This window comes from Pinus tabuliformis, chromosome 2_2, assembly GCF_031772625.1.
Source record: "Pinus tabuliformis cultivar Carrire ecotype Pingquan chromosome 2_2, CPIR1, whole genome shotgun sequence".
In the NCBI taxonomy this organism is placed as follows: Eukaryota; Viridiplantae; Streptophyta; class Pinopsida; order Pinales; family Pinaceae; genus Pinus; species Pinus tabuliformis.
Genome location: NC_142300.1, coordinates 385,306,634 through 385,378,722, shown reverse-complemented (window position 1 = coordinate 385,378,722; position 72,089 = coordinate 385,306,634). Strand labels below are relative to the sequence as shown.

The 72,089-nt window shown below is 33.1% G+C and overlaps 1 protein-coding gene and 1 pseudogene across 1 annotated transcript; both read right to left on the bottom strand.

Moving 5' to 3' along the window:
- Positions 1-22,418: 22,418 nt before the first annotated feature.
- LOC149192877 (alpha-humulene synthase-like) lies at positions 22,419-38,060 on the bottom strand (annotated as a pseudogene).
- Positions 38,061-60,016: 21,956 nt separating this feature from the next.
- On the bottom strand, positions 60,017-63,627 carry LOC149192876 (alpha-humulene synthase-like). The gene is made up of 10 exons (XM_089406484.1): positions 63,475-63,627; positions 63,124-63,311; positions 62,936-63,048; positions 62,032-62,252; positions 61,838-61,935; positions 61,653-61,745; positions 61,219-61,434; positions 60,953-61,091; positions 60,529-60,777; positions 60,017-60,435 (listed from the first exon to the last, which is right to left on the bottom strand). Exons 1-10 carry the CDS (start codon positions 63,601-63,603, stop codon positions 60,133-60,135), a joined length of 1,749 nt encoding a protein of 582 aa, XP_089262610.1. The 5' UTR covers positions 63,604-63,627; the 3' UTR covers positions 60,017-60,132.
- Between the last annotated feature and the right edge of the window lie 8,462 nt (positions 63,628-72,089).

The following is a 72,089-nucleotide window of genomic DNA, read 5'->3' as shown; positions in this document are numbered from 1 at the left end:
TGTCTCAATCAACAGTCATACTACCCTTTTGAGCAAGTCTTATGCCTCTACTATTCATATCAAACTCCAAGAAAGAGAGAAAGTCTTTATAAACATGTTTATCTCTGGGTACGCAGGTTCTCTCAAGCCTTGCCTACGGGTACGCACCTTTTGTTCATAAGGTCTGCGTCCAAGGACGCTCTGTATCTAAAGGGGCAGGTGCGTCCCTCTGAAAAGGTTAAAATGCGCAAGTTTTATCTTCAAAAACTTACTTGTAGTCATTTCTAGAGCATTCTAGAAGGTTGTTTGATGTGTATTGAGCGCCTCCAGATGGTTCATACACTCCTATCAAAGAGGAACTTATCCCATCAATAAGGGAGTGATCCCATCCAAAGAGGGGGACTATCCCATTGATGGTGGACCTGATTAACTTCCTCTTGAGCACTATAAAAAGAGGCATTGAGCCAGAAGGAGGAAGGTTAAAAGCTATAGATTTCTAAGGGTAAATGCTGCAGGAATTAGGACTCCCATTTAGAAGCTTGTGAGGAGAGATTGTCATCTTTACTTGTTCTATTTGGAGGTGGGTGAGCTTTGTCAAAGTAGAGGAAGACTCTTGTGGAACCTGGAAGGAGCTTGCACAACACCAAGGCTCAGGTTGTAATGGTTCCTTTTGATTACCTTTAATGCAAATTGGTCCATTCTTCTCAATAACTTGTTGTTAATGGGTTATTTCATGTACTCCTTGGTCTATGTGTTGAATATGCTTTGTTTTATGTTATAATCAGGTGCTATTTAATTGTTTGACTGTTGGTGATTGCAGGTTTTGGAGAAAAGGAGGAGCTCATCCAGATCAACAAAGCTTGGACTTCTACAACAGCGTTTGGACAAAGGTAAGAACGAAACACTTGATTTCTCATATCATAATGTATGTTTAGAGAAGGATAGCTCCAGTTTGTTTCATTTGTCATTAGAATGTCTTAGAATTCTAGGAAGGTCAGTTGTGTCCGCACCCTTGACTGATTCCATGTGACAAGGTCTCACCGAATCTGATGGTGATATCCCTAGAGGTAGCCTTGATGCACTTTGACTTCCTTTTGCTGGTGCGAGGAGCTGACAGGTGGTCCACCAGGCGGTTTGGTACGCATTCTTGGGGAAAGTGTTTTGTTGGTTTAACCTTAACCGTAGGAGTCTCAAAACACCCATATGGATGGGCTCCCGCGCAAGAGGTATGTGTCGCCGCAGTAACCTGGGGATCGACAAGAGGAGCAGGGAAAAATGATGAAAGTGGGTCAAATGTCGGCGAGGGAGGGGTGTGAGAGGATAGAATGTGGAGGGTGCCCAGTGAAAGTGGAGGAACTTTGAAGCTCGGAGAATCGATAGAATGAGACCCAATGAGGGGTGGGACAGGACTATGCCGAGGTAAGGATACGACAGGAGAGCGATGAGGCGGTTCCGGGGTAGCCAGCGGAGTAGTTGTGTCAATCGACGAGGCGGGAGTGAAACTAGCGTTATCGAAAATAGCGCGATCCGGGTAGGGCTCCTCTGAATAGTCTACCTCTTCCGTCTCCATAATGTCACCCATATCCAACCACAGGTCGATATCAGAAAGCAACAGGTGCGATACCACAACAGACAGGGTGTACAGTGTGCGTCGACGGAGCAGTGATGGAAATCTGCAGTGCTCAGAAAAAGAACCCTAGGATTTTACCATAGACCTTCACGGACGCTCTCCATCGCTCCTCTTCACCAGCAGCATTCAACGTTATTCCTTTTCCATAATAATTAACTATTATAATAAAACTATTATTTTTATTATTATAATTAATAATAATTACTAATTTATATTAATTATGGTTAATTAGTTATTATTATAATTTTTTTAAATTAATTGTTGTTATTATTCGTTAATTACTATTATTATGGTTATTGTTATTAATTAATATTACTCGTATTTTTAATAAATATTATTATTTTTATTGTTAATTAAATATAATATCATTATTAATAATATTAATAAACTAATAATAATAATAAGAATAAATAATGTAATCTAACTTATAGACACAATGACCTTTTTCACGATAGTTTTTTGGTTAATTTTAACCAAAATCCGGTAGAGATTTTTAAAAATTTGAGTTTAAGTTGTTTAATTTGTAGAATTTGAGTGCACAAAAGGGTTTTTTAAGGTGTTGAATCCATTTATATTTTCAACAATTCATTTTAAACAATAAAAAAATCACAAGTTTTCTTGAATTTTTTACCAAATTTCGTTGAAAAAATTGATTTCATCTTTAAATCGGACTATGCCATAATAAATTAATCCTAAAAAATAATATTAATAAATATTAATATTAATTAATATACATAGCAATATAAATATTAATTAAACAATATTACTATTACCATTAATAAATAATAATAATAATAATAATAATAATAATAAATTAATAATAATAATTAATAATTAATTTATTCATTTTGTAAAAAATTAATTAATTATTATAGATAATTAACTAATTAAAATAGTAAATTAATTTTTGTTAATTAATAATTTTAAAATAATTTATGCCATTAATTATTATTATTATTATTATTATTGGTTTTATTAGTTAATATTATTATTTTTAATAATAATTATAAACTTAAAGAATAGATTCTAAAGCCCTTATATATTATAAACTCAAGGGAACAATATTAAACTCAGAAGGATTAATATTATAAACTTAATATATAAGAACCCTAAAATAAATGTGGTTGACTATGGTTCATTTTCATATTGAGACAATCCTTGTCACAATGCAATGTTGGACCATGGTTGAGCATGATTTATTTTCATATCAAGAAAATATTTGTCACAATGCGAGATTAGACCATGGTTAATTTTCATATTAAGAAAATGTTTGTCATAATGTGATGTTTGATCATGGTTGATTTTCATATTGAGAAAATCTTTGTCACAATGAGACGTCGAAAAATATGGTTGACCATGATTATAAATCCAATGATTAATATTATAAATCTTATGAATAATATTATATCCTAAGAATATGAACCTATCTATTAATAATAAACCCACGGGATTAATACTAAAACCCAAGGGATTATAAACCATGCTTAACCATGTTAGACCATGGTTGACTATGATTATAAAGCCAAGGGATTTATATTTAAAGATTAATATTATAAATCCTTAGAATTATATTATACCCTAGGAATATGAACCCATAGAGTAATTAAACCAAAGGATTGATATTATAAACCCAAGGGAACAATAAACCTAAGAGATTTATAATAAGACCCAACAGATTATAAACTCAAGAGAATAATATTAAACGCTTCGCGATCAGCAAGCATGCTCGAGTCAGTGATAGACTCGATTACTTGAAGCGATAGTGATCTGGTATACCAAGCCGGCCAATCAAGTTTGGCCGGCACATGGAGTCAGCCTCTCGGGAGTGAGGGAAAGAGTTATGACTTCGACTTCTCAAACAAAATAAGAATGCTAATGAATAATGAAAGGGCCAGGGATTGAATCAATATCAATGTAGCGGGAATAATATTAAACTGAAGCGATTAAGATTATAAACCCAAGGTATATAAACCCAAAGATAAATATTATAAACCTTTAAATAAGCATGGTTGACAATGGTTTATTATGGTTTACTTTCATATTGATACAATCGTTGACACAATGCAACATTGGGCCATGATTGACCATGACTCATTTTCATATGGAGACAATCTTTCTCACAATGCAACATTGGACCATTTTTATTTTCATATTGAGAAAATATTTGTCATGATGTGATATTGGATCATGGTTGACTATCAATATAATCCCAATGGATTTATATTGAACCCAAGAGATTAATATTATAAACCTAAAGTATATAAATCCTAAAACAATATTATTAACCAAAACAAAACACAACTGACCATGGTTTAGCATGGTTCATTTTCATATTGCGATAATATTTACCACAATACGATGTTGGACCATGGTTGATTTTCATACTGAGAAAATATTTGTCATAATGTGACGTTGAACCATGGTTGATTTTGATATCGAGAAAATATTTGTCACAATGTGACATTGGATCCTGCTTGACCAAGATTAGAAACTCAAAGATTTATGTTAAACCCAAGGATCAACATTATTAACCCAAGGGATCAATACTAAAAAAACAAGGGATTATAAACCCAAGGGAATAATATTAATCTCAAGGGATTAATAATATAAACTGAAGGTATATGAACCCTAAGATAAATATTATAAACCCTAAAATAAATATGGTTGACCATGATTTGTTTTTATATTGAGACAATATTTTTCACAATGCGATGTTGGACCATGGTTGATTTTAATATTGAGAAAATCTTTGTCACAATGTGGCGTTGGACCATGGTTGATTTTTATATTCAAAAATTCTTTGTCACAATGCAATGTTGAACTATGCTTGACAAAGATTATAAACCCGAGGAAATAATATTAAACCCAAGGGATGAATATTATAAACCCAAGGTAAATAAAATCTAAAATAAAAATAGTTGACCATGGTTTACCATGGTTGATTTTAATATTGAGACAATCCTTATCACAATGCAACATTGAACCATTGTCGACCATGATTGATTTTTCATATGGAGACAATCATTGTCACAATGCGAAGATGGACCATAGTTGATTTTCACATTTGGAAAGTATTTGTCACAATATGATGTTATATAATGGTTGACCATGATTATAAACTCAAGGGATTTATATTAAACCCAAGGATTAATATTATAAACTATATGTACTATATCCTAGGAATATGAACCCTTAGATTAATAAATCAAAGGGATTGATATTACAAACCTAAGAGACTAATAAGCCCAGGGGATATTTTCTAAAACTCAAAAATATTATAAATGCAAGGGAATAATATTAAAACCAAGGGACTAATTTTATAAACCCTAGGTACATAAACCTTAAGATTGTTCATATTGAGACAATCTTTGTCACAATGTGATGTTGAACCTTGGTTAACCATGATTGATTTTCATATTGACTAGAAGGAAATATTTTTTACAATGTGGCCATGGTTATTGAGCATGGTCTAGCATGTTTGACCATCGTTGACAATAGTTGAATTTCATATTAACACAAAATTTGTCACAATGTGACGTTGGACCATGGTTCACCATGAAACTCTTATCCCGATTGCAGGTTATCATAACCTATTTACATGACTGCTATGGCCCACCTCTCTGTCTCCATTTAATCAAATGAACATATAAAAACATATGCATTAACTACCAAAATTAATTATTAAAAAAGCTATGGGAATCGAATGATGCGTACATGGAGCATACAACCACCCCGGTTTTCTGATTACCATTAACATAAATATCTTTAAATGATATCACAATTACCATCACATGGTCATCCATGGAGCATCTGGTGATGAATTCTGTTTTTAAGACGTAGTCCTAGGCCTGACCATTTGAAATTTAAATTATGAATTTTGAACTCTATATAGTGACCCCGTGAATACCCCAAAGACCATCACAGGTAGTCCTTTTTGCAAAGTGTTTCTTCAATTTTCGTATAGCCTATAACTACTCATCAACACATACATGAAATGAAAAGATTTATCTTTAGCAGGGTCACCACTCCTCTTTTATTGAGTGCAAGTGCAAATGGTTTCTCTTATGATTTTGCGTCACTATGCTTCTTTTAATAAATGCAAATGTAAATGGTTTCTCTTATGCTTGTGTTATTGTCTGGATTTAGTTTGTTTGTTTTTGTTTTTTTTTTAAGTTTTTTATTTTTATTTTCGTGTAACTATTAGCAATGGTTAATTATCAGTTTTTTATTTTCTTTTAACTATTGGCAATGGTTAATCTTGATACATTTTTGGTTTTCATGGTATATTAATGTTTGAATAAATATGAATAGTTGTAGAGGTGAAAATTTAAGTGTATATTTGTAAGAAATTTCTCTTATTTGTATATTTATGTGTTATGTTTATTTGTTAACCAGAAGTAGTAGATTAGACTACAAAACTTTCCCCTTTTCAATTTGCAAGAAGAATACATTCATGAAATAAATATTTGTATTATTAATGATTCTCTCATATGTGAAATTAAATCAGATATGCATGATGAGTTCAAGCCCTATGAGGAAGTCACTCAATGAATATAATAACTATGACTAATATTCAACTAATTAGCAAAAGTCATTTTTCTAGTTTAGATCAATATATTTGAAGTGTCAAAAGTTGGGATGGGATTAATAGATGTAACCTAAACTATTGTCTTTGTGTCGTCCACCATTCAACAAGCCATGGAAATACGTTGGTCAATGATTTTATTAATTGAATTAATTAATTAGAAAAAATCATTTTTCTAGTCAATTATTGAGATAGAATTGGTAGATATAACCCAACCTACATTGTCCTTGTCTAATCCAACATTCAACTAGCCACGAAAATACCTTAGTAGACGATTTTATTAATTAAATCAAACTTTTTATTAATTAAGAAAAGTATTGCATTATCTTTCATTATGTGCAATGCTTTAAAAAAGACATAATTTAATAAAACTATTAATCAAAATATAAAAAGATTAAAATTAATAAATTAATAGTTTTATTATTATTACGATGTTATTGGAGCAGATCCAAACATGTTATTTAGAAAAAACAATTATATTATTTTAAAAATAAAAAATAAAAAATTTAAGATACATATTATCTTTATTTTATTTTAAAATCAAAATATATGTTTTTAAATTTAATTTATTAATTTTATATATTTTACATATTAATTTTATTAATTTCAATTAAAATAATAATTTAATTTAAAATATTTATTGATTAGTTTTAATTGGAATAAATAATTGTAAAATAATATTAATTCTTTCTCTATTTTAAATAAACTAAAAAATTATGATACAATTTTCGAGGTAGCTCAATTTACAATGGCCTTGTAAATGAAGTATTATGCGTGAAGATGTTCAGTTTTCAAGTTCCCCAACTTACCTGTATGTTCAGAATGGGTGTACATAAACATCTAGAAATTATAGTGGTATTGATTGGAATTTACACTATGTCAAGTGAGTACTAGGCTCGCTAGATATTCCTCTAGTATTAATCATAATAAAAAAATCATAAATTTGTTCACCTTGATTTTAATAAAATGCATAATTTTTTTATATCTTATTAATCTATAAAAATAAAATTCATAATTTATACATATCAATTATAGTTAACATATACATATATTTTAAAGGTTAAAATTTGATTGATTTTTTTTTTATAAATAAATGGTATTAAATAAAAAATTTGGTAAACTTGGTAGGACTACATCTTCATCATGAAAAACTTCTCACACCAATCGAGCGGGATAACACAATATTTTAACCCAAGAGTTCTAGTTTGGTGAGACTTCATTTTCATGACCATTGCCAATTGAGCTACCCCAATCAAACAAATGCTATTAAATATTAAATATTTTAAAATATTAAAATAAAAATGTGTTAATAATAATTTAATTTTAAGTAAATATAAATGTAATTTATATATGTATAAATAATTTTAAATACATTTTAAATTTTGAGAAAATATTTATTAAAAGTAAGTAAATTTTAAAATTTGATTATATAAATATTGATAAATATGCAGTAAATATGATGTGTGATATTTCGAGCTAAAAAAATGTGGCATACTATCAAAAATCAATAATAGATTGTTAATATTGATAAAAACACTTGGAGGTATATTGATAAAAACACTTGGAGGTATTCTTTAGACATGCGATTCTTTGAGGGTTGTTTCTTTTTTTTTCAGGGTCTATTTTCCAAATTGTCAAATATTGACATCTACTTTCTGGTTTCCACATCATTGAGGTAGAGAAATTTTATGATATAATGATTCCCTTCAATATAAATCATCCTAGCAATTAGAATTACCTTGCTTAAAATAGTTCTACAAGCGATCCCCATGTACATATTCTCATCCTTGGCAAAGCGTGAAGCTATTTTGGAAAAAAAAAGAAACATATAAAGATCCTTATTTTGGGTGGAGCTAAATAACAATAAAAATGTGTTCTTATCACTTCGGAAAAATTATGCTATCCTAACCACCACCACGACTTGGGACCTAGAGACCCTAAAATCCTCAATTAATCAGTAGGAGGAAAAACTTGGTGGTGGTGGCTTAAAAACCCATAAGATTTATGGAGTAATGTACGGAAGGAAAAATACATGCCAAAATGATAGTCTAATAATTGGGATAGGGGGGTGAAATTAAGGGATTTCATCTTTGGAATTCATCTTGGAAATCAAAACATAAACTTATTCCTCTTTTGGGAGGATTCTCAGTAGCAATGGGCCCAAATTAGAAAAATGAGAGTTAAATGAGCTAAAAGATTGTTTGATATCGTAAGGTATAGTGCTAGTCTAGTAGTATTGGGTGCAACCTCAATCTCAATAGCAATGGAGGTAGTGGAAGAAATGGGTAGATTGAGAAGTGCATGTAAGCTTAGAAACACAAGTGACAATCACAAATGAAATGGAAAATAAAAGAATTAAAATCCAATCGAGGAAAGATATCCTTCGATAGGGGCAGTGGCCGAATTAATATTTTAGAATAAAGGAGCCTTATAGATTAATAGCCAGCATAGAAGGACATCATAGAAAACTAAATGGAAAATTCTACCGGACTCCAAATTCTAGACAAAGGTGACCCTCTTGCTCTAAATTCTCATGCAAAACAAAATCTTAACTTGGGACAATCTCCAAAAACGGGTTTTCAAGTTTTAGCTAGATGTAGACTCTGCTGGAAAAGCATAGAAATAATTGAGAATCTACTTAAAAATTATATATTTGCATTAGAAATACAAGATCACTTGGCGATAATTTTTAGACAATCAAAATTGGAACATAACCAATAATTTTTTAATACTTGATGAATGGAATTTTAGACCTTTTAAAAGTGCTATAGTGAAATGAACATGGAAATTTTCCTAGGATTTATAACATGGGAATTATGGAAGGAAAGGAATAGAAGAATCTTTAAATATTAGTTATTAAATGTGGACACTATTATATCTACATAATGGGAAGGGTAGGAGAAACAATCCTCATAACCTCAAGTGGTATACACATGATTGGGAATGTAATTCTAAGGAATCACACATTCTCACATTTTTGCCAGTCAACCAATATTTTACAAATTTTCAAGCAACACAACCCTAGCCCATTCGTTGAGGTCTTAATAAATAGCAACCACCTTCTTCTAGCTTCTTAAATTTAAACTTTGATACAGCCACAAGGGATAATATTGTCCTTGCATGTTTTAGAGGGGTATTTAGAGATTATCATGGATAAATTACTAACATTTATATGGGAATTCTAGGAAATGAAACTAATAATGTGGTAGAACTCTCATCCTTGGAGTAAGGCATAATAATTTCCAAGCATTTAAATTATAAAAAATTGACAAAATAAGCGAATTATAAAACTATTGTCCTAATTATAAAGAAACTACAAAATGGATCCAACCCCAGGTTCTCTATTAGATGGAGACTAATGGTAGGCTTAACACGAATCAAAGTCTTAGAAGTAATAGTATATCTTGTACTATCACATATACAAAAAACATGAAATAAGTTGGCAAATAAACTAACTAACAAAGGAATACGAGTAGATGCATTGGAGAAAAATTCCCCATCCTCTTCTTGATTTGCTAAGAACCATGTGCAAAGAAAATATATTGATGGACAAAGCTCCCATTTCACTGGAGGTAGCTTCAAATTTCTCCCCTTATTTCACTCAGTTTTTATTTTGGGACTTTCGTAATACACAATTATAATTTCTAACTGCTACACGCTTCTTGTTTCACAAGAACATAACATTATTGTCTTATGAACCATTCTTAGACTCTGTTTGACTTATTTTTAATATGGTTGTGAAATTTCCTGAGGACTTCAACGATTTTCTTATTTACGCATTCTTTCATTTGTTTTTTTCTCTAACTCCATTGTTTTTATTTTGTTAATGTGGTCAATTTCATTTTATACATGTATCTTCTTTGTGTATTTTTGTTGTTGAGTTCCAATATTTCCAATTCATTTCTCTTTCAATTTTTGGATCGGAATTTAAGAGACAAATCCTATAAGGGTCCTCATATTTAAACCTACAAGCTATTTTGTCATGCCATTTTCCTAATTTCTACTACTACTTCTTAATATGAAAATTTTCCTTTGACTCTATATTGTTTCAAAATTGAAACCGTTTATGGTTTTTGTGAATTGGTATTCTAAAGCTGGAACCATAATTCTGGCTTACTTAAGGTCTATCCATGGTTGACGAACTAGGTTTTTTTCCCAAAAAATTATATTTAATCCTTGGTTTAACTTTTATGCATGCGACCACAATTCTTATTTTTAAGATTTAGTTGTTTCTAATCGCGAAGGGTTCTTTTTTCCCGATTATTCACTATTGACTTTATATTCAATAACTTGAAATTTCTTTGAAGGTTTAACCTTTTTATGTGATTTTCATCGCGTAGGTTACATTGTACTACTTGGTGCCCCTTCTCTAAAAATTACCTCCACTTTATATACTGATTCCAAATATATTATTCTTTTTATTACAAATTGTTCATACTCAAGGTAATAATTTCTTATCGGTGAATCCTTTCAGGTAACTTGAAATTATTTTACGTGACTCCTATTCATATCCTTATCGATATACGAATGACCTCAAGCTTGACCTATGGCATTCTGTCACATTGGTTGGATATGTTCCCAAGCTTGACCTCTTAATGTTGAATGTAGCATTATTTCAGTCCATGGTTAATCAATGGCATTGATCCAAACTTGCCCAATGTGGCATAAACTTTGTGTATTCAATTTTTTATTATAAATGTATTTGGTACATTGGTTCCCTTTTAATTCCATCCAGTCGGTTGTGCCCACATACCCTTGTATTTAGTCTTTAAACCATCTCCCTACCTATTAATACAATTTTCTTTTAGTATATATTTTCTATTGAGTAATTGTTCATTTATAAAAAAAAATATTTACTACTGGCATTGATTTCATACTTGTCAATGAATTCCACTGTATTTATTGTAAACATATGCATACTTTTTTTATATTTACCTTAGTGTATGCACTCTTTGCATCAACTTGTTAGAATATATTCTTGACATGAAGTGTGAAATCACTATCATAACCTCTGTGGAGATGTCTCATTAGTTTTCAATATTTCACTTTATGAATTGGAAATGTAATTATAGCATGTAATTTAGTTACCATTGTTAATATCTCACTCTTACTTGGCCAAATGTCTTAGCTCTTTCTATATCATTGTATTCAGTGTGTATTCCAGTTATTGCATTATTGCAATAAACTAAATTTCATGATTTGTATACAGACATCCGCCCATGTCAGTCATTTATTTTGATATCCAGTGTTGGATTATAACCCAAGTTCTCAATTAAAACAATCAACTTTTAGTGTCTCCCTAACATCTATAGTTGATAGTATATTTTAATGAATTACAAGACGATGTTTATACCCTTGATATTATACCATTATAGTATTAATTCAATTTCAAATGAGCCTCTTGATTTTTGTATGATAGTTTTACTTACAGTGATCTTAATATTTCAATTCATACACATCCTCTAGAATTGATTACTTAAAATATTATTCTTTAATCTTTAAATAGATAACAGGAATATTATGCCCATTTCATGTTTTCTTACTACAAAATAAATAATTAATATGTCTGCAATTTCTAGAGGTCAATTTATTGTTCTAAAATAAATTACTCTTATATCTCATGCTAAGGTATTATTTCTTCAATAATTTCCTTTCTGTTTATCTATTGTCTAAACGTATAAATATTATTTCCTTGTGACCCACAGTTTAATTCAATGCTCCCAATTTGTCACAAATCCCTTTTCATGTATTAACTATAGTCTTCCCTAGAAAAGACATTCCATTGGAAATATGCATAAAAGATTAATCCAATGTCCTTATATGTGTTATACCTTATATTTGAACTACATTATGTTTGTGTGTACCTTTTTCCTTATAATTATATTTAATATCCACATAGTGCACAAGCATCAATTTATATGCCTTCTATATCCCCCTAACTAGATTACTTATGAATATCCATTCACTTCTATATCATACAACCATATCAATATATTATTAATCACTATCATGAGTTATAGAAGAAATATATATATGTTTTCTATTCTTTAAGCAGACATACCCATATACAATTCATTATGAATGGATAGGGAGTATAAAGAAATACCGCATAACCTTCACTGCTAGCAATAACACAAATTTAAGATTTCCTAACTATAATAGCATTGCTAGGAACCCTATGGGATAGAACAAGTTCCTCCTAACCAAAGAACTACAACCAACAACTCCCCCCAAGTTGAGACTTCTTGCCCCTAATAATAACAACCTCTTATGTATTCCCTAGTGGTATTTTTATCTCTTCCTAGTAGATTTTTCCATGGCAATGCCCTACTTTTTGTGCTTTCTTTTACTTTCACCCAACTTAGAACTTCTTTGTAGCTAGGTTTGTAGCATAATCTTTTTCTCCCATTATGATAATTTCTAATTATTAATTTAGCATAATATTTCTCTCCAATTATGTTATTTTCTTAATAATTGATTTCTCCACTATGTGGACTTGGGAATTTAATAGCTTTGTAGAATAGAAATAAGTTTCTATTAATCATGTGCTCTTTCCCATAGTTTTCCGAAGGTAAAACATTTATTCATAATATAAAATTGAATTCCATATCCCCTTCGTCCCAATCCTAGTCTCCACAGGCATTAAGTTCAATCATAACCATAATATTCTAAAAATAGTCACGCAATTAAAAAACAAACCACCATTGTATAACAATGACGAAAATAATTTGGAATGGTCAAGGTACTATAAAATTGTTTCCAAAGTGTCCATTGTTAAATGTGACAAAAAGAAATAAAGATGAGATTCACCTAATGTTTTATTACATTTACCTTAACAGTGTTGGTTTCCAAAACGAAATGATAGTTACCAAAACAATTCTTACTTCATTTATGAATTCTGAGAGATTGAAGAGGAATTTAAGTTTGATTGTAGTTTTCTTATAATAATAATAAAACAACAATAGCTTAGCATGCTTCCTTAACAAAATGTTAGAGTTCTACCATGTAAAATATTATGTACTATTGAATTTTGTGTCATTATTCATGCGATTAATTTTTTTCATAAACTTAGAACTTCTTTGTAGCTAGTTTTTTAGCATAATATTTTTCTCCCATTATGATAATTTCTAATTATTAATTTAGCATAATATTTCTCTCCAATTATGTTATTTTCTTAATAATTGATCTCTCCACTATGTGGACTTGGGAACTTAATAGCTTTGTAGAATAGAATAATTTTCTATTAATCATGTGCTCTTTCCCATAGTTTTCCGAAAGTAAAACATTTATTCATAATATATAATTGAATTCCATATCCCCTTCGTCCCAATCCTAGTCTCCACAAGCATTAAGTTCAATCATAACCATAATATTCTAAAAATAGTTAGGCATTTAAAAAACAAAGCACCATTGTATAACAGTGACGAAAATAATTTGGAATGGTCAAGGTACTATAAAATTGTTTCCAAAGTGTCCATTGTTAAATGTGACAAAAAAAAAATAAGGATGAGATTCACCTAATTTTTTATTACATTTACCTTAACAGTGTTGGTTTCCAAAACCAAATGATAGTTACCAAAACAATTCTTACTTCATTTATGAATTTTGAGAGATTGAAGAGGAATATAAGTTTGATTGTAGTTTTCTTATAATAATAATAATAATAATAAAACAACAATAGCTTAACATGTTTCCTTAACAAAATGTTAGAGTTTTACCATGTAAAATATTATGTACTATTGAATTTTGTGTCATTATTGATGCAATTAATTTTTTGCGTAAACCTTGAAATAACAACAATATCAGCCATAAATAAAATATTTTTATGTTAGCATTAAGCAAAATAAATTTTTATAAACTTTATATATAGAAATATAGTAATTGAAAGTAAGAAAAATCATTAAAAAATTATTTCAATTTGGACCACAAATAAAATAAATCATTGTCCCCTCTAAAAAAATATGTATTTGTGTGGGGATTTTACCCCCTCTAAAATTATAAAGGATTCCAAAGTAAAATGAATCTAAATTCATATTTTATTTCCCCCAACAATCAATTCTATTAAAACTAAATTTTTAATATTTATAAGAATATTATTGGTTATTTTCTAGTTAGACGTATACTTAATGTTTTTATTCTAATTTGTTAAACATTTTTTTAAAACACTTTTGTAATGAATTACATTGGGTTTTTCAAACTCTCATAAAAATATCTCAATTATTTTAAGTGATTGGAACATTGCTGGTAGAAATTGTAGCATAACTAATAGAAGTTAAAGCAACTCTAAAACTCATTAGAGGTAACATAGCATTAAATTTTTCAAAATAGAAAAGATAATTATAACACTAATATGTTGATAGGCTTGTCTCTATTGTAATATGAATTTTAAAATTTTAATTAATTATTAATAATTATGAGGTGGATTGCAGGGACTTAATCTCCATGAAATATTTTAGAATATACTTAATATTAATCAAAGACTAAGATTGAGATTTATCTCAAACTAGTTATGCCATTACTGCCCCTTTAATTAAATCAATTAGTTTAAAAAATATCATATGGACATGAGTTATAACAATTTTTATAATAAATAGGGGCTGATCTGCTTAGTTGAAAATGTGTATATATATATATATATATATATATATATATATATATATATATATATATATATATATATATATATATGTATATATATATATATATATTGGTAACAACATTATATATATATATATATATATATGAACCATATAAAATGGGACTTTGAAGGTTACCAGGCCGAAATCTTAAAAATTGGAGGTCTTGTCCTCATCCCCCACATTCACAAGCTTTTCAATCAAGCGATCAAGAAAGGGTTCCCTAAACCATCGACTCAAAGCCTCATTATCCCTATTTTTAAAAGTGGGGATACAAATAACCCCTCTAATTATTGGACAATTATGATCAGCCCTCTCACAGCCAAGTTATAGGGTATTATTTTGGAAAGGAAGTTGAGCAAATGGCTTGAAGGTGAAGGTAAGAGCGCTAAAGGCCAACCGGGTTTTAGAAAACAACACTCAAAAATAGACCACCTCGTTATGCTTACGATAATTGTGGAGGAATGCCACAATGATAAATGCAATCTCTTTTGTTGCCTTGTGGACTTTAGAAAGGCTTTCGATACGGTTCCTAGAAGTAACCTTTGGAACATATTAGAAGAGCTAAAGGTTCCTTTTGAGTTGAGAGTTGCCACTTTAAGGTTATACGAGAATGTAATTGCTAATTTAAAGAGAAACGAGGGGTGGTCGAAAGATATGTAATATCAGACTTAAACAAGGTTTCCCCCTATCCCCTACCCTATTTGGCATTTACATCGACAAGCTAGAAGGTTGTTTAGAGGAAGCAGGATGTGCTGGCACGATCTTAGGTAGGATAGTCATCATCCTTCTTCTCTACGTTGACAATATTGTTCTTCTCGCAAGGTGTCCATTTGATCTTGATAATCATTTTATACTTCTTAAGGATTTCTGCTCTACCATGGGTATGATTGTTAACATTGACAAAACAAAAGTTATGATTATCAAATCCAATAAGGACAATTACGCTAATTTCATGTATGACAATAGTAACTTGGAGGAAGTGTCTTCCTACAAGTACCTAGCAATTGATATTCATCACAAGCTCAACTAGAACTATAGCATTGAGAAAAGGATTAATGGGGGATGGAAAGCTTATTTTGTTCTTGAAAATAATTGTAAAACAACAAACCTCGTAATGTGGGATAGAAATAACTTCCTCCTTGAAACTTTAGTCACTCCGGTTATCTTATATGGATGTGAGGTTTGGGGTTGTAGCATATATAGAGAATCCTAGAGAAAGATTGAGCAAACCCGGAAGCATTTTATAACGTATAACCTCAAAATTAAAAGCAACACACCCTATCCTAGTCTCCTTATATAAGTGGGTGTTTCCCTTATCGAGAGCCTAGCTATGACTAGGCTTCTATTGTATAAGCACACACTCAATAACATAGGAGACCATAGACTTCCCAAGCTAGCTTAAATTCCAGCCAAAACCACCTAAGGCTCAAACGAGGTTGGTATAAAGACACCAGGGCCCGTTAAACCATTGGGAGGTACACGAGAATGTTGCATTGAAAAACATTAATAACATTAAAAATATTGTTACTTCTAAGTTCAAAGAAAAATGTGGTGTGAGTAGGATTTAGCAGCTAAAAGAAAATTATGATATTATAAGGAGGTCATCAACCCCACCCTAGAAGATCAAAAGTATCTCTCTATTTTAGCTAGCTCAAAGAAGAAAATTAATATAGCCAAGATTAGAACGAACTCTCATGAGCTCCATAGTGAAACGGGTCATTGGGCATTTCCTAAAACACCATGGATGGAAATGTTCTGCCATCTCTGTGAGAACACGAACATCGAGGATGAAAATCACTTCCTCTTAGAGTGCCCCGCATACAACCACATTAGATCTCAGTTTCAAAATATACATTACAATACTGACCTTCCTAGCCTTTTACGTTGTCAAAATTACAGTGAGATCGGGAGGCTTATCTCCAAGATTTTTCAGCATAGGAATAAAATCTTAAATCAAACTAAATAATTCATTTCTTTAGGTCCGATAGACCAAAGCTTGGTCTCAGTGGACGTTAACCACAACTACCATCACCATCGTCATATATAAACACCAAAACAATACTTCCCATTCTCTTCTTCGTTTTCTCTTATATTATATAATGTTTACAATGACAACTAAATTACTTTATATACATTTTAATATTTTACCTAATAACTAATCCTATTAAATCCTAAAACTAAATTTATTTATTTGCATTTTAATACTTAACGTTCTCTTCGTTGTATTTTAAGAGTTTAAACCTATAACGAAAATACTTGATATACATTTTAATATTTTATATAATAGCTAACCATATTATAACTTATTTACTTTATATACATTTTAGTATTTTATATAATAGAAAACCATATTATAAGGAATTATATTCGAATTTTTTATTTAACATTTATATAATTCAAACTTAAAAACATTCGATAAAGCAATTTCATTTAGCATATTTTAGATATATTTTTATTATATCTTAATTTCATAATATTGAAGAAATTATTATTTTCAAAATTATATGATACTAACAAAATCATATTGATAAATGTGGTTGATATACATTGTAAACATCATATATGTTATATTATAAATTTAGTATGCTAAATTAATATATATTAATATATCAAATCTAAGATTAATATAAAAAACTTTAAAATTATAAAGTCAATGAATCATAAACTTTAGGGATTATTAATATTATAAACCCAAAGAATCAATAAATCAAGGAATTAATAAACCCAATGAATAAATATTGAAAATCCAAGGGAATAATAATAAAACAAAGGAATTCATATTAAAAACTCAATGGATTATTAATATTACAAACCTAAGGAATTGTTAAACCCAACATGTTAGTATTAAAAACCAGTGGAATTAATATTAAAAACCAAATAAATTATTAATATTGCAAACTCAAAGTTAAACATTCCTCGAGTTTAATATTATTCCCTTGCATTTACAATAACAATCCCTTGGGTTTATTAGTCGAAGGGTTCATATTCCTAGCGTTTAATATTATTCCCTTGGCTAAATTAATCCCAATGGAATTAATATTATAAACCTAAGGGATCAATATCGAGAATCCAAGAAATTAATATTATAAACACTTGGGATTAATATTATAGATGTAAGTGACTATTAATATTATAAACCCAATGAATTTATATTTAAACCCAAAAGATTTATATTAAACCTAGGATTAATATTATAAACCCTAGCGTTAATAATATTCCCTAGGAATATGAACCCTTAGATTATTAAGCCTATGAAATTGACATTATAAACCCAAGGGTTTAATACTAAAAACTCAAAGGAATAGTATTAAAACCAAGGGATTAATATTGTAATACTAAGGTATCTAAACCCTAAGATAAATATTATAAACCCTAAAACAAACATGGTTGACCATCGTTTATTCTCATATTGAGACAATATTTGTCAAAATGTGACAATATTCAACCATGGTTTAACATGATTGACCATTGTTGATTTTCATATTGAGAAAATATTTGTCACAATGCGACGTTAGACCATGGTTGACCATGATTACAAACCAAAGGGATTTATATTAAACCTTAGGATTAATGTTATAAACCATGATTGATAAAAAATATATATTAAGACAATATTTGTCACAATGTATCTTTGGATTATGGTAGACCGTAATTGACAATGGCCGACCATGTTTGACTAATGTTGACCATGATTGATTATTGTTCACCATAGTTGACCATTATTGATTTCCATATTGAGAAAATATTTCTCGTGGACCCAATAGATTAATAATATAAACCCATGGGATATAAACCCAAAGATATATATTATAAAACCTAAGGAACTATAAACCCAAACGAATAAGATTGAAGCCTAGAATTAATATAAAACTATAGTAATATAAACTCTAAGATTAATAAAACTAGGGGATTATTATTATAAACGTAAGGGTGTAATAAACCCAAGGGGTTAATTTTACAAACACAAGGGATTAATATTGAGAAGCCAAGAGATTAATATTTTTTTTTCTGAATTAGTCTACTTCTATATTGATACAAAATATGCTTACAGCGAGGCAAAGGCCTTGAGAGTTCTAGCCCACAAGATGACATGCTTACAAAATACGTTTGACAAACTGACCAGAGGACTTACATAAAGACTCGCTTCAGGACTTGGGATAACTAAAAACCATAACGGAGAACTCAGTACCAGGACAGTGACCAAAATCTAACTTGTAAACAACATGAACCAAGACAGTAACCATCAAATAGGGAAATGCCGCCTACGCAGGGGAAATCGGCCCGTAAAAGGTTGGAAAAACCTGATTCTGGGAGCTAGAAACATAAGATGACCTTGTATCCTGAGGGGATTGAACAACCGCCTTTAGCATTTGAACAAAACCAAAAGACGCAAACCTGTTCAGTCTTCATGCTATGTTGGAGGATTCTCTTCAACAATGCGACACCCGAATTGATCTGGTTCTTCGAACTCCGAGGATTGGCCCTCTTTTCTTGAAGGACCTTCTTTTGCAAGAGCGCTCGGGCCAGCATGGGTGGTCGAATCTTGAACAGAAAAGCCCCCGATGTCCCTTCTTTGAGAAGTCACAATCGGCGAGGAAACGTTCTGGTCTTCCATCTGCTGGTGCTGAGGAGCCCCTAGACTGACTGTCCTCGAACTCCCATCATGCTCACTTAATTCTACAGTGACCGACAAAATGAAGGAGGAATTGCCAAGACTACAAGTGAGGCGGAAGAGAGCCGTATGCGTACTGGAGTGATGAGAGCTCACCTCTGACATTAAATGCCCCCTTCCTCTGCCACGACAACTTCTGGTCGCAGGATAGATGTTAAAGCCAAAATCCAAAGCCTTAGACGAAGGGTCCAAGGTTGTTGAGGATGCCTGGCGGGGGACTCAGCCACGAGAGCTGCCTCTTCTGCAGCCCATCCTTATGCGCTCTCTGGACATGTTGAAATGAGATGGAGAAGCAAAACAAATAGCTAAAGAGGGGATTGCGAAGTGGTGACTCAGGAAGAGGCTAAACGGATGAATTGGAGCGTGAAAGCACGGATAAGTATTAGCTCCTCGATCCAGAGCCAGGCAGTGCCCTGATCTGTCTCTAGAACAAGAAGCTTCAACCTTGTTATGCCAGCATGAGCAAATGGGGAGACCAAAATTGAGAACCATGCCGAGCACCATTGCAGTTAAGTTATCAAACTAGCGTGCTGGAGAGAGCTACATTAATGCAACATTAAAGACGATTGTATGAAACATTAACTTCTGCCTCCTACGGTTCCATCTGGTAGCGGTGAGCAGTCACGCGCCCACCCTCCACGCCATCTTCGTACTATGCTCCTGACTACTCACCCACATTGAGGAGCCAAGAGATTAATATTATAAACCACTGGTATTAATAATAAAAACGTAAGTGACTATTAATATTATAAACCCAAGGGATTAATAAACCCAAGGAATTTATAATATAAATCCAAATGAGTATACATACAAGGGATTTTTGTTAAAGCCTAGGATTAATATTATAAAACCTACCAATAATATCTTACCCTTATAATATGAGCACTCAGGTTAATAAATCCAAGGCACTAATAAATCCAAGGAATTAATACTAAAAACCCAAGGGATTAATATTCTAAACCCAAAAAATATAAACTTTAAGATCAATATTATAAACCCCAAGAAAAGCATGGTTGACCATAGGCAATTTTCATATTGAGACAATATTTGTCACAATGTGTCGTTGGACCATGGTTGACCATGAATGATTTTCATAATGAGATAAATTTTGTCACAATGTGACATTGCACCCTCGTTGACCATGGTTGATTTTGATATTGAGCCAATGTTTGTCATAATGCGACGTTAGACCATGGTTCACCATGGATGACCATGGTTGTCACAATGTGACATTGGACAATCATAAAATATTTTTCACAATGTGACCATAGTTATCGCCCATGGTTAACCATGATTAACCATGGTTGATTTTCATATTAAGATAATATTTGTCACAATGCGACGCTGGACCATGGTCGACCATGGTTGATTTTCCTATTCAGACAATCTTTGTCACAATGTGACGTTGGACAATGGTTGACCATGATTGATTTTCATATTGAGAGATTTTTTGTCATAATGTGATATTGAGACAATATTTGCCACAATACGACATTGAACCATGGTGGACCATAGTCGACCATGATTGTTGAAATGTGATGTTGGACCATGAGATAATCTTTGTCACATTGTGACCATGGTTGACCATAGTTGACCGTGATTGTTGAAATGTGACATTGGACCATGAGATAATCTTTGTCAAATGTGACCATGGTTGTTGACCATGGTTGACCAAGATTGACCATATTAGGCCATGATTGATTTTCATATTGAGAAAATCCTTCTCACAACACAATATTGAACCATGGTTGCACCATATTATTCATATTGAGAAGATCGTCATCACAAAGTGGTGTTGGACCATGGTACACCTAATTGACCATCATTGACCATGTTGGACCAATGTTGACCATGATTTACCGTGTTTAACTCGTTGACCATAGTTGACCATGCTTGTGTTCCATATTGAGAAAATATTTGTCACAAACCCATATTGGGATTACTATAAACCTAAGGGATTAATAAGACTAAGGGAATAATACTAAAATCTCAAGGAATTTATATTATAAACCCAATGGATTATAAACCCAAGGGATTTACATTAAACCCTATGAATAATATCATAAACCCTATCAATAGTATTATACCATAAGAATATGAACCGTTGGATTAATAAACCTAGGGTATTGATATCATAAACCCAATGGATTAATACTAAAAAACCAAGGGAATAATATTAAACCCAACGGATTAATATTGTAAACCCAAGGTATATAAACCCTAAGATAAATATTATAAACTCTAAAACAATCTTTGACACAATGTGACCATGGTTATAGACCATGGCATACCACGTTTGATTTTCATATTGAAACAATCTTTGTCACAATGCAACGTTATACCCTTCTTGACAATGGTTAGTAATGGTTGACAATGGTTTCACAGTGCGATGTTGGATCTTGGTTGACCATGGTTGATTTCATATTGAGACAATCGTTGTGACAATGCGATTTTGGAACGTGGTTTCCCATGGATGACCATGATTATTGACGATGGATGACAGTGATTGATAGTGGTTGACCGTGGTAGATTTTAAAATTTAGACAATATTTCTCCTAATATGACATTGGATCATGGTTGACCATGGTTGAACATGAATTCTAACCCATAACAATAAACGATAAAAAAACAAAAAAAACAAAAAAAAAACTAGAAATTGTACCATACCCATATGATACGTAACATCTTACGAATCCAACCAACTATAAAGAAAATATAATATATTTTTCAGATGATAAAACATATAAGAATACAGTAATAAAATGGAAAATGGTCCAGCAGTAATTGGGTGATGATAGTAATTGCGGTAGACGATATTTGGAATATGTCGGGGAACAATTTCCACAGGCACTTTGGCAGAACCTAGCGAAACTAAGTCCATAAACACTTGCACTTATTGTTAATCCTGGCACTTATTTAATCTACGGCACCATGAACATGCACATTTAAGAAGCAAAGAACATTCAAAACATACTTAATACAAACACCTAGTAACAGTAACCGGGTTGTCATTACTCCTCAATTGGCACTTGCTCGACCAGAATTTTGAATATCTGGTCCTTCACTTCGTTGTTAGATACGGATATTCCGTCTCCGTATCTGAACAGAAATTGAAGGCCTCGTGCTATATTGAAAGTGAACTTCTTGCAACATAATGGCACACTCTCTTCCTTAAGAAACTCCCGATTCAATTCCTGAAGCGAAAGATGAAGAATACCCTTGATGTGATTTTACGCGTTTTCCAGGGTAGAATCAGGGCTGTCTTTCATGTAACACTCTATAATTGAAGCTATCTCCCCGCCTTCTTTCTCGTCCTTCATTGCAATTAGTGAAGACAAGTCATTATTTTGCAAGGAATTTGATGCATGCAATATTTGTTTAAACGGTCTTGAAATAAATCTAGATACCTCGAAATCTTTTAAGTCGTCGATGAGTCTGACCGTCAATTCTCCTGCATCTTAGACGGAGAATATATTTGCTCCAAAATGTTGTTTGGGAGAAGTTGGCCTAACAAGAGAAGTGGAAACAGATTGACAATACACATCCCTGAGCTAGGGATGGCATTCTTTATGTATTCATGAAACGTGGGCACACAACCAGTTGCTATCCATTCCGCATATTGCAGAGAAGCCTCCAGAAATCGCTGCCACTAATCATGCAACTAGTAAAAGTTTATCAATGGTTAATCGTTAATGTGTTCATCTTCTTCTGTCTTTTCCACTGCCATTTGCATTCTTAGTACATCGTGGAAGTAAAATAGAAATACTACAACCATCCCATTAATCTAATCCCTCTACGAGTCGCATATCTTTCTAAACACATACGCTATTTTTTAATATGGCTGTCATATCCCGCCCTTGCTCTTTAACGACTTGAACAGCCAATTCATTAGCTGTATTGAAAAAAAACCTGAATACAATTTTTATGTTGTCTGGAAGGCCATCTGTCAACGAAAGATCCCATCTGAAAATGGCACAAACACTAATAAAAATGAAAATATTCGAGGCGCATGATATATATGATTGAAATATGCTGAAAAACTAGGAATAAATCAATAGGCAATTTGCAGAAGTGATGGTTTTGAATTCACCATCTTACTCCCTCTGTGATGGTTTTCAGTTCGTCCAACAGACTGTGAGTGTCATAGAGATCATCTAGAACAGTTCCCTCTATAGTGAGGCTAGCCCTATATAGTGAGCTCTTTCACTTATACTGCCTAACAATATTAGAAAATGGCAAGTTTAAAAGTCAAGTAGTGTTGAGAAATGGCAACAAGAAATTATAATTTAATTTGTCCTTGAACTAAACTATTAATTAAATTCAAATTCTATTGTCATATCAACCCAAAATTAGTTAATTAAGTTTATTAAACTTACTTAACTTAGGAAATTTGAGTTGGAAGTCTTTTTGTCATCATGTGTATGTTCTCCCTACTTTGTAGGAGTTTAGTATGAGTTAATTGTGAGTTGTAAAATAGAAGACTCAGTTTCATGCATCAGTTTAGTTAATTTGTTCTCAAACTGATTGAGAGAACTAATAGTGAGTTAAAATTCAGTAGTGTCACTAATGAAATCCACCAGTGCTACTCTAGCTAACTGAATATTTATTCATCGAAAACTCATGCATGTCGATTCTGAGAAAGACCCAGTTAAGACTAGAGTGCAGAGACAATTTACTATTTGTTTTAAATTTTTCTGAGTTGCACTGATAGTGCATGCATTCAAGAACTGATCCTTGAGGGATTGCGCAGTTTTTAGAGGCTTATTTCACTTTAAATACAAGCTATCCTTGATGGGAACTACACATTGGAATAGAGACTTGGAGAGCTTGTGAAGAGGCTAAAATTTGGCCTTGAGCTCGCTTATAGTTGGAGATTGAATTTCTTGAGTGATGGGATTGTTCTAAAGAGAACAAGCATTGTAATTTCATCTTGATTTTCCGGATTAATACAAAAGATATAATGGGGTTTTGAGCTATCGCTTTCCCTAGATATTTAATTGTGTTATGTGCCGTTTGATTCTCTTCCTCTATTGATTATTATTTCTCAATGTTTATGGGCTTCCGCTATAAAGAGTAGAAGTAGATTATTGTCTCTTTCTTTAGCAAATAGAATTATCTTGTGAATCTACAGGATTTTCTACATGGTATTAGAGTTGAGAATAGTATAGTAGAGGATATTTCAAATTTTTGAGGTTTTGGGTTACAGGTGAAATTTGAATTTGCAATACATACTTCAGGATCGACAGATGTCATTCCATGGGTTGAGGCTTGAGTATGTCTTGGAAGGAAACTAAAATTTCATAGCCTGGAGGGACAAGATGGAGTTTGTGCCAGAGGACAATGGCTTGAAGGAATTTGTTGAACAGGAAGTTCCTAGGCCAACAGCTAGTGATACACAGAACTTGGCCGAGTGGAAGAAATGTGTGGTGAAGACAAGGTGGATAATACTTGAGGGAGTTCGAGATCATATTGTCTCGAGTCTCCATGGAAAGGAAACCCCGCATGCTATGTGGAAAAAATTGACGAACTTGTATCAAAATAGAAGTGATCAAAGGAAGTTGGCACTGAAGGATAAACTTCGTAAAATCAAGATGGAGAAAGGCGAGACGATTCTGAAATACTTAACTGAGTTCACTCAATGTTGGGATGAACTTGGAAGTGTTGGGATAATGGTTTCCAAGGAGGTTATTGTGAGCCTTGCTCTTCTTGGACTCCCATAGAGTTCACGTAGTTATCATGACTCTGTCAGTGGTCGGGAGAAGCTGCCATATTGGGAACGACTATGGTCAGATTTGATATAGGATGAGATCAGGACGAACAGTAGGGATGGCTCTTCATCAAAGACTAATGATGAAGAGAAATGTTCCTTAGCGATTAAGGTGAGGAAGGGGAAAGGTAAAATTTCCCATTCCAAATCAAATTCTTATCATGGAGGTATGAAGAAGGACATGAAGAAAGTTAAGTTATTTCATTGTCTCACTATGGGGCCCTTTGCTACAAATTTTCCATTGAAGAATTCCTCGGGAGGAGTGATGAGTGAGACTTTGGCCTCCCAATTCGAATTAGACTTTCCCTCATTGCATGTCCAGTGTCTTTAATGATGGAAAGTGTATGGTACTTAGGAATTGGACAGGGAAAATTTTAAGCATGGAAATTTATCTTAAAGTTTAGAAACCTTGGCGAATCCCACTAGTCCATAATATGAAATCTATAAATTGTTTGGAGATATTTTTGTAAAAATATTCAAATTTATAATATTTTATATAGTTTATATATAATTTTTTGGCAATTTTTAGGGTAAAATAATTTCATTCTATAAAATTTGGGCGAATCATTTTTACAAAAAAATGGAAATTAGCAAATCTTTTTTTTGGAAAAAGTATAGAAAATTAGCCCATGGGCGAATATTAGCCCCTAAAATTTTCCCTAAAATTGGAGCTTCATTCTACATGAATGGAAACAAAGAGTTATTTAGTGAACTGGAGGAGAAATATCTCAAGATGCAGATCGTTATGGGTGATGACAGTAAGTATAGTGTTACTGGTGTGTGCACTATTAATTTTTAGAGGGAGCATGTGGCTTCACTCACCATGAAGAATGTTATGCATGTACCCAGACTGAAGAGAACTTAGTATCTATTTCCATGATTGAGGATAGAGGGTATGATGTGATCTTTTTGAAAGGATAGGAATTCCTTCGAAACATAGTCATGGGTCACGTAAAGAAGATAGGAATTCGAGTTCAGAATCTCTATAAGATAGAGGTCGAGGATTGTGTTGCTTTGAGTTTAAAAGTGAAAAATATGTTGAGCCGAGACACCAATGAGTTGTGGCACAAGAGATTAGGGCACTTGCATCGTGGGGCTTTGAATATATTGCAACAAATCTCTACCAGTCTTCCCAAAGGTGCACTTGAGCAAGTTGATACATGCAAGGGTTGTGCTTTCAAAAAATACACCAAGTCTTCCTTTCAAGATAGAGACAATCGAGAAGAGTTTATTCTAGATAGAGTCAATTTAGATGTTTGTGGACCATTCTCGATAAAATCCAAATCCAAACACAGGTATTATGCTATATTTGTTGATGACTATTCTCATAAATGTTGGGTATTTTTTATGTAGAAAAAGGATCAAACTTTCAAAAAGTTTTGTGAGTTCAAAGCATTGGTAGAGAAAGATTCTGGCAAGAAGGTTAAATCTACATGGAGTGATAACGGTGGTGAGTATGTCTCCAATGATTTTAAGAACTTTTTTGTAGTGGAAGGGATTAAACGAGAGTTGATGGCATCCCATAACCCTCAACAGGATGGGGTTTTCGTGATGAAGAACAGGAGCATAGTTTGGGCAACAAGGGCGATGTTGCATGATTAGGGCCTACCGCTACACTTGTGGGTTGAGGCATGAAACACCGCAGTTTACATTCAGAACCATAGCCCACATTGGATACCTGAGATGAAGACACCAAAGGAGGCTTATTCCGAGAAGAGGCAAGATGTTGGTTGTTGGGGAAAATTAATTTTTTAATAAAAAAAATTAATCACTTGAAGATTAATTATCAACCCAAGGAGCATCTTTTTATTTCAAGGCAATCGGAAAAATATATATGCATAACAATACCAACAGACAAGACTGGTTCTATATGATTGTGTTCTATACTCATTCAACAAGAAATAAAATGTAAGACTTGAATAATAAAACTAAAATTAAAAAGAAGAAAGTAAATGACAGGAAAAACAATTATTCTAATCGTACAACTTAAATAATTGTTAAATTAAGCCACACATTTCTGAATTGGAAATTTAATCTATTGCACTTAACAAAATTCAAATGCTAATCTAGAGCAACAAATTAAATGATATCTACAAATTGGATGAAATAACAAATCTGGAAAATGCAGCAAACAACAAATTAGTTAAAGAAAGGAAATATACTTTAAGAAATTCAAATTCAAATTCAAATAAACAAACAAATAACTAACTAATTTACAAGATCAAGGCAACACCTCGTCCAAGGTAGTGCCCCAGCTGCCCAAGACTCAGTTCTACCTTGGGAAATAACTCAGATCAGATTACAAGTAATAGATGTAGAACTCAGTGGATAGCTTCCTTCATTAAAATTATGAAAGAAATAATTACAGCATAATGAAGCTCTTAGCTTCCCCTCAAATTCAACAATTTTTCATCTCCCATCTCTCATCTCTTATCTCTTCTCCTACATCCTATCTAATAATTGTCCATCTCCTATCTCCTAATTATCACCTCAATTATCCCCCTTCTTTGATCTTTGTTTTCATTTAAATACAGAGAGAGAAAAGGCAAGTTGCATCAAAGTCGATCACAAAAAAAATTCCAGTACAATTTTGGATTCATTACATAGTCTGAATAAACAATATCAGACCTAAATGACATTCCCATCATGATTCAGTTGGAACAAGTTGAATTTGGTATTGCAATTGGGAGAATTTGGAAACTGGTCGTAACAACAAATCTAAGAAAATCACCTTCAGAGAACCTTTCTTTTCTCTCAATCCAAGACAAATTTTGGAAAACTGATCAAACACAAAACTGATTTGGTCTGTTCTACACAAAACTCATGTCTCAAATTTTCTAGATTCATCTTCATTTGCCCAAAATGCCCAACACAAGGCTATCGCTTCTTATCCCAGCAAATATCTGAGTTGGAAATCAAATTTGCAATCTAGAAAATATCTTGGAGGCTAAAATCGTGAGTGATGTTATAACAAATTCATTAATAAACCATCATTGAAAAAATAATGCATAATAATCTTCAATATATTAAAAATAAACGAGAAAAAATAGTATTTATCCAAAAGAGCATAAATAATTATAAAATGGAATTATATGATAACTTATGATAAATGATGTGATAAAGAATGGTAGAAATGGATGAAATAGATGATAAAAAATGATAATAATAATGACAAATTAATGGCCCAACATTGGTCACTTCAGGATTTTTGGGTCATCGGTTTATTGCCATGTGACCGAAGGTGCACAGAAGAAGCTTGAGCCAACAACAAAGTTGGGGATCTTTGTGGGGTACATTGACACATCCCACAAGTATCAGGTGTACATGCCAACCAGTCGAAGGAGAGTGGTTCACAAGGATATTAGGTTTGGTGAAGAGAAGGGCATGTTGGTATCTCTTGAGAGGGAGCTCGAGCTACATCCAGATGAGGAGCTTTTAGCTCCTAAGGTTGAGGGACCTCAGATTGATGTGGAGCAACCACATGTAGAGGTTTAGAGAGTGGAGACATCCACTCAGGCAGAGTCTTCCAGAGAGGGAAGAAAGTGCACTAGAGAGGCTAATAGATTGTTGGATTATGCACGGGATAATGTGAGAGCATCCTCTTCTCAGCACAGATAGAGGAGGTCACTAGAGACGTACACTAGATGCATGACACTTATGGGTGCATGTGTTTTGATAGATCCATATTCCTTTCAAGAAGAAGGGCAGCAACTAGTTTGGGTCTATGCGATGGTGGAGGATTATTACTCCATAGTTCGAAACATTGTTTGGGATGTGGTCCTGAGACCATAGGACAAGTTAGCTGTGAGCTCTCGTTGGATTTACAAGGTAAAGCAAGCTGCAGATGGTAGTGTGGAGAATCATAAGGCCAGATTTGTGTCCTATGGCTTTTCACCGGTAGAGGAGATTATTTATGACGAGACCTTTTCTCCTATTGCAAGGTACTCATCAATCACATCTATTTAGGCACGATAAGCACAGATGGGTTGGAAGATTAATCAGATGGATATGAAGAATTCCTTCCTCAATGGCATGATTGAGGAATACGTGCACATAAAGCACCGAAAAGGTTTTTGAAACCTTGGACCGTGAGTCACATGTGTGGCGACTCAAGAGAGCCTTATATGGGCTAAAGCAATCACCCCATGCTTGGTACATCGGGATAGATAGCTACTTCACCGGGTTGGGCTTCACGAAGAGTGAAGTGGATGTGAGCCTCTATCACATAGTGGTGGAAGGTGGGTTGTTTATCATTTTACTTTATGTAGATGCTCTTATAAAGGCATGTGATGATAAGGTCATCAAATCTTGCAAGAAGGACCTTGCAAGAGAGTTTGAGATGAAGGGCATGGGGATCATGCATTACTTTCTTGGCATGGTAGTATGGCAAGGAGATGGGGAGTTGTTTGTATCTCAGGGAAAGTATGCCAACGATATATTCAGGAGATTCCGCATGGAGAGTTGTAAACCCATGGAGGCTCCTCTAGCTGATAACTGGAGGAAGGAGGATGGTACTTCAGGGGAAGTGGTGGAAGCTACTGTTTACAGGCAGCTTGTGGGTTCACTCATGTACTTGGTGAACACATGACCGGATATGTGCTATGCAGTTAACCAACTTAGTCAAGTGATGATTAGGCCTACCAAGTTGTATTGGAAGGTGGCAAAGCATGTATTGAGATACCTCAGAGGCACTACTTAGTTTGGGTTATGGGATAGATGGAAAGAGGGAGTGAAGCTTCAAGATTTCACTGACACAGATTGCGTAGGGAGTCCATCCGACAGGAAGATAAAATTAGGAGGAATATTCAGTATTGGGTTAGAGATAGTTTCTTGGTACAAAAAGAAACAAATATTGGTTGCAATTTAGTTCGGTAGAGGCAGAGTACATGGCTGCTAGTTAGGAAACATGTGAGGCTAGCTGGATGAGGAAGATCCCGGTTCGTTTATTTGGTCAGCATATGGATCCTACTGTGATTTATTATGATAATCAGATTAGTATCAATCTCTCTGAAAATCCACATTTTCATGATCGGTCAAAGCATATTGATATCCGATATCATCTTAGAGATTGTGTGTTGAGGTGGATCATTTTGTTAGATTACATTCCCATGGAGGAGCAAGATCTTGACATATTGACAAAGGCATTGTCAAGACATAAATTTGAGTTTCACAGAGATAGGATCGGGATAGTTGATAATCCCTTTCTTGTTGATAGGGAGTGTTGAGAAATGGCAACAAGAAATTCGAGTTTAATTTTTCCTTGAATTAAATTTGAATTCTATTCTCATAGAAACTTAAAATTAGTTAATTATGTTTATTAAACTTACTTAACTTAGGAAATTCAAGTTGGAACTCTTTTTGTCATCATGTCTATGTCCTACCAACTTTGTGGGAGTCCAGTATGGGTTAATTGTGAGTTGTAAAATAGAAGATTCAGTTTCACGAGTCAGTTTAATTAAATTAGTTCTCAAACTGATTGAGAAAACTAATACTGAGTTAACAGTCAGTGGTGTCACTAATGAACTCCACCAATGCTACTCTAGTTAACTAAATATTTATTCCTTATAAACTCATGCATGTGGATTATGAGAAAGATCCAGTTGAGACTAGAGTGCAGGGACAATGTACTATTTGATTTATATTTTTCAGAGTTGCACCAATAGTGCATGCATTCAGTAACTGATCCTTCAAGGATTGCATAGTTTTTAAAGGGTTTATTTCCCTTTAAATACAAACTATTCTCCATAGGAATTAAGCATTGGAATAGAGACTTGGAGAGCTTGTGAAGAGGCTAACCTTTGGCCTTGAGCTTACTTATGATTTAAATATTGAATTTGCTGAGTGTTGGGATTGTTCTTGAGAGAAAAAGCATTGTAATTTCATCTTGATTTTCCAGATTAATACAAAACAGATAGTGGGGTTTTGAGTTGTGGCTTTCCCTAGATATTTATTGTGTTATGTGACCTTTGATTCTCTTCCTCTATTGATTATTGTTTGCTTGATTTTTATGGGCTTCCACTGCAAAGAGTAGAAGTAGAGGCTTGGCTCTTGCTTTAGAAAATTGCATTAGCTTGTGAATCTATAGGATTTTCTAAAAGTATAAAAGGAGAAATACCGAAAGATAGAATTCTTAAGATCATACAGAGGGGGATAATACACCTCAAGAGAATTTGTGGAATTTTGTGAAGAGTCCGACATCAGGAGGAAGTACGCAATAGCTAGAACTCATCAGGAAAATGGATTAGTAGAAAGGAAGAACATGAAAATATAGGAAATGACCAGAGCAATGTTGGATGAAGCAAGAGTGTCTCACAACTTCTGGGGAGAAGTATCCTAGGCAGTAGTATATATGTCAAACAGAACTCAATTCAAGCCTAATAATGATAAAACACCCTATGAGTTATGGAAGGGGAGATCTACACTAGTTAAACACCTCAGAGTGTTAGGAAGGAAGTGCTTCATTAAAAGGAATGAACAGAATCATGTAAAGTTTGATTCACGCACTAATGAAAGGATATTGCTCATGTACTCCATTTGAAGCAAATGATATAAGTGTTACAATAAGCAGACAAAGAATATTTAGTATATCATCAACGTAATAGTAGATGAAGTAGGTTAACAACCTGAGTCCTCTAAAAGAAATATGAACTCATATGATGAAGAAAGTTCAAATTTGAGGTCTGTCGATCTGGAGGAAACAAATTCAGACAATGAAGGTGAGAAAGCACACATGAATTCAAGTCCAAAGACATCGTACATGTATGTACAAAAGGAATATCCTAAGAGTTAGATTCTTAGAGGTCAAATACATGGTGTCCAAACCATAAGGAAACTTGTTGGCAGTACAAGTTATGTTAATCTAGCTCTATTACGACAAATAAAACCTAAGAACCTCTGTCAAGAAAGTGAAGAGAAGTTCTAGGTGAAAATTATGAATAAAGAACTTGATTAGATTGAAATGAATGACACTTCAGAGATTTTTCCAAGAATGAGAGAGAAAAATTTGATTGCAACCAAATGGGTTTTCAAGAACAAGTTGAATGAACAAGGTCAAGTAATGAGCAACGAAGCTTGGTTATTTTACCTATTTTTCCTTGCTCACTAAACTGAAAAAGATACTTTGAGTTTTCTTCATTTGACTCGTTAAAATTCGATGGGTATTGAGTTTGTTTAGTCTATCACCTCATACTCGTAACAAAATGAGGCCATCATCTATTGAGCATAGGTTTCTCTTTATCTAGACTCAGCAGATTAACTCACAGAAAAGTATCCGATCTGGGTATACTATTAAACTTTTGTTGCACCTGGTTAAAAACTATGACAAAGGGGCCACCCTCGAGTCATTCATTATGATATTTTCAAACTCTCTAAATATGAAAACACCACGGAGTTGTCTCGTATAAACTCATTAAATTACATAAACGAGGTGTAGAGTCACTCTTTTTACGATCCTTTTTAGACTCTTAAAACATGAAAATATCGACGAGTTTATCTCTCTGGATTCATTAAACTAATCAGATAGGACATAGAGTCACTCTTTCTGCGGTCCCTTTTAGACTCTCAAAATATGAAATGACAGATGAGTTTACCCATCTAGACTCACTAAGCTAATCAGATGGGGAAAGTGGACAATACAACTGTGTTCAATATTTGAAAGCATGGTTTGGTAGTAGTCATTCCATTGAGCATGGCACTCCCTCAGATAAACCTTCCTTGTGACGGCCTCTCAGTATGAATCTTACCATCCTATGAGTTTAGCCTAAATACCTTGATGTTCTTGCATCTCTATATCCTAAGACTCTTTAGTGTTCATGATTCAAGTGATGCATGGTTAAAACCGTTGTCATGCCTTCTATTGTTCAAGGGATAATCTTTTATTTCCTTCATCAACCCATCAAGGATATTCTTTCATCATTCCCTCTGTTGTTTAGACCCAATGCTTAAAGATTACTCCAAAAACAGATCATTCTTATCTTGTTTCATGTCAATTAATGTAGGACACATTATTTCCTACCTTTCGACAAGTCTCTTCCTATCGACTTCAACACTCTATCTAGGAAGACAACCCAGAAACACATTTAGTGCCTTGGCACTTGCAGACATTGGTGGCAGGTCACCTTGTGTTTGACTAGGGGTTCTTATTGTTGGTTCCTGGTTAAGCGATTCCACTAGTGTTTGACGACAAATTTGTTTTCACACTCGCTAGATTGTACTATGCATCTTGGAGACCATCACCATTATTGGTGGCCTTCCACATGTCTATTAATGGTCTCCATTATTGACTAGTAATCAAATTATTTTTTGCATCAATGCATATATTCACATGCATCGATCTATGTTGTTCGGTGAAGAGGAAATGAAGACCTTGGGTAGAGGCTTGATTTACTCACCCTTGTTTCCTCTCCCAAGTTGCGTATATTATTTTTTGGAGACAACTCATCAGAATGATCCTATTATGACACTGGTTCGACATTGTACTTATCAACGGCAAGCATCGTTGTATCTCTTTTATGAGAAAAGCACTCTGACATAGCTACTGAGCATGGGAATGCCCAAATTAGGACATGATTTTAGTCGTTTTATATATTTGTTGTGTCAGGTTTCCCATACAACGTGAAGATATGATCCTCTCTCTCTTTTTGTTAAAGAAGAAACATAATAGTTAAGTAAAGTATTTTGGCCATCTTCGCAACCTTTGATCACACTTTAGGGGGCATTTGTTATACAATAAAATGACCTCCTCATCAACTTAGAGGGGAAAGACATGATGACTGAAGCAATGACCAAGTTCACAAGCCTTGTTTCCAAGCTAACATTGCCTATACACTGACAACTTGCTTTATAAAACTTCCCTGCAAGCCTAAGGGAGCGTTAGTGACCCAAGCAACTCTACTTGTTACCTTGGGGACAGTGTTAGTGAACCCTAATGAGGATTTAAGGGTCAAAGGAGCGAATTGAGTAAGAAACATCCCTATATTCTCTCCTAAATCAACTCAGAAAAGTAAGCAAACATCAAAGTTCGAACTATGTGGGGGATTTATAATCCTAATGAAGAATGAAAATGGGAAAGAGCTCAAAAGAATGGAAACATCATTACTTTTACCTAAGGAAACTCATGGAGAAACTTGGGAACCCTAACCTTGAATGCTACATAAGCAGAGCTAGGGCTATTGTGAAGAGGGTCAGATCATTTGAAAGGATAGCTTACTTGATTGTCAAGCAGAGTCTCAGACCTAAGCATAAGAAGTTGGTAAGAAGGGAGAGAGAGAGAAGAGATGGAGGGGTAAGGGAAGGTTGATGCAACCAATGGTTATAATCATTGTTTCGACATTAATATAGAATTGTGGTTGTATTGTCTACTCCATGATGTTGGTACTATAATTCATTTATATGTTTATTCAATGTCTTTTAGAATGAGTAGCTTAGTTATGTGCAACTATATGTGTTTTGTATATTCATACATTAATTGTCAAGGTTTTATGTTGTAATTACGCTTGTCTCTTCTATCTGCAAGACTTGATCTGGAGCCATCTCACAGGACTTCTGCCTAGCTGCATTGCACTCTCCAGCAAATCTACATGGAGACTCGAGATAATGAATCTTTTTTTCTTTGATAGTTAGTTATTGAATATGGACATGCATGTAGCTTTTTGACAACTGTAGAAAATATTACAGTCTACCAAGGGTCTTCAGAAGACCCTTGAGGGTTCCTTCATTATCCATACACCGTGCATTTAATTCTATAGCAGCCCCAACCTATGGTGGCTCGACTGTGCAAATAATAGAGGTAGGGAGTTTGAATAAAGTCAAGAGATATTGTAGGTTTTGGGTCATGCTAACCCCGACCTAACATGTTACCTGCCAAGAGGAGGAGGCTCGACCCTAACTTAAGTCAAAGGTCAGGGGTTGGGTCCAGAATTTAATAAAATGTATGCATGTGGAAACATGCTAAGTTTTGGCTGGTGATTTACTTGCCTGCCTCACGACCCTGTCCATGATGGAAACACTTCCTAGACACCCACCATTTGGCCCATTGGATGGATTCCACATGCAGGCTAAGATGATATAGCAAGGTTAAAGGGCTTATCCTTAAAAGGGCATAACTCTCAATCCGTAAATACGATTGAGGAAAAATTTATATCGTTGGAATAATTTGGACAAGATGGATGCAACGATGTCATGTATTGAAAGTTATAAGGAAGTTGAAAAAGGTCAAAATATTTAGGTCACATTCCCATAATTGTATGTTAGGAGTTGGATCTGCGTAGTGACTACCTCATTCTCTCTTTGGTGGGGCTTTGGAGTTAGGAGGGGGTGTCACATTCCTATTCCCTCATAATATTCCATTAACTACTCTGATTAGATATATAAAACTATTTGAAATTAAAGTTTCTAAATTCCCAATTTTGTAATTGATATTTCAATTGTTATATATAGTCAATCATCATATGTTTTATATGTATTGTTTACATTTATTCTCATCCAATGTTTTATATGTATTGTATACATTTATTCTCATGCTATATACATATTTGTAAGTATATAAGCATAGAACAAACGTTTATTTCTTTGTGTCTTCACAATTATCTTTCCCAAAATGTATACTAAAACATTCTCTCAACACTACTTAGTGTTAATAGCTATTTTTTTCCTACCCAAACTTCCATTAGTCTATTTTCTTTCATACTATCATCTGGTAGTTATAATAGTACACATGAGTAGTTTCAATTTCATATATGTGTGTGTCTGTTTGTTTCCTATTTATGAAACTACTTCTTAAGCAACATTGATTTTCTTATGTACTTGGCTACTATTATTTGCTTTCCATACCAATCATCAGGTTTGCTAGATCATCTATACACTTCTACAATTCATTACCAAATTAGATCACATACTACTATAAAAGGTTTCATGTAATTTCACCTATTTGCACAAGTATCCTTCTATTTAAATCCTTAACAACCTTTCATGTAGTTCTAAGTCTTTCCATGCCCTTTCTTTTCTCTAGTTAATTTACTATTCTAGGTAATCCTACATAGCTATCATGGGCTACTTCTACCTACATACCTTGTGTATCTTAACATACTAATTTACAGTGTATTAATTGACATGTGTTGTCTTTGATTAGATGATTGTATGCTGTTTCATAAGTAGAATTAGCAATAGTTAGAAAATTGTGAGTTTCAGTAGGATTAACACCTAAATATTTCCACAAATTTTCAATCATTTTCTTCTCTACAAAAAGCTACTTAACACATGCATCCAACAATGAAAACGTATGTAAGAATATCTTCTCGTTGTCCAGTAAAGTCTTGAAGATGTCATATTTGACTCTTCCTCACTAAGGTTTGTCATTCTCATTTCTAGCATTATCATCTAAATTTATTTTCTTTAAGGATTCTTTTGTGCCCTCCTCTGCCTCTGTATCTAGAGGTTTGTGGTTTGACTTTATGTTCAAATATTTAGTGAAATTTTATACTTTTCATTTTAAACAATGTAAACTTTGAAACGGGAACTGATACTGTTACCCGTTTCGTAGAGATAGCAAAAAAATGACCCGATTTTCAAAAATGGTGATGCAGAATACACATGTTTTTTTTAGAACATGGTTTTTGGAACTTTAATCTTTTTTCATGTTCAAGGATGATATCAAGTTTTAGAATCGTAGTGATGTTCATGCTGATTTTAAAAAGTGAGTATTCTGCATCACACCCTTTTTTTAAAAGACCTATTTTTTGACTTTTAATTTTCTAGTGTGTGAAATGTAAAAAATTATTTTCTAAATTTGACAGTTTTTGAAGTCGTCATTTTATTCATATTTTCTTGTTCTCTATCTTAATTTTTTTTTTTTAGGGGGGTTTTTATTATTTTGCGTTTTTAAATTAGAAAGTCGATAGTTTGAATTTTAGATAATCTACATATTTATACATCCTTAATTAATTTTTCAATCCACATGAAATAATTGTTTCTAAAAAACAACATTTTTTAACAATGGACATAAAAATAACCATTTTTAACATAAATATAACAAAAAAACTAAACGTTTTGATAATTTTTTGCTAGAATTAACATGTCAAAATCACAATTTTTATACAAAAATATTAACTAAAAATGGTCAAATAATAGTTTTTTTTATGAATTTCATGTCAAAAAAATAATAATAACAACTTTTTTTTCAAAAAATAATAATTAACTTAAAAATCAATGCGCAAATCACAAATTACAAATATTGAACACATACCAAATTTAATTCATTGATTATACTTTTCATGAAATGTCAGAGTCAAAACATTGCAAAGCTTGATTTCCAGGTATAACTTAAATTTAATCAACAATGTCACGTAATCCAAACTCTTCGTCCTCTAGAGTTTCATCATTGTCATCTTCCACAATATTTTTTGCTTCCTTTTGCGCAAATTCCTCTTCTAATGGGTCTTTGCCACCTCTAACAGGCAGGCGGGTCGATGGGAGAGCGGGAGGTCAGGTGAGGGATAATGAGGCTAAGTGGACATTTAGGAAAGTATGGGCGAGCCCCTACCCACGCGCCCCCCGCCTCCCCCCACCCTAGCCCCCCATCCCCTTCCCTCACCCTACCCCCTACCATCCCTCCACACTCCCGCGCCCCATCCCCCCTCGCCCCCCGCCCCCGAAAGCCCCTCCCCCCCTAACCTCTGCCCCCCCATCCCCGCAAACCCCGTAGCCCCCCCAACCCCTCCCTGCGGCCGCCCCTCCCCACCGTGCCCAGTGCTCCCCACACCCCCCCTACCCTTCCCCACCCCTACCCCCATGGCCTACCCCATCCCTGTGCCCTACCCCAACCCCCCCAATCCCCCTACCCACCCCCTTCTGCCCCTACCCCCTCGCTACACCCTACCCGCACCCTAACCCCTTACCCTTACCCCCCCCATCCCCCCCCCTACACCCTACCCGCGCCCTACCCCCTTACCCCACCCCCCCCCCTCCCCCCACCCCCTACACCCTACTCATTGAAAGTGAAGAGTTCAATGAGTCAGACTTAACCACTAGTAGGCTATCAAGATGTGTTATAACTGAATCACTAGGAGGAAAAGACGTTTGATTCTATTCAAGTGCATTTTGTGCCATATATGAGTAAAGTAGTTGAGAGTGGATAAAAGGGAAGGAAACATAGAGGACTTGTGCACTATAGTATCCCACAAGCCACATGCCTCACTTTTTCATACTTTCATCCTTTTTCCATTCAAAGGACGAGTGTATGGTGGTCTCGCCTTCCAGTTGGGTTCTCTCTCGAAAATGCTTCCCAAGGTATATATTTTGTTAATTTTTTGATATACAAGTTTAATTTTACTATTATTTGTTTTCCACATAATTATAATTTCCATGCATATGCAATCAATAATAATTAACATATTCCTAAATCTAAAGAGAAACAAACCATCATGGCGTAGATTTCAGATTTTCTAATATATTTTAGTAGATTTATTGTGACAAATTATCTAATAAAATATTAATAATAATATACAAATCATCACAAAAATTCTTGTTATTACAATAACAAAAAAATCTCTTATTATTACAATAACAAAAAAAATCTCAAACTATTTGATAAATATATTAATTATTTTATACATTAACCTATTTCCTTATATTTCAAAAAGACAAATTCATAACTAATTAAAAACATTTTTAAATATTATTTCACAACCAAAAAACTGTAGCTAATTTTACAAAACCTACTATTTCTATTATGACATATTGTTAATTAAATTGACCCCCATATATACAACAAAAACAATTATCATGTGAATACATTCTATTCAATTCATCATTATAAATTGACGTAACAAACAACTATATTCAAGTCATTTCATCGTTTTAGGTGGACCAAATGGGCAAAGTATTTTGCTTTTATCACGTTATACCATGCTCAAAGTATTTTGCTTTTATCACGTTATACCATGCTCACAGCCATATGCGAGGACTCTCACTCTAACCAAAACAACCATAATTGGTAAACGAGGATTAATGAAATGCTATAGGTTTAGTTCCATAATTCATTAATGAACGAGTACATTAATACTTACCATAACATAACACAAAGATGAATTTGATATATAGTTTACTTTTCATGAATTCCAGAGCAGGTCGATTCCCGGAATCGACCTGCTCTAGAATCCCATTCATAACACAAAGATGAATTTGATATATAGTTTACTATTAATAATCCCACGTTGTGGACATGCTTTGGAATTGCAGTAACATCAACTTTCAGTTTGTTCTCGGTTTTGAGTGTCCACATTCTTGTTTTTCTTTTCAAAGGATGGGGAGGTTTTAGTATATATATAGATATATTCAAAAAATATGATGGAAAGATTAACTACGTAGACCATGAAACAATAATTCGGTCACATTTTCGTAAAAAAAAAATAAGTCACTATACAGTTTTGAAATACCCAAATTGCAAAGTTGAGAATATTGCAATCTCCATGTAAAAATTTGAGTTGAATCCTCAATAAAAAAAAATATGGGAAATTAGGACTGACATTTTCACCATGTGCAAATTTTATTTCTTTTCCCGTGTAAATGTAAATGAAGATTATAAGACTCTTTTCCGGTTCCAATTATTAGTCTTTTGGTAAATTTTTATATAAGGTTAATTAACGTTATTAATAATGTATATGTAAATTCCTTATATATAAACCTTTTAAATTATAAATTTTTTATTGATTAAGAAGAATGTTGAGACTGATTAATCTAAGCTTCAGGCCACTGTTAAAAAAAATATTTAAAACTTTAAAAAACTATATAAAATTGGCATTGATACAACCATAATTGGTAAATGAGGATTAATGAAATGCTATAGGTTTAGTTCCATAATTCATTAATGAACGAGTACATTAATACTTACCATAACATAACACAAAGATGAATTTTTTGAATTATTGACCGGAGAATCCACAGTTTTGTCATTTTTGTACCAACGTTTCAAATCCCAAATGGGATCCATCTTCAAATGGATCCCATTTGGGATTTGAAACGTTGGTACAAAAATGACAAAACTGTGGATTCTCCGGTCAATAATTCAAAAGATTCAAACCACAGGTCTCTGAAATCCATAAAGATGAATTTGATATATAGTTTACTTTTCATGAATTCCAGAGCAGGTAGATTCCCGGAATCGACCTGCTCTGGAATCCCATTCATAACACAAAGATGAATTTGATATATAGTTTACTATTAATAATCCCACGTTGTGGACATGCTTTGGAATTGCAGTAACATCAACTTTCAGTTTGTTCTCGGTTTTGAGTGTCCACATTCTTGTTTTTCTTTTCAAAGGATGGGGAGGTTTTAGTATATATATAGATATATTCAAAAAATATGATGGAAAGATTAACTACCTAGACCATGAAACAATAATTCGGTCACATTTTCGTAAAAAAAAAATAAGTCACTATACAGTTTTGAAATACCCAAATTGCAAAGTTGAGAATATTGCAATCTCCATGTAAAAATTTGAGTTGAATCCTCCATAAAACAAATATGGGAAATTAGGACTGACAGTTTCACCGTGTGAAAATTTTATTTCTTTTCCCATGTAAATGTAAATGAAGATTATAAGACTCTTTTCCGGTTCCAATTATTAGTCTTTTGGTAAATTTTTATATAAGGTTAATTAAAGTTATTAATAATGTATATGTAAATGCCTTATATATAAACCTTTTAAATTATAAATTTTTTATTGATTAAGAAGAATGTTGAGACTAATTAATCTAAGCTTCAGGCCACTGTTAAAAAAAATATTTAAAACTTTAAAAAACTATATAAAATTGGCATTGATACAACCATAATTGGTAAACAAGGATTAATGAAATGCTATAGGTTTAGTTCCATAATTCATTAATGAACGAGTACATTAATACTTACCATAACATAACACAAAGATGAATTTGATATATAGTTTACTTTTCATGAATTCCAGAGCAGGTCGATTCCCGAAATCGACCTGCTCTGGAATCCCATTCATAACACAAAGATGAATTTGATATATAGTTTACTATTAATAATCCCACGTTGTGGACATGCTTTGGAATTGCAGTAACATCAACTTTCAATTTGTTCTCGGTTTTGAGTGTCCACATTCTTGTTTTTCTTTTCAAAAGATGGGGAGGTTTTATTATATATATATAGATATATTCAAAAAATATGATGGAAAGATTAACTACGTAGACAATGAAACAATAATTCGGTCACATTTTCGTAAAAAAAAAATAAGTCACTATACAGTTTTGAAATACCCAAATTGAAAAGCTGAGAATATTGCAATCTCCATGTAAAAATTTGAGTTGAATCCTCCATAAAAAAATATGGGAAATTAGGACTGACAGTTTCACCATGTGCAAATTTTATTTCTTTTCCCGTGTAAATGTAAATGAAGATTATAAGACTCTTTTCCGGTTCCAATTATTAGTCTTTTGGTAAATTTTTATATAAGGTTAATTAACGTTATTAATAATGTATATGTAAATTTCTTATATATAAACCTTTTAAATTATAATTTTTTTATTGATTAAGAAGAATGTTGAGACTGATTAATCTAAGCTTCAGGCCACCGTTAAAAAATATATCTAAAACTTTAAAAAACTATATAAAATGGGCATTGATACAAACATAATTGGTAAACGAGGATTAATGAAATGCTATAGGTTTAGTTCCATAATTCATTAATGAACGAGTACATTAATACTTACCATAACATAACACAAAGATGAATAGGATATATAGTTTACTTTTCATGAATTCCAGAGCAGGTCGATTCCCAGAATCGACGTGCTCTGGAATCCCATTCATAACACAAATATGAATTTGATATATAGTTTACTATTAATAATCCCAGGTTGTGGACATGCTTTGGAATTGCAGTAACATCAACTTTCAGTTTGTTCTCGGTTTTGAGTGTCCACATTCTTGTTTTTCTTTTCAAAGGATGGGGAGGTTTTAGTATATATATAGATATATTCAAAAAATATGATGGAAAGATTAACTACGTAGACCATGAAACAATAATTCGGTCACATTTTTGTAAAAAAAAAAATAAGTCACTATACAGTTTTGAAATACCCAAATTGAAAAGTTGAGAATATTGCAATCTCCATGTAAAAATTTGAGTTGAATCCTCCATAAAAAAAATATGGGAAATTAGGACTGACAATTTCACCATGTGCAAATTTTATTTCTTTTCCCATGTAAATGTAAATGAAGATTATAAGACTCTTTTCCGGTTCCAATTATTAGTCTTTTGGTAAATTTTTATATAAGGTTAATTAACGTTATTAATAATGTATATGTAAATGCCTTATATATAAACGTTTTAAGTTATAAATTTTTTATTGATTAAGAAGCTTGTTGAGACTGATTAATCTAAGCTTCAGGGCACTGTTAAAAAAAATATTTGAAACTTTAAAAAACTATATAAAATTGGCATTGATACAACCATAATTGGTAAACGAGGATTAATGAAATGCTATAGGTTTAGTTCCATAATTCATTAATGAACGAGTACATTAATACTTACCATAACATAACACAAAGATGAATTTGATATATAGTTTACTTTTCATGAATTCCAGAGCAGGTCGATTCTCGGAATCGACTTGCTCTAGAATCTCATTTATAACACAAAGATGAATTTGATATATAGTTTACTATTAATAATCCCACGTTGTGGACATGCTTTGGAATTGCAGTAACATCAACTTTTTGTTCTCGGTTTTGAGTGTCCACATTCTTGTTTTTCTTTTCAAAGGATGGGGAGGTTTTAGTATATATATAAATATATTCAAAAAATATGATGGAAAGATTAACTACGTAGACCATGAAACAATAATTCGGTCACATTTTCGTAAAAAAAAAATAAGTCACTATACAGTTTTGAAATACCCAAATTGCAAAGTTGAGAATATTGCAATCTCCATGTAAAAATTTGAGTTGAATCCTTCATAAAAAAAAATGGGAAATTAGGACTGACAATTTCACCATGTGCAAATTTTATTTCTTTTCCCATGTAAATGTAAATGAAGATTATAAGACTCTTTTCCGGTTACAATTATTAGTCTTTTGGTAAATTTTTATATAAAGTTAATTAACGTTATTAATAATGTATATGTAAACGCCTTATATATAAACCTTTTAAATTATAAATTTTTTATTGATTAAGAAGCTTGTTGAGATTGATTACTGTTAAAAAAAATATTTAAAACTTTAAAAAACTATATAAAATTGGCATTATACAACCATAATTGGTAAACGAGGATTAATGAAATGCTATAGGTTTAGTTCCATAATTCATTAATGAACAAGTACATTAATACTTACCATAACATAACACAAAGATGAATTTGATATATAGTTTACTTTTCATGAATTACAGAGCAGGTCGATTCCCGGAATCGACCTGCTCTGGAATCCCATTCATAACACAAATATGAATTTGATATATAGTTTACTATTAATAATCCCATGTTCTGGAAATGCTTTGGAATTGCAGTAACATCAACTTTCAGTTTGTTCTCGGTTTTGAGTGTCCACATTCTTGTTTTCCTTTTCAAAGGATGGGGAGGTTTTAGTATATATAGATATATTCAAAAAATATGATGGAAAGATTAACTACGTAGACCATGAAACAATAATTCGGTCACATTTTCGTAAAAAAAAAATAAGTCACTATACAGTTTTGAAATACCCAAATTGCAAAGTTGAGAATATTGCAATCTCCATGTCACAATTTGAGTTGAATCCTCCATAAAAAAAATATGGGAAATTAGGACTGACTGTTTCACCATGTGCAAATTTTATTTCTTTTCCCATGTAAATGTAAATGAAGATTATAAGACTCTTTTCCGGTTCCAATTATTAGTCTTTTGGTAAATTTTTATATAAGGTTAATTAACGTTATTAATAATGTATATGTAAATGCCTTATATATAAACCTTTTAAATTATAATTTTTTTATTGATTAAGAAGCTTGTTGAGACTGATTAATCTAAGTTTCAAGCCACTGTTAAAGAAAAATTTTAAAACTTTAAAAAACTATATAAAATTGGAGTGGATACAACCATAATTGGTAAACGAGGATTAATGAAATGCTATAGGTTTAGTTCCATAATTCATTAATGAACGAGTACATTAATACTTACCATAACATAACACAAAGATGAATTTGATATATAGTTTACTTTTCATGAATCCAGAGCAGGTCGATTCCCAGAATCGACCTGCTCTGGAATCCCATTCATAACAGAAAGATGAATTTGATATATAGTTTACTATTAATAATCCCACGTTGTGGACATGCTCTGGAATTGCAGTAACATCAACTTTCAGTTTGTTCTAGGTTTTGAGTGTCCACATTCTTGTTTTTCTTTTCAAAGGATGGGGAGGTTTTAGTATATATATAGATATATTCAAAAAATATGATGGAAAGATTAACTACGTAGACCATGAAACAATCATTCGGTCACATTTTCGTTAAAGAAAAAAAAAAGTCACTATACAGTTTTGAAATACCCAAATTGCAAAGTTGAGAATATTGCAATCTCCATGTCACAATTTGAGTTGAATCCTCCATAAAAAAAAATATGGGAAATTAGGACTGACAGTTTCACCATGTGCAAATTTTATTTCTTTTCTCATGTAAATGTAAATGAAGATTATAAGACTCTTTTCCGGTTCCAATTATTAGTATTTTGGTAAATTTTTATATAAGTTAATTAACGTTATTAATAATGTATATGTAAATGCCTTATATATAAACCTTTTAAATTATAATTTTTTTACTGATTAAGAAGCTTGTTGAGACTGATTAATCTAAGCTTTAGGCCACTGTTAAAAAAAATATTTAAAACTTTAGAAAACTAGATATATAACTGCACAATCTTGATCTACTACTTCTAGATATTCAGGTTATGCTTGATTGCGAAATTTCTGCTTTTAAATTTTTTAAAAAGCTGCAGCACGCACCACAGATTGTTCTTCTACTCTGATATAAGATTGGAAATGCACCAATAAGGTCAAAAGCAAACACGATAATGACAAAGGAGAACACCTGGTTGGAAATAAAGTAACTTTATGCAGGGTCATGCCCTTTTTCTTGATAAAATAATGGTGGATTGTTAAAATCTAAATCCATAAAGCTTATTGCAAAACTATGATATTATGGTGCTTTTCTCCTATGCTCTATTATATGCTTCTTCTCATTGGATGCTTTATTACAGAATATATAATCTAAAAAATATCCGGTAAAGTGTTTCTCCTCCTTTAAAGGCCTTAATCATTAAAGTTAAAGAAGATAAATAAATAATAATAAATGTCACTGGTGTACGTGAGCAAACTAATATTAATTATTTGTCCAATTAGAGTATATACAAAAATCGAAGCAGAATAGGGAGCCAAACCATGAGGTAAGTTTATAAATGAGTTGTATTGGATGTCCAGCCATGAAAAAGATTCCTTCAATGAAATTAACCATTTTGTATATGTATATGGTATGGTTTGGAATGGAGTAATTATTATATATTTTTTTATTTATATTTATAAATTTTAACTATTTTGTATATGTATATGGTATGGTTTGGAATGGAGTAATTATTATATATTTTTTTATTTATATTTATAAATTTTGAGTGAGATTTGGGGTTTAGAACTTTATATAGTTATTTAGACATTTCAATCAACCAAAAATTTTTTGGGTTAATATTTTTTTATTATAGCTCACAACTCCTAAACATTATTATGAAAATAAAGACATTTCTAACCATGTAAAAAGCACCAGCATTTTGACAACCATGACGTAACTAGATGGTGTGTTATGCCTCATTAGCCACACATTTATGGCTAGCCATGTGTGGACTTCAAAGTTGAGGGTGAAGCATGCAAAAAACCTAATTTTAATATATTATTAAGCTATGTTAAATATAGGGCCAATAGGAAGAAGTGGATTCCATTATTTAGCATTTTAAGCCTTCCATAGTTGACTAGAACATCTAGAAATGGTATTTGAGAGCATAAAAAAGGAGGAAAATAATCTTTAGTTGTTATTCACACCATGGTGCCAAAGAAAACTCCATGGTGTGCGTCTCTTTCTTTGTATTTACATTCACATAACTAAAGGAAAAGTGGCAAAGCATAGGCCTCACATTCTAGATAGGTTTTCTCCCACATCCATTTATTTGGCCACAAAATGTATCGAATGAACAAGAGGAAGTAAACATTGTTGAACAACAACAAACTCAAGGTATTATTAATTCTTCACAGGCAATGGAAAGAGAGATGTATATTGGTTCCAGAAGATCTCGTGCACAACGTGAAGCCATGGAAGACCTTTATAGGGGTTCAATACATGATATTAAGGAGGGTTGCATGATTGCAGTGCTAGCAGATGGAGATCCCATAGGCTATCCATTTTGGGTTGCTAAAGTTATAAAGGTCTTTACAAAAAACGAGGATGTTACAAGTGTTGAAGTACATTGGTATGCCACAAATACACACCCATTCAATGGTGTGTATAAGCCAGAGATGGTAGTTGACAAAAAAAATGGTGGAAAAAGAAAAAGAAAGGGTACAAATATAAATCGCCGCCGCACAGACATATTACAATTGGAGGATTTTGACATACTTGTTTATGACTTCTATTTAACAAAGAGAGGAACTCTTCGCTTCAAGATGATAGAGATTCTGAAAAGGTTGTTACCAGAAGGAATAGTGTTGACATGGGAGTCTGCTGAAACCAATCGTAGATCTAGAAGACTTTTGAAACCTGGAATGTTGGGCATGCATGTGGACTCAGATGGGGCACTAGTTGATGAAAGAGAAGAATATGGAACATCTTCGTCAACATCCAGTCACTCATCTGAAGATGCAAATTGTGATGGTGTGCAAGAAAATATGAGTGATTTTGAATAATTGTTTAAGACAGATTATATAACTGATGTATGCATCATATCTTCAAATAAAATTAATGTTTTCCACATGTTGTTAAATGAGAAGTTATGAAGCATTTTTATGTTGTTGGATTATGTCTTAAGTATGATAAATTTTATTGTTTAAATATCTACAATGCAATATCAAATTAGAGATATAATGTATGTTTTATTCAGTATACAAATAAAGACTTTTGATTTCATTCAGTGATATAATTTGTTCATAATGTCATGGTTTTTTAATTTTATAGTTGAAAAAATTTCAATTTCTTTTGTATCTAGCATGGTGTGGTTGAAAACATGTTAAATTTATACTTAGGAAAGAAAAATGATATTCTACTATAAACATTAATGTGTTTTTTCCTTAAAAATTAACTTTGTTTGAGACATAAAAAATTGGTTTTATTAACATTTTTTAAAAAGTTTGAAAATTGACCCTAAAAAGAAAAATCATTATTCCAGTATCATCACTTTCGTTTTGAAGCTATATTTTTCACAAAAATTTCGTAGTAAATTTTGTAGTCACTGCCATTCTTAAAACATGTTCAAAATTGACGCCTAAAAAAAAAAACATCGTTCCAGTATACACACTTTTCGTTTTTAGCACTGTTTTTGATGTTTTTTTGGGGTTTTTTGGCCAGAGTTCCCGTTTTGAGTTTATAGTTCCCGTTTCAAAGTTAAATTGTTTTTTCCTTTACCAAATGCCTATTGTAGGCTTTTATACTACTCAATTATTGACTCTCGTCTTTTTCGATTTCCAATAATTGGGTTTCTAGAGGTGAAGTTTCATCTCCCAACTAAACCCAAATATAATATTCTTTATCAAGAAACTTAGCAGAAGTTTTTTCCATTGTTCTATCATTTCATTTTTTTTTCAGAGCACTATCCCACTAACACTTTAATTATTTTTTTGAGACACAACCATTGAATAAAATTAAAGCTATGGTTTATGCCTTATGCCTCAAACTTTTAACCTACAACTCTAATACCATATGTCACATACCCCTCTCAAATACAAAAAACAAATGCCCTCATTGATATAATTACAACATCAATAACATATTTTTCCCTTAGGAAATAAGTCTTCACAACATCCTCAGATTCGGTATAATATTCCTCCATTTTCCAAAATGTTATGTCTTCATTTAACACTTTCACAAGGATTTTTTAATAATATTGGAGCCTTGATGCTCAATTTTATCTATCGCATTTGTAAACTTGTTCCTTATGTGTAGTTACCATATGTTCCTTGGTGTTTACTAACTTATTTTCATGATTATTTTGATTCTTAGCATATTTATTTTCATCTAGGCATAGGTTTACATGGTTATGATATTTGTATAACATCTATGGTTCACATATGTTGAGTTAAGATTTTATTTCTTTATAGTTTTTATCTAAGGTATATATTGTCTTCATACATGTGTGATTGTTAAGGAACATTTTAATTTGAGGATGCACTTTATGGGTGGTTTAATTATTCATTAACCATATAAATTCACTCACTCACTATGGAAACCTTAACGGTTAAATACCTTTCCATGTGATTGATACCACCTGCCACTTTTTAATGGTTCCAACTCACTAGGTTCACATGGTTTTCATGTTCCATGGCCAAGATTTAACATAGAAATCCAACGATTGAGGTAAGAGAAAGGAATGAAACTAGGTAAAGTTGTTTGTTTAGGGTTCATTTTCTTTTTTAATTTTTCACCACTGACCCTGCTCTTTCATCTAGGAAAGTCGAACGAGGGTTTTAAACCCTGTATTTTTTCGATGGTAGGTGTTCTTGGTTTCCTTGGAAATTTGTAACTTTAGGGTATTTGAATTCCACCTGGTTAATATTCTTCACCCAAATTGTTCATTTCATAGAGGTAGCTTCAAATTTCTCCCTCATTTCAGTGAGTTTTTATTTTGGGACTTTCGTAATACACAATTATAATCTCTAACTGCTACACACTTCTTGTTTCACAAGAACATAACATTATTGTCTTATGCACCATTCTTAGACTCTGTTTGACTTATTTTTAATATGGTTGTGAAATTTCCAGAGGACTTCAAGGATTTTCTTATTTACGGATTCTTTCATGTGTTTTTTTCTCTAACTCCATGGTTCTTATTTTGTCAATGTGGTCAATTTCATTTTGTACATGTATCTTCTTTGTGTATTTTTTTTTGTTGAGTTCCAATGTTTCCAATCCATTTCTCTTTCAATTTTCAGATCATAATTTAAGAGACAAATCCTATAGGGGTCTTCACCTTTAACCCTACAAGTAATTTTGTCATGCCATTTTCCTAATTTCTACTACTACTTCTTAATATGAAATTTTTCCTTTCACTCTATATTGTTTCAAAATTGAACCGTTTATGGGTTTTTGTGAATTGGTATTCTAATGCTGGAACCATAATTCTGGCTTACTTAAGGTCTATCCATGGTTGATGAACTAGGTTTTTTCCCAAAAAATTATATTTAATCGTTGGTTTAATTTTGATGCATGCTCCCACATTTCTTATTTTTAACATTTACTTGTTTCTAATGGCGAAGGGTTCTTTTTTCCCATTTATTCACTATTGACTTTATATTCTATAACTTGAAATTTGTTTGAGGGTTTAACCTTTTTATGTGATTTTCATCGCATAGGTTACATTGTACTACTTGGTTCCCCTTCTCCAAAAATTACCTCCACTTTATATACTAATTCCAAATATCTTATTCTTTTTATTATAAATTTTTCATACTCAAGGTAATAATTTCTTATCGGTGAATCCTTTCAGGTAACTTGAAATTATTTTATGTGAGTCCTATTCATATCCTTATCGATATATGAGTGACCTCAAGCTTGACCTATGGAATTCTATCACATTGGTTGCATATGTTCCCAAGCTTGACCTGTTAATGTTGAATGTAGCTTTATTTCAGTCCACGGTTAATCAATGGCATTGATCCAAACTTGCCCAATCTCGCATAAACTTTGTGTATTCAATTTTTTATTATAAATGTATTTGGTACATTGGTTCCCTTTTAATTCCATCGAGTAGGTTGTGCCCACATACCCTTGTATTTAGTCTTCAAACCATCTCCCTACCTATTAATACAATTTTCTTTTAGTATATGTTTTCTATTGAGTAATTGTTCCTTTATAAAAATTTATATTTACTACTCGCATTGATTTCACACTTGTCGAATGAATTCCACTATATCTATTGTAATCATATGCATAATTCCTTTATATTTACCTTAGTGTATGCACTCTTTGCATCAAATTGTTAGAATATATTCTTGACATGAAGTGTGAAATCACTATCATAACCTCTATGGAGATGTCTCATTAGTTTGCAATATTTCACTTTATGAATTGGAAATGTAATTATAGCATGTAATTTAGTTACCATTGTTAATATTTCACTCTTACTTGGCCAAATGTCTTAGCTCTTCTTATATCATTCTTCTTATATCATTGTACTCAGTATGTATTCTAGTTATTACATTATTGCAATAAACTAAATTTCATGATTTGTATACACACATCCACCGATGTCAGTCATTTATTTTGATATCCAATGTTGGATTATAACCGAAGTTCTCAATTAAAACAATCAATTTTTAGTGTCTCCCTAACATCTATAATTGATAGTATATTTTAATGAATTACAAGAGAATGTTTATACCCTTGATATTATACCATTATAGTATTAATTCAATTTCAAATGAGCCTCTTTATTTTTGTATGATAGTTTTACTTATAGTGATCTTAATATTTCAATTCATACACATCCTCTAGAATTGATTACTTAAAATATTATTCTTTAATTTCCATATATATTTCTCTATATATAGCCAACACGGGTAGGAATATAGTTAAGGAGTAGAATGACTATATTTCCCCTAATTTATTAGTGGTTTCCAAACATACTCACAAACAAATATTGTATGTTAAATAGATAATATGATTATTATGCCCATTTCATGTTTCCTTACTACAAAATAAATAATTAATATGTCTGCAATTTCTACCGGTCAATTTATTGTTCTAAAATAAATTACTCTTATATCTCATGCTAAGGTATTATTTCTTCAGTAATTTCCTTTCAGTTTATCTATTGTCTAAACGTATAAATATTATTTCCTTGTGACCCACAGTTTAATTCAATGCTCCCAATTTGTCACAAATCCCTTTTCATGTATTAACTATAGTCTTCCCTAGAAAAGACATTCCATTGGAAATATGCATAAAAGATTAATCCAATGTCCTTATATGTGTTATACCTTATATTTGAACTACATTATGTTTGTGTGTACCTTTTTCCTTATAATTATATTTAATATCCACATAGTGCACAAGCATCAATTTATATGCCTTCTATATCCCCCTAACTAGATTACTTATGAATATCCATTCACTTCTATATCATACAACCATATCAATATATTATTAATCACTATCATGAGTTATAGAAAGAAATATATATATGTTTTCTATTCTTTAACCAGACATACCCATATACGATTCATTATGAATGGATAGGGAGTATAAAGAAATACTGCATAACCTTCACTGCTAGTGATAACACGAATTTAAGATTTCCTAACTATAATAGCATTACTAGGAACCCTATGGGATAGAACAAGTTCCTCCTAACCAACAAACTACAACCAAAAACTCCCCCCAAGCTCAGACTTCTTGCCTCTAAGAATAACAACCTCTTATGTATTCCCTAGTGGTATTTTTATCTCTTCCTAGTAGATTTTTTCATGGCAATGTCCTACTTTTTGTGCTTTCTTTTACTTTCACCCAATTTAGAACTTCTTTGTGGATAGGTTTTTAGCATAATCTTTTTCTCCCATTATGATAATTTCTAATTATTAATTTAGCATAATATTTCTCTCCAATTATGTTATTTTCTTAATAATTGATTTCTCCACTATGTGGACTTGGGAACATAATAGCTTTGTAGAATAGAAATAAGTTTCTATTAATCATGTGCTCTTTCCCATAGTTTTCTGAAGGTAAAACATTTATTCATAATATAAAGTTTAATTCCATATCCCCTTCATCCCAATCCTAGTCTCCATAGGCATTAAGTTCAATCATAACCATAATATTCTAAAAATAATCACACATTTAAAAAAACAAAGCACCATTGTATAACAGTGACGAAAATAATTTGGAATGGTCAAGGTACTATAAAATTGTTTCCAAAGTGTCCATTGTTAAATGTGACAAAAAAAAATTTAAAGAAAAAATAAGGATGAGATTCACCTAATTTTTTATTACATTTACCTTAACAGTGTTGGTTTCCAAAACCAAATGATAGTTACCAAAACAATTCTTACTTCATTTATCAATTCTGAGAGATTGAAGAGGAATATAAGTTTGATTGTAGTTTTCTTATAATAATAATAATATTAATATTAATATTAATAATAATAAAACAACAATAGCTTAGAATGCTTCCTTAACAAAATGTTAGAGTTTTACCATGTAAAATATTATGTACTATTGAATTTTGTGTCATTATTCATGCGATTAAATTTTTGCGTAAACCTTGAAATAACAACAATATCAACCATAAATAAAATGTTTTTATGTTAGCATTAAGCAGAACAAATTTATATAAACTTTATATATAGAAATATAGTAATTGAAAGTAAGAGAAATCATTAAAAAATTATTTCAATTTGGACCACAAATAAAATAAATCATTGTCTACACGATATATATACATACATTTAGTTAGAAAATACCCTACTCAATATAATGGATATATATTTTCTTTCATAGTTAATATGGAGTTTATATATATCCAAAACAACATAGATTTATCTTAACTTTATACCTTTCACACACACACATATATCCGAACTAGCATAGATTTATTTTAACATGTATAATGTGTCAAGAAAGACGAAACCCTTTATGGTGTAAACCATTTAAAGTAAAAAAAGAAGTGAAAAAAATATGTATTTGTGTGGGGATTTTATCCCTCTAAAATTATAAAGGATTCCAAAATAAAATCAATCTAAATTCATATTTTATTTTTCCCCAACAATCAATTCTATTAAAACTAAATTTTTAATATTTATAACAATATTATTGGTTATTTTCTAGTTAGACATTTACTTAATGTTTTTATTCTAATTTGTTAAACATTTTTTTAAGACACTTTTGTAATCAATTACATTGGGTTTTTCAAACTCTCATAAAAATATCTCAATTATTTTAAGTGATTGGAAAATTTCTCGTAGAAATTGTGGCACAACTAAGAGAAGTTAAAGCAACTCTAAGACTCATTAGAGGTAACATAGCATTAAATTTTTCAAAATATAAAAGATAATTATAACAATAATATGTTGATAGGTTTGTGTGTATTGGAATAGGGATTTTAAAATTCTAATTAATTATTAATAATTATGAGGTGGATTGCAGGGACTTAATCTCCATGAAATATTTTAGAATATACTTAATATTAATCATAGACTAATATTGATATTTATCTCAAAATAGTTATGCCCTTACAACCCCTTTAATTAAATCAATTAGTTTAAAAAATATCATATGAACATGAATTATAACAATTTTTATAATAAATAGGGGCTAATCTGCTTAGTTGAAAACGTGTATATATATATATATATAGATGGGTAACAACATTATATATATATGAACCATATAAAATAGGACATTGAAGGTTACCAGGCCGAAATCTTAAAAATTGGAGGTCATGTCCTCATCCCCCACATTCACAAGCTTTTCAATCAAGCGGTCAAGCAAGAGTTCCCTAAACCATCGACTCAAGCCTCATTATCCCTATTTTTAAAAGTGGGGATACAAATAACCCCTCTAATTATCAGACAATTATGATCAGCCCTCTCATAGCCAAGTTATAGGGTATTATTTTGGAAAGGAAGTTGAGCAAATGGCTTGAAGGTGAAGGTAAGAGTGCTAAAGGCCAAGCGGGTTTTAGAAAACAAAACTCAAAAATAGACCACCTCATTATGCTTAGGATAATTGTGGAGGAATGCCACAATGATAATCCAATCCCTTTTGTTGCCTTGTGGACTTTAGAAAGGCTTTCGATACGGTTCCTAGAAACAACCTTTGGAATAGATTAGAAGAGCTAAAGGTTCCTTTTGAGTTGAGAGTTTCCGCTTTAAGGTTATATGAGAATGTAATAGCTAATTTAAAGAGAAATGAGGGGTGGTCGAAAGATATGTAATATCAAAGTTAAACAAGGTTTCCCCCTCTCCCCTACCCTACTTGGCATTTACATCGACAAGCTAGAAGGTTGTTTAGAGGAAGAAGTCATCATCCTTCTTCTCTACGCTGACAATATTGTTATTCTCATAAGGTGTCCATTTGATCTTGATAATCAACTTATACTTCTTAAGGATTTCTGCTCTACCATGGGTATGATTGTTAACACTGACAAAACAAAAGTTATGATTATCAAATCCAATAAGAACACTTACGCTAATTTTATGTATTACAATAGTAACTTGGAGGAAGTGTCTTCCTACAAGTACTTAACAATTGATATTCATTACAAGCTCAACTAGAACTATAACATTGAGAAAAGGATTAATGGGGGATGGAAAGCTTATTTTTTTCTTGAAAATAATTGTAAAACAACAAACCTCGTAATGTGGGATAGAAATAACTTCCTCCTTGAAGCTTTAGACACTCCAGTTACCTTATATGGATGTGAGGTTTGGGGTTGTAGCATCTCTAGAGAATCCTGGAGAAAGATTGAGCAAATCCGGAAGCGTTTTATAACGTATAACCTCAAAATTAAAAGCAACACACCCTATGCTATTCTCCTTATATAAGTGGGTGTTTCCCTTACTGAGAGCCTAGCTATGAATAGGCTTCTATTGTATAAGCACAAACTCAATAACATAGGAGACCATAGACTTCCCAAGTTAGCTTTCAATTCTAGCCAAAACCACCTAAGGCTCAAACGAGGTTGGTATAAAGACGCCAAGGCCCGGTTAAACCATTGGGAGATACACGAGAATGTTGCATTGCAAAACATTAATAGCATTAAAAATATTGTTACTTCTAAGTTCAAAGAAAAAATGTGGTGTGAGAAGGATTTAGTAGCTAAAGAAAATTAAGATATTATAAGGAGGTCATCAACCCCACCCTAGAAGATCAAAAGTATCTCTCTATTTTAACTAGCTCAAAGAAGAAAATTAATATAGCCAAGATTAGAACGAACTCTCATGAGCTCCATAGTGAAACGGGTCGTTGGGCAGTTCCTAAAACACCATGGATGGAAATCTTCTGCCATCTCTGTGAGAATACGAACATCGAGGATGAAAATCACTTCCTCTTAGAGTGCCCCGTGTACAACAACATTAGATCTCAGTTTCAAAATATTCATTACAATACTGACCTTCCTAGCCTTTTATGTTGTCAAAATTACAATGAGATCGGGAGGCTTATCTCGAAGATTTTTGAGCATAGGAATAAAATCTTAAATCAAACTAAATAATTTATTTCTTTAAGTCCGATAGACCAAAGCTTGGTCTCAGTGGACGTTAACCACCACCACCATCACCATCATCATACATAAACACCAAAACAATACTTCCCATTCTTTTCTTCGTTTTCTCTTATATTGTATAATGTTTACAGTGACAACTAAATTACTTTATATACATTTTAATATTTTACACAATAACTAATCATATTAAATCGTATAACTAAATTTCTTTATTTGCATTTTAATACTTAACGTTCTCTTCTTCAATGTTTGTTGTATTTTAAGAATTTAAACCGATAACTAAAATACTTGATATACATTTTAATATTTTATATAATAGCTAACCATATTATAACTTATTTACTTTATATACATTTTAGTATTTTATATAATAGAAAACCATATTATAAGGAAATTATATTTGAATTTCTTATTTAATGTTTATATAATTCAAACTTAAAATCATTCGATAAAGCAATTTCATTTAACATATTTTAGATATATTTTTATTATATCTTAATTTCATAATAGTGAAGACATTATTATTTTCAAAATTATATTCTATATCAATATGATTGATATACATCGTAAACATCAACTTAATATATGTTATATTATAAATTTAGTATGTTAAATTATTATATTAATATATCAAATATAAGATTAATATAAAAAAACTTTAAAATTATAAAGTCAATGAATCATATATTTTCGGGATTATTAATATTATAAACCCAAAGAATCAATAAATCAAGGAATTAATAAACCCAATGAATAAATATTGAAAATCCAAGGGAATAATAATAAAACAAAGAAATTCATATTAAAAACCCAATGGATTATTAATATTACAAACCTAAGAAATCGTTAAACCCAACACGCTAATATTAAAAACCGGTGGAATTAATATTAAAAACCAAATAAATTATTAATATTGCAAACTCAAAGTTAAATATTCCTCGAGTTTAAAATTATTCCCTTGCATTTACAATAACAATCCTTGGGTTTATTAATCGAAGGGTTCATATTCCTAGCGTTTAATATTATTCCCTTGGCTTTATAATCCCAATGGAATTAATATTATAAACCGAAGGGATTAATATCGAGAATCCAAGAAATTAATATCATAAACACTTGGGATTAATATTATAAATGTAAGTGACTATTAATATTGTAAACTCAACGAATTTATATTTAAACCCAAAAGATTTATATTAAACCTAGCATTAATATTATAAACCCTAGCGTTAATAATATTCCCTAGGAATATGAACCCTTAGATTATTAAGCCTAAGAAATTGACATTATAAACCCAAGGGTTTGATACTAAAAACTCAAAGGAATAATATTAAACCCAAGGGATTAATATTGTAATACTAAGGTATATAAAACCTAATACAAATATTGTAAACCCTAAAACAAACATGGTTGACCATCGTTTATTTTCATATTGAGACAATATTTGTCAAAATGTGACAATATTCAACCATGGTTTAAGATGATTGACCATCGTTGATTTTCATATTGAGAAAATATCTGTCACAATGCGACGTTAGATAATGGTTGACCATGATTATAAACCCAAGGGATTTATATTAAACCTTAGGATTAATGTTATCAACAATGATTGATAAAGAAAAAATATTAACACAATATTTGCCACAATGTGTCATTGCATTATGGTAGACCGTAATTGACAATGGTCGACCATGTTTGGCTAATGTTGACCGTGATTGATTACTGTTGACCATAGTTGACCATTATTGATTTCCATATTGAGAAAATATTTCTCGTGGACCCAATAGGTTAATAATACAAACCCATGGGATATAAACCCAAAGATAAATATTATAAAACCTAAGGAACTATAAACCCAACGGAATAAGATTGAAGCCTAGCATTAATATAAAACTATAGTAATATAAACTCTAAGATTAATAAAACTAGGGGATTATTATTATAAACCTAAGGGAGTAATAAACACAAGGGGTTAATTTTAACACACAAGGGATTAATATTGAGAAGCCAAGAGATTAATATTATAAGCCGTTGGTATTAATATTAAAATCGTAAGTGACTATTAATATTATAAACCCAAGGGATTAATAAACCCAAGGAATTTATATTATAAATCCAAATGAGTATAAACACAAGGGATTTTTGTTAAACCCTTGGATTAATATTATAGAACCTACCAATAATGTCATACCCTTAGAATATGAGCACTTAGGTTAATAAACCCAAGAGATTGATATTATAAATCCAAGGCACTAATAAATCCTAGGAATTAATAATAAAAACCCAAGTGATTAATATTCTAAACCCAAGGAATATAAACATTAAGATAAATATTATAAACCCCAAGAAAAGCATGGTTGACCATAGGCGATTTTCATATTGAGACAATATTTGTCACAATGTGTGATTGGACAATGGTTTACCATGATTGATTTTCATATTGAGATAAATTTTGTCGCAATATGACATTGGACCCTCATTGACCATGGTTGATTTTGATATTGAGCCAATGTTTGTCACAATGCGACGTTAGAGCATGGTTCACCATGGATGACCATGGTTGTCACAATGTGACATTGGACAATCATAAAATATTTTTCGCAATGTGACCATAGTTATCGCCCATGGTTAACCATGATTAACCATGGTTGATTTTCATATTAAGATAATATTTGTCACAATGCGACGCTGGACCATGGTCGACCATGGTTGATTTTCCTATTGAGACAATCTTTGTCACAATGTGATGTTGGACAATGGTTGTCCATGATTGATTTTCATATTGAGAGATTTTTTGTCATAATGTGGTATTGAGACAATCTTTGCCACAATACGACATTGAACCATGGTGGACCATAGTTGACCATGATTGTTGAAATGTGATGTTGGACCATGAGATAATCTTTGTCACATTGTGACCATAGTTGACCATAGTTGACCGTGATTGTTGAAATGTGACATTGGACCACGAGATAATCTTTAACAAATATGACCATGGTTGTTGACCATGGTTGACCAAGATTGACCATATTAGGCCATGCTTGATTTTCATATTGAAAAAATCCTTCTCACAATACAATATTGGACCATGGTTGCATGATTGTTATTCATATTGAGAAGATCTTCATCACAAAGTGGTGTTGGACCATGGTACACCTAATTGACCATCATTGACCATGTTTGAACAATGCTGACCATGATTTACCGTGTTTAACTCGTTGACCATAGTTGACCATGCTTCTGTTCCATATTGAGAAAATCTTTGTCACGAACCCATATTAAATTTACTATAAACCTAAGGGATTAGTAAGACTAAGGGAATAATATTAAAATCCCAAGGAATTAATAAACTCAAGGAATTTATATTATAAACCCAATGGATTATAAACCCAAGGGATTTACATTAAACCCTAGGAATAATATCGTAAACCCTATCAATAATATTATACCATAAGAATATGAACCCTTGGATTAATAATCCTGGGGTATTGATATCATAAACCCAATGGATTAATACTAAAAGCTCAAGGGAATAATATTAAACCCAAGGGATTAATATTGTAAACCAAGGTATATAAACCCTAAGATAAATATTATAAACTCTAAAACAATCTTTGACACAATGTGACCATCGTTATAGACCATGGCATACCACGTTTGGTTTTCATATTGAAACAATCTTTGTCACAATTCAACGTTATACCATGCTTGACAATGGTTAATAATGGTTGACAATGGTTTCACGCTGTTGGATCTTGGTTGACCATGGTTGATTTTCATATTGAGACAATCTTTATGACAATGCGATGTTGGATCATGGTTTCCCATGGATGATCATGGTTATTGATGATGGATGGCAATGATTGACCATCGTTGACCGTCGTAGATTTTCATATTTAGACAATATTTCTCATAATAAGACATTGGATCATGGTTGACCATAATTGAACATGAATTCTAACCCATAACAATAACCATCAAAAAAAAGGAAAAAAAAAAAATTGTACCCTTATAATACGTAACATCTTACGAATCCAACCAACTATAAAGAAAATATAATATATTTTTCAGACGATAAAACATATAAAGAAAACATAATATATTTTTCACATGATAAAACATATAAGAATACAGTAAGAAAATGGAAAATGGTGCAGCGGTGATTGGGTGATGATTGTAATTGCTGTAGACGATATTTGGAATATGTCGGGGAACAATTTTCCACACGCACTTTGGCAGAACTTAGCGAAACTAAGTCCATAAACACTTGCACAAATTCTCTTATTGTTAATCCCGGCGCTTATTTAATCTACGGCACCATGAACATGCGCATTTAAGAAGCAAAGAACATTCAAAACATACTGAATACAAACACCTAGTAACAGTAACCGGGTTGTCATTACTCCTCAATTGGCACTTGCTCGACCAGAATTTTGAATATCTGGTCCTTCACTTCGTTGTTAGATACGGATATTCCGTCTCCGTATCTGAACAGAAATTGAAGGCCTCGTGCTATATTGAAAGTGAACTTCTTGCAACATAATGGTACACTGTCTTCCTTAAGAAACTCCCGATTCAATTCCTGAAGCGAAAGATGAAGAATACCCTTGATGTGATTTAACGCGTTTTCCAGGGTAGAATCAGGGTTGTCTTTCATGTAACACTCTATAATTGAAGCTATCTCCCCGCCTTCCTTCTCGTCCTTCATTGCAATTAGTGAAGACAAGTCATTATTTTGCAAGGAATTTGATGCATGCAATATTTGTTTAAACGGTCTTGAAATAAATCTAGATACCTCGAAATCTTTTAAGTCGTCGATGAGTCTGACCGTCAATTCTGAGAGCTCCTGCATCTTAGACGGAGAATATATTTGCTCCAGAATGTTGTATGGGAGAAGTTGGCCCAACAAGAGAAGCGGAAACAGATTGACAATACACATCCCTGAGCTAGGGATGGCATTCTTTATGTATTCATGAAACGTCGGCACACAACCAGTTGCTATCCATTCCGCATATTGCAGAGAAGCCTCCAGAAATCGCTGCCACTGATCATGCAACCAGTAAAAGTTTATCAATGGTTAATCGTTAATGTGTTCATCTTCTTCTGTCTTTTCCACCGCCATTTGCATTCTTAGTACATCGTGGAAGTAAAATAGAAATACTACAAGCATCCCATTAATCTAATCCCTCTACGAGTCGCATATCTTTCTAAACACATACGCTATTTTTTAATATGGCTGTCATATCCCGCCCTTGCTCTTTAACGACTTGAACAGCCAATTCATTAGCTGTATTGAAAAAAAACCTGAATACAATTTTTATGTGGTCTGGAAGGCCATCTATCAACGAAAGATCCCATCTGAAAATGGCACAAACACTAATTAAAATGAAAATATTCGAGGCGCATGATATATATGATTGAAATATGCTGAGAAACTAGGAATAAATCAATAGGCAATTTAAAGAAGTGATGGTTTTGAATTCACCGTCTTACTCCCTCTGTGATGGTTTTCAGTTCGTCCAACAGACCGTGAGTGTCATAGAGGTCATCTAGAACAGTTCCCACCACAGCAACTTGTGCGAAGGCAGTTCTGCTTTGAGAGAATTCGGGCTCGAAGATGCATGTTACAGCCCAAAAAAGATATTCCACGTGACGTTTCCGGTAGAAATTCAGCGGTGCGATTTCTGTCTCTCGCCACCACCTACACAGAACAAAAAAGTCTGACTATCAGTTTATCTTGATCCACCAAAACTGACAATCAGTTTATCTTTCTTTCTGCGTAATATTAGCGAGTTTTATTTAAATACAACCACATTTAGGTATGGATACTGTTTTTTTCTTAATATTAAGAAAATGTTTACACTACGATGAATTAATTGGCAGATAGTTATTATGAAAATGACAACTACCGATCACTACCTTGTAATAAACTGTAACTCTTTCTGATGTATGCATTGCAGGATATTGAAGTCCAATTTGGCTAAATCCAGAACTTTTTGGTTGAAATTCGACCTAAATAAAATGTGGAAAGAGGATTTAGTATGGCATTACAATTTTCGTAATTTGAAGATAAGTCAAATACATATAATTAAGAGTGCTAGTACTTGAGCCACGAGCTGTTTTGTCCATATATTTCAATAAAGCTCCTTGCCTCCCATCTGGGCGCACTGCAATACCAGGGAAACTCCAATGCGTACTTTACCTAAACAACAGTGGTGAAGTTAAATCCTTTATAAACCATGGACACAATCGTTCATTTAATTTTCACTAAGACCTCTTCCAAAAGACTTTGATCTACCTCTTCCAAAAGACTTTGATCTACGTCAGTCACTTCCCCTCGTCCAGCTAAAACTTGATTTAGATATTCTCTTGTGAAAGCGTTCGCCTCTTCCATCACTTTTTCTCCGGGAAATGAAATGTCCGAAGCTCGAAGTAACGATAACATGCTTCTCACGCGTTTATCTCCAGTAAAATTGCAGAAGAACTTCGCGTTTTCGCCCTTGAAATTCTCCAACACACCTGTTTGGAAACTTTGTAATATAAGTATAGAATTAAATTTAAGAATATAAAAATAAACATGTAAAATTGTAAAATTGATATGGATCATAGAAGCCTAAACTTTACTGATAAAATTGTAGTTAAACACTTACATCTAGTATCTTATTTTTTAAAAAACAACTGGATCTATTACATTAAAAATTTCTAACACATTCTGTCAATGTTTAGTATCTTATTTTTTAAAAAACAACTGGATCTATTACATTAAAAATTTCTAACACATTCTGTCAATGTTTAGTATAACACATTAAATATAAAAAGCTTTTGATGAATGCCTCAGCGTATAACACCTTTAATGAGCCCATTTAATACGCGTCAGCTATTAGATTCGAATCCCGGACGGAATTAACAAAATCCGTACAAGATCAACTACAACTAGGCCATCCTCTCTTTTTTTCCTTAATGCAAATATGTATACCTGCTGTTTGTTATCCACGAGATTCTTTAATAATTATCTACAAGCACATTAAGTAGGTTATTTGACTTTGGAACTCGTCTAAAGTTCAATATTTATTAATAAACGTTTTCACTTTCACCATTCAACTTAGGCTAGCCCAATATAGTGAGCTCTTTCACTTATACTGCCTAACTATATTAGAAAATATCTGGAAGCTTTACATCAAATTAATTGCAGTTGATACCACCTGAAGACACGTTATATCGATGGAGTCGGAGAGCACGAAATCCTAAAGCTGTAGCGTTAAGATCTTTCCAGGAATCGTTTGATCCTGCTCCTATACCGTTTTCGTTCCAACATCTGCTCAGCTTATCAGTCGGCATGGGAACTGAAAATAGCTAAATTAAATTTATTTATCTGTCCAGATTGACTTACCTGAAAACATAATCTAGAGCAGCTGTTTTTATTTCATGATCAAAATGCCTATCAATTCCAAGGCATTCCAATGTGTCAACAATCTTCAGACGTTTGATTAAATCGCAATTGCTATCTTCCATTTCGCTCAAAAGTAAATACTTGATCTCCTCAATAAGCTTCCCAACACGTTCATAATATGCAGGTGCCTGCTTCCAGTCCAGTTCAGTGCAATTAAGAAAAAACATAGAGATAGAGATAGATGCCATGATAGGCTGACAGGTAACAACCAAAAAAAACACTAAAAAGCAAAGGAAAAAATAGATGACAGAGCTAGAGATAGGTGCCGTGAGAGAGAGATTGAAAGTATACCCCATAGGGCGAGTTGAGGGATAGTATGAACTCATCGTCCCACACGTTTCCGTGGCGATTGGCCGTGCGTCGAGGGATGGAAAATTCATTGCTCATTTTGGTGGAAGCAGATTCAGAAATCTCAGCCATAACAGCACGCTTTGCTATGCGATTTACTTAATGAGTGGACAATAGCGGCTCGCTTATATATATACACGCCTAACACTACAATTTCCTGCTTGACATAAAAAAATAGGAAGCCTCAGATGACATCGGTGCTAAAAGACAAATCGCACAGAATATGTGAGAGAGTTCTGAGCATCCGACAATAAATTTGGGATAATTTCTATGCCCTCCCACTGATAATATTATACTGTGAAATCATCGGAATATTGGTGCTTTCATGAAATATGGATTATGTCAGCACGAAAAGCTTGAACGTAGTTAATTAAATTATATGTCATATTTTTCCAACGTTATGTCAGAGTAAAGTTATTATTAAACTATATTACGTTAAGTCGTAAAGTTAATATTACACTATATTTTATATATATTTGCGAACGTTAAGTCGTAAAGTTAATATTAAACTACATTTTATATATACTGGGGAACGTTAAGTCGTAAAGTTAACATTAAACTATATTTAATATTTTTTTTGCGAATGTTAGCTCAAAGTTAATGGCATGATATTAGGTGAATGTTGGGTGTGTTTGAAGGGAGTGAAATTGCACTTGAGTGCATCTCAATTCCTATATTTTATTAAACTACAATTCCTATATTTTATTAAACTACTATATTAATAATGTTAATTATATTATTAATATTGACATGGGTTTGATGTCTTTAAATTTACAATATTCCCAATATTTTAAATATATATTCGTTAGTTATAAATTTTTTAATTTTTAAAATATTATAAATTAATATAAATAAAAATTATAAGTTAATGCATATAATTAACTAACATTTAGTATTTTTGTTTTGTTTTTGTTGGTATAAAATTATACACAATAGAGATCTTTGGTTTAAGCACAGGGGTCAACAAAAGATCTGTTGTAGTTTAGTGGAACGTCGACATTTTTACTTTACTCAACAGGAATAAGTCATCTCACATGAACTGTGCTATGGCCTTACTAAGATGGGGATTAGGACCAGACGTCAAGGAGAGTTATCTAAATACTATCATTCCCATCTACTCTAAAAACCATAACATTTGACATATGTCATCGCAAAGCATAACGAGCAAAACATCCAAGAGATAGAAGACATACATTCATTCATATGAAAAAATTTGAAGAGGCACATCCAACTAACACATTTAGAACCATAATGAAATCCCACAACTCTTCCCGTTAACTTAAAGCATCATTACCTTCTAGCTCTATCACCATTCAAATAGGAAAAGGAGAGCGAGCATATAAAGTATCTGAGAATTAGATAAACACAGAACCATGCTAAGTCTCATAGACTTAGTGGTAGCATCTCGACATATGAAATTTTTCTTCTCATTTCCTTTTCCTTTAGTTTTTATAAACTTCACTTGTCTGAACTGCCAGTCACTTCCTCAGATGCCACACCCTTTCCTTCATGGTTTCTTGTGTGGCTCAAATGTGACTGCTCCATCTCTCATTGATGATTGTTGTGGCTCAGCTACACTTGCATGTCCACATATTTTCCACTTACCAATCTTCAGTGTATAATGGATCTTGGAAAATTTTCTTTCTTTCCTTAGTTGTTTCCTCCACAACTACCCTTTGGTTACATTCGTCAAAATGTGTCAAAAACTCTGTCCCGCAGAATAAAGGACCCAACAGGCCCCGACCACAATCGATTGACTCATCCCTGATTCAGTCCTTTGTTGATGTTAATGTTTCTTCTTGCTACTACAAGGCTCCGGCTTGTTCTACATCTTCTTGATTCATTTCTTCATGTGTTGTAGGTTCTCCTTCAAATGAAGGACCCAACTATGGGACAGATTGCTTGGCTACAATCTTGAATTGTGTATAGACAACAAGGGTTGACCACCAGAGATCTGTGAGACCTATCTTGCTCAATAAATTGTGCGATAACTTCAGCTTTTGATTGGTTGGGTCTTGCATTCAGTAGAGCATTCCACTAAGTATATTATTTTGTGCAGAGTTGTTGTAGTTTCTAGAAATGGATCCTTGTTGATTGCTTGAGGTCGCGAAGTAGAGCCTTGGTTGCGTGCAAGTCATCCTTAATTTGCTTGATCTGCTTCTCAATAATTTCACTCTATGCAAGAATATCTTGTTGGTGGTTGAGGTTAGGTGTGGTCAAGGCTTCATGAACAACTAGTGAGCATGTTGTCATAGAGTATATACCGGTTGATTTTTCTTGGCAGGGAATCCTAACCAATCATGAACCTGAGTGAATATTTGTTTCTCCTCTCTCGTAGCCTGATGAAGGGATACCTTCAAATAAGACACATCAGTGATCTTCTGCTCAATGTCACTGGCATACTAGGTGGCTGGATCATGGAGCGCGTTTCGGCTTGCTGCAATAGTCTTCTAAAGCTTCTTGTTTTCCCTGGTGTCCACTTGAAGGTAATGATGAAGTGGTGTCCACCTAAAGGTAATCAATTGCAAATTTGCACGAAGTCTCTATAATTGGAGTTCACCTTCTCAGTCTCTCTATGATGGTTTTGAGTATTTCCAATGAAACATGAGTGCTATAGAGTTTATCTAGAGTCATTGAATGGTCTGGATTTAACTTTCACATATTATTTTAAGATATTTTTCTTAGAAGTCACATATCAAAGGATTGATATTTATGTGAAAATGGTTGATATTTATGTCAAAATTTGTTATGTCATTCTTTGTATTTTTAATTAAATTGATTAATTTTTAAAAAATGTCAAAAAAATATGGGTTATGGGGTTTTTGGCATGTGGTAGGGAACTACGGTATTGACCCATGATATTTTAACAAAACCTATATACCCTTCAGTAATCTTCATAATAATATTAAAATAAAACTCCATCATTCAAAATATTGCCATATATTTAACCCATATACTAATAATATTGTTATTTAAAATAAAATTATAATGCAAATAACTTTTATAAATTTTTTACCTTTAACAATATAAAACATATTATCAAATATTTTTATACCTATCAATATTTATCAACTATTTAATTTATATAACTACATATTGATAATGAAAAAAGATATATATATTTTTTTTTTTCTATACTTAATTCATGAAAAATAAACTACCGGAGAAAATTAGTAATTAAGGTTTTGACTTCCTCAAATTTTTTGTTTACACCTTGAATTCAACTATTTCATATACAATCTAGGATTTTATATAATAACAAACCGTATTATAGGAAAATTTAGTAATTGCACAAGAAAAATTATTCATTTAACACTTATATGTTACCAAAAAAGAAGTGGATAAAATAATTTCATTTAGCATTTATTGATATACAATTTAGTATTTTATTTAATAAAAAATTATATGATAAAAGTAATTTCATTTAATCTGTATTTCTATATAATTTAGTATTTTATTTAATAAAAAATTATTGGATAGGAAAATTTGACAAATGAATATAAATACTTTTTTATTTAATAATTATTTACTAAGGTAACCACATTAATCAATATGGTTGATATATGTTGATAGATGTATAGACATATATCAATCACATGCACAATCACATTAGAAAACGTAATTAAAAAATGTTGATAAGCATTAATCGTAGTAGTATTAATAATAATAAAATGCGCAGTCTAACTTATAGACGAAATAATTTTTTTTCACCGGAATTCACCAAAATTTGGAAATACAATTTCAAGATTTTTTTCTCTTTAAAATGCATTTTTTAATGTATAAATGGATTCAAAACCTGAAAAACCCTTGGGGCACTTGAATTATGTAGATTAAACAATTTAAACTCAAGTTTAACCAAAAAAATTGTTGTGAAAAAGTTCATTTCTTCTATAAGTTAGACTACTCCATAATAATAATAATAATTAACTTTTTTTTTCCACTCGAAAAATCCGTAATTTTCATTAATATAGAGAAAATTACATATTGTAAATGCTATAGCATATGCTGTAAACAGTTCCATCCATGTGCTAACATATGGGGTTCTGTGTTGTGCAAATACACCACGCAGGGTGATCTGACTGAAATACAAAAATCAGTTATTTAAAAGTCAGTCTATCAGTCTGTATAAGCCTGTACATGACCACGCAGGGTCCATTTTCAGTATATTATCTCATATGTGGTGTGTCTTTTATATATCAAAAAGATTTCAAAATTTGAGCTTCAGATCTTTACAATAAAATCATTGATAGTTCAGGGACTAATGTCCCTCTGATATAGCTGGTCTATATATGGCCTGTGATAATAGCGGTATTCCTCAGTCCCTCTCTGCTCCAGTATTAACCATTCTCCTCTGGGTAGTAGCGCGGCCTCCTTGGATAATTGATCAGCGCTGTAGTTATATTCCCTGTATATGTGGTTACAAGAGATATAGTTAAATGCAACCTTGAAAGTATGAACTTCATGCAATATGTTGTTGAGTGTGTGTATGTGACAAATAGATGTATGATTGAACCAATTTACAACAATCTTTGAGTCCCCAAAAATGTTAAGATTGTGACACCGATGACCCAAAGAGAAATGTAATAAGTGACGGAGGGTAATGAGTTCCGCAAAGTTGTTTGTGCCTGCACCGAGTCCCAACTTAACTTTGTAGCAATGGTGTTCATCTATGTTGAGTATGAAACCACCTCCACAGCCATGTTGATTTGCGGCCCCATCAAAAAAAGCCCATGGGGTAGATTTATCAATGCTGGGAGGTGGTTGAATGCGTCTCTCCCTAGGGGGAATAGGGTCTGGCAATTCATTGTATGAAGAGATAATGCTGGCCTCAATACGCGGCCAGCACACAACCATGTTGTCAAAGATGTACCTATTTCGGGCCTGCCAGATATACCAGCTAACCAATAAGGGAAGGTTTTGTAGTTTTGATCCTGTATGTCTGCAAAACCATTCCTCCCAAGCGTTGTGTATATCGTGACCGGTCCATAACCCAGCAGTGCAGATAGATGTGGAAATACTCTGCCAAAGTGAGCGAATTGTTGTGCAGTGTAGAAAGAGATGTTCTGTGGATTCCGATGCCTCTTTGCACAGTACACACCAGGAAGGCCCGTAAATCGCTCTATGAGTAAGGTGCTCCCCCGTGGGCACTATGTCTTTAAGAATACACCAGAAGAATAGTCTGGTGCGCGGGGGGGCGGTAAGCTTCCAAATATTTCGCCACCAATGCAAAGACTGTTCAGGTTTTTTGTGCTGTATTAGTGAGCAGTAGCCTGGCTTAGGTGAATAAATACCATTCTCTGCCAAACACCAAACTAATTCATCGGGTCCCTCTTTGATTCTTATGTGCGATTCCGATAATGCAGTGGTATATTCATGCCATTCCTGATGCCATTGAGGAGGGAGGTCAAGTTGCTGAGCTGACTTCCATGCCTATGAAAAAATATCTGAATTTTGCTCATCTGCAATGTGCGAGAATACTCTGATCTCTCGAGCGTGTAGGTACATGATGAGGTCTCTATTAAGAATGTGTCTTCCCCCACTACCAATCCACGTATCCTGACCGATCCTTCCGAGTGAGCCATCGTTGATTCTCCATGCCAAATTGCCTCGAATGTGGGGAAGGGTATGGAGCAGTGCCTTCCATACCGATGAGCAGCCCGTCGATGGCCAAGTAGGTAGTCTGATCCAGTCCAATATGTTCTGAGGCCAGATGTATTTGTGGTATGAGAGATGAGCCCATCGATTCTGACCAGTCGCTAGTGTCCAGCCCATTTTTGCAGCTAGAGCTTGTGTGAAAAGGGGAAGATCTTTTAGCCCCCATCCTCCCCATTTCTTTGGTAGGGCTATCTTTTGCCACCTGATCCAGGAAAATAATCTTTTATCTTGATTCCCATTCCAGAGATATATGTTGCAGAGTTGTTTTATACGAGTGAGAATGTTCTTGGGAATCCATGCAAGAGCCATCCAAAAGACCGGTGTGGCCTCCAGGACCGATTTGATAAGCACTAGTCTTCCCACCCCTTGATAAATATCTATGGCTCCAAACTGACAGTCTCTTCTCCAGTTTAGAGACAATCCAAACCCAGTCAGCAATTGTCTAGCAAGTAGGTTTTAGCCAGAATCCCAGATATTTGAGGCCTCTATCCAAGGGATGAACGCTGTAGGGAAATACCTGATGAGAAAATTTGGATTCATGAATTGAGGTGCGGGTGAAAGTGATGGTGGATTTGGAGTGATTTGCGAGCATACCGGTAGTAGAGGAGAAAAGCAGAAGAATCTTAGAAAAGGTTCTGGAGTCCCGAATGCTTCCATCCAGCAAAATGAGCACATCGTCCACAAATAGGAGATGAGTGAGAGAGCAATCCTCTGAGATCCTAAGACCGAAAATATCATCACTCCTTTTAGCAGAGGCAACGAGACGACTAAGTCCCTCCATGACAATCAGAAAGAGAAGTGGAGATAGTGGGCAGCCCTGCCTAAGCCCCCTTTCAAAGTGAAAGAAGTGAGAAGCCCAACCATTGATGAGGACACTGAAGGTTGGAGAGGTAATACAGGCCATAATCCAAGTGATGTAGATGTGGGGGAAGCCCAGGTGGATAAGAAGCATCTTGATATAGAGCCAACTGACACGGTCGAAAGCTTTGGACAGGTCAATCTTGAGAATGATGCTTTTGAGATGCTTGGACCAGATAGAATGGATGGCTTCTTGTGCCGAACCTATGGCTTCATGGATCTGTCTGGATTCGAGGAATGCAAATTGCTGAGGGGCAATATGTCTGGAGAGTATCGGCCTGAGACGATTTGCAATGATCTTAGAAATAATCTTATAAAGGCAGTTGCACAAGGAGATAGGCCTATAATCATCAAAAGAAGATGGGGAATCAGATTTAGGTATGAGGGCAATGAAAGTCGAATTGATGGCGTGATAAATGGAACCCGTAGTTTTGCTCTCCTCCACTACTTTCAGAAGATCCTGCCCCAAGATTTCATAGAATTCCAGATAGAATTCAATGGTCCAGCCATCCGGGCCTGGACTCTTATCTTTTTTGAACCATTTTAAAGTACCCTCTAGCTCCCCAGAAGTAACCGGAGCAGATAGCTCTTCTGCATCTTCCCCATTGACAAATCTCAGAAAATTTCCCACCACATTGATGATATCAGGAAGATTTTCTCCATGAGGACATTTGTGGAGGTTTCTGAAATGTGTGATACTGAGGTGGGCAAGCTTGTTGAAAGTGTCAGTCGTGCCTCTCTCAGGTGTAGGGAGATTCCAAATGGTATTGGACACCTTTCGACCCTTTTCATAGCCATGAAAGAACTTCATGTTATCGTCCCCCACTTTTAACCAAGTAGCTCTACTCATCATCTCTAGGATTCCTCGCGCTCCTTAAGAATAATAGCCTTATGATTTTCCAGTTCTATCAAACGGGTCTTGTCCTCTGCAAAAATGAATCCCAGACTTCCTTCATCAAGTAATGAGCTCAACTGAGATTCTATTTGGGTGAGCTGTAAAGTTTCCTGAGTTCGCTTCTCCCTGGCCCAATTAATGGAAAGGTGTTTGATCTCGGAGACATTTTTACGGAAACCTTTTGCGAGGGACTCTGCTCCAGTAATGGGATGTGCGGTCTAGTAATCAGAAACCATCTTTATGTATGAAGATTCTCTCAGCTAGACGTGGTTGAATTTGAAAGGGGATTTTAGTTTCTTAAAAGGCCCCTGTATTTCCAGATATATAGGCGAGTGATAAGATATACCCCCCGAGCCCACCCATTGCTTGTAATGATGCAACTGTTGTAGGAGCGAATCTTTCATGATAAATCTATCAAGTCTACGAGCCAATGTTGCATCTCCCACCCTTCTGTTCCTCCAGGTGGGAAGAAGTTTATGCATGGGGACATCAATAAAGTTTGTCTGTTCCAACAGATTTGTCATATAGTCGGAGATAGTGTCAATTTGAGCCGCAGACCCACATGATTCTCTGAATCCCAATGAAAAGTTGAGGTCCCCTCCGATAATTATATTCTCAGAATCTAGGAGGGAGAGGTGTAATGTGCGCTGCTAGAATAGTTCCCTTTGTATACAGGGAGCATATACATTCACCATCCGAAGGTTCATGCCCAGGTCCACTGAGAATATATCAAGTCCCAAATATCCTGACCCCCCCCAAGATGCTTCAACCCGAACGGTTCGAGGGTTATATCCAATAGCTAGACCGCCAGATCTGCCAGCAGCATCTAGGGTGACAAAGGACCAGCTTGGGATCAAGGATTGAAGGGTGTGGGAGATTTGGTTGGCCGAGCAAAGAGTTTCTTGTAGCAGGATGATGTCAATAGGCTCAATCTCGATGAGTCACTTCATGGCTAGTTTCTTGGAGGCACTAGCCAAACCCCTGCAATTAAAGGATAAACACTTCATGGAGGAACACCACGCAGGGTATTTCCTGCTCTAAGGACCCCATCAATAGTGGATTGGCGACCAGAGACGACCTCCGCCCCCGCTTTCTTAATAGCCTTGGAGAGATCGGACTTCCTGTCTCTGGATGACAGGGGAATAGCACT

Bases quoted from the DNA above. Each gene is read 5' to 3' on its own strand.
- LOC149192876 (XM_089406484.1), bottom strand. From the start codon at position 63,603: ATGGCTGAGATTTCTGAATCTGCTTCCACCAAAATGAGCAATGAATTT. The intron at 63,312-63,474 runs GTATACTTTCAA...GACTGGAAGCAG, and splicing joins CCCTCAACTCGCCCTATGGG to GCACCTGCATATTATGAACG. The intron at 61,936-62,031 runs GTAGATCAAAGT...ACTGTTGTTTAG, and splicing joins ATCAAAGTCTTTTGGAAGAG to GTAAAGTACGCATTGGAGTT.